Here is a 72,089-nt window from a genome sequence, read left to right on the forward strand (position 1 = left end):
ACACTCCAGCTTTGATGAGGTCGAGCTCCATCTTGCGTGAACCACATTTGGTCGAAATCAGGGTCACTCTGGATAATGGAAATGAAACTATCTTCCAAAATCTTCACATACCGTTCGACAGTCACAATGCCGTCAAGGAATATCGCACCAGTTATTCCGTGACTGGACATTGCACTCCACTCAATCACCCATTGAGGGTGAAGAGACTCCTACATTGCGAAATGCGGATTCTCACTCCCCCAAATGCGCCAGTTTCTCTTACTGACGAACCTATCCAAATGAAAGTGGGCATCGTCGCTAAACCAAACCAAACTCACATCAAAGTCCTGCTCGGCAATTCCGCGGACAATACTTCTGGCTCAACAGAAATGCTATTCCATGGGCCTGGGTCTTAATGGCTAATGGGTTTGAATGTTGTATGGGAAGATATGCAGGTCTTCAACAACAGTTTGTCGCACTGTCTCCTGGTTGATATTCACCAGCTGTGCAGCTCGTCTGATCGATTTCCTGGAGCTGATTTGAAACACTGCACATGTCTTCTCTATGTTTTCAGGCATTTTCACCCTTTTTGGACGATCGACACTGCCAACACAGTCATCAAGAACACTACCAGTTCTGACAAACTTGCGCATGAAGTTCTTGATTGTTAGCACACTTGGACCGGTTGTCTTCAGCTTGAACTGGGTCGCAAACTTTCTTTGAGACGCAGTTGGTCTCACAAGCGCTATACGCTCTGGCACGCTGTTCCGTGACATTGTCACATGCAAATGGCAGACAACAATTCGTGTGTGCATATGCATACTAGTTCCCATCATGCCCCACGGCCAATCGTGCAGCTTGATCGTCCTAACGTAAAATCTTCAGAAGTCATGACGTTTTGATTTCATATACACTCCTGGAAATTGAAATAAGAACACCGTGAATTCATTGTCCCAGGAAGAGGAAACTTTATTGACACATTCCTGGGGTCAGATACATCACATGATCACACTGACAGAACCACAGGCACATAGATACAGGCTACAGAGCATGCACAATGTCGGCACTAGTACAGTGTATATCCACCTTTTGCAGCAATGCAGGCTGCTATTCTCCCATGGAGACGATCGTAGAGATGCTGGATGTAGTCCTGTGGAACGGCTTGCCATGCCATTTCCACCTGGCGCCTCAGTTGGACCAGCGTTCGTGCTGGACGTGCAGACCGCGTGAGACGACGCTTCATCCAGTCCCAAACATGCTCAATGGGGGACAGATCCGGAGATCTTGCTGGCCAGGGTAGTTGACTTACACCTTCTAGAGCACGTTGGGTGGCACGGGATACATGCGGACGTGCATTGTCCTGTTGGAACAGCAAGTTCCCTTGCCGGTCTAGGAATGGTAGAACGATGGGTTCGATGACGGTTTAGATGTACCGTGCACTATTCAGTGTCCCCTCGACGATCACCAGTGGTGTACGGCCAGTGTAGGAGATCGCTCCCCACACCATGATGCCGGGTGTTGGCCCTGTGTGCCTCAGTCGTATGCAGTCCTGATTGTGGCGCTCACCTGCACGGCGCCAAACACGCATACGACCATCATTGGCACCAAGGCAGAAGCGACTCTCATCGCTGAAGACGACACGTCTCCATTCGTCCCTCCATTCACGCCTGTCGCGACACCACTGGAGGCGGGCTGCACGATATTGGGGCGTGAGCGGAAGACGGCCTAACGGTGTGCGGGACCGTAGCCCAGCTTCATGGAGACGGTTGCGAATGGTCCTCGCCGATACGCCAGGAGCAACAGTGTCCCTAATTTGCTGGGAAGTGGCGGTGCGGTCCCCTACGGCACTGCGTAGGATCCTACGGTCTTGGCGTGCATCCGTGCGTCGCTGCGGTCCGGTCCCAGGTCGACGGGCACGTGCACCTTCCGCCGACCACTGGCGACAACATCGATGTACTGTGGAGACCTCACGCCCCACGTGTTGAGCAATTCGGCGGTACGTCCACCCGGCCTCCCGCATGCCCACTATACGCCCTCGCTCAAAGTCCGTCAATTGCACATACGGTTCACGTCCACGCTGTCGCGGCATGCTACCAGTGTTAAAGACTGCGATGGAGCTCCGTATGCCACGGCAAACTGGCTGACACTGACGGCGGCGGTGCACAAATGCTGCGCAGCTAGCGCCATTCGACGGCCAACACCGCGGTTCCTGGTGTGTCCGCTGTGCCGTGCGTGTGATCATTGCTTGTACAGCCCTCTCGCAGTGTCCGGAGCAAGTATGGTGGGTCTGACACACCGGTGTCAATGTGTTCTTTTTTCCATTTCCAGGAGTGTAGTTGAATAACAGTCATTCTTTACCATCCATAATTCTAATAATTAAGATGAGGGAACCAAATTAATTTCGCAGGTTCGAATCCTGCCTCGGGGATGGATGTCTGTGATGTCCTTAGGTTAGTTAGACTTAAGTAGTTCTAAGTTCTAGGGGACTGATGACCACAGATGTGAAGTCCCATAGTGCTCAGAGCCATTTGAACCAAATTAATAAAATTCAACATTACTTGTATACGAAGACAGAGACACTAACAGCATGGAGTATGTGTTGGTATTGGATACTGGTAACTACACACACTATTTATATTGCAAGATATTATTTTACTGGCCATTTATCTTGTTTATGTTACATTGTTATAGTTTTTGCCCATAGCTCGAATTTCAGCAAACGTATGCTAATTCTGATTACAGCAATCAAAATAGTAGACAAAATCTGATGAAAATAATTTACCATTTCTTATAATAATGATGCCAAGAACATAAAACAAATTCGCCGCTCAAACCTTGAATTGTGAATAAATAAACTCTCAATGTACGGGAAGATTGCTGCACATAGAAATTATTATGGAACATGTTTCTGAAGTAGAATTTTTGTGCGTAGTTAATTCTGCAACCGGAATGTCAATTAATCTTATGTATAAAACGTTGTAAATTTTGTATATAAGGGCCCTGTATAACATAACCGGTTGCACTTTTCGCGGGTGGGAAACACTGAGAGTTATGGAACGGGATTGTTTTTGGAGAGGGTGACCGACACTTTAATAGTTTTGTTCGTCTGCCTGTTCGGTCGGCGTTTGGCGGTCAGTCTGTCAGTGTCTGGGCGTGTTTAAGGGAGTCCTGCCTTTTGAGGTGTGTCGTCTGTATTTGTGACACAGTCGTAGGACTGTCTGGCTGAGTTTGGCAGCTGAAAACGTTTCCAGTGTGCCACAGCAGTTAGCGAAAACGTTATTTGAATTTCATATTCAACCTATATACAGGGCAATTAATCGTGGCGTCTGTTAGCTAGCCTTGAGTGAGGATACCTCATTTGTAATTTACAGCTGTGAATACAGGCGTGTTTTTCCAGCTAGTTCATATTTAATAAATTCACGGTACGTTGTTATCCACCACTGGGGGCTCGAGACATCCCAATCTTTTCTGCTTAATAACTTGTGTCGACCACCAGAGAACCATAACGTGTTGATTGGACAATAAATTTGATTTGTGAAAACTTAAAACACTTATAAATGAAATGTCGTGTGTCTAGGACCTCCCGTCGGGTAGACGCCGCCGTAGCTGAGTGGACAGCGCACTGACGTGTCATGCCGGGGAAGCTCGGGTTCGATTCCTCGCTAGGTTGGAGATTTTCTCCGCTCACGGACTGGGTGCTTGTGCCGTCTTCATCATCACGCGCAAGTCACCCGAAGTGGCGTCACCTCAAAAGACTTGCACCAGACGATCGGGTCTACCCGCCGGGAGGCCCTCGCCACACGACATTTCATTTTTTCATCACTTATTGCTGCATTAGTGATTTAAAAACTGGACCTATGTTTCAAACTAGCAGTTAGTGGAATTATTATCAGCTATCATGATCAAAGTACAGCTTTAGTTTTAAATTAAAGTGACGCATTTTAGTTACAAAATAATTGCCCTAGGTGAACAGAAAAAGAGTCCCATTTATTTTGCCTTCATCGCGTCGTAAGGCACAAATGTTAAGCAACTCACCATTCAGCACACATGTTACCTTAATGATCCGTCATCGAGATGATCCGTGGATTAATGGAAACGTGTGATTGGGTTGGATGAATCATGTTTCTCGTTACAACTGGTCGATGGTCGTGTCCGGATATGCCGTCACCCAGGCGAAAGATGACATGTTCGACAAGGATACAGGCCGGTCGGGGCAGTATGTGGACTTGTGATAGTTACCTAACACACGATGACAGCTTTGGACTATGTGCCCATTATTTTGTTTCACCTCAATCCTTACATGATTCATGACTTCCCCAACGGTGATCGCATCTGCCAGCACGATAACTGTGGGTGTCAGATTGAAAGAATTGTGCTGTAATTGATGGCGAACTACTCTGATGCTTTGGACACCAAATTCAACTGATATGAAGGCGATATAACACATGGGTCGCCAATGGGCACCAACTGCGTGCACCTCCAAAGTAACAGTCGATATTTAAGGAAATTGCGTGATCTGTTCATAGATATGATTATAATTAAAATGCAGCTACTCACAGATGTCCAGTGTGGGCCGTAATTATCGTATGGCAGAAAAACTTGGTAGATATGCTAATGTGTTAATGCGGACCCTTTATGCTCGGAAAGAAATTAGTTCAAATTGTGGCCACTAGATGCAAATCTGGCGCTGTACACTGTTTGTACGATGATATGACATACACGCTGTCATATGACAAGCCGTAACGTAAGTGGACAGTATGACTACTGAGAAGAAAGACCGTGCGCTGTTAGTGAAGCTGGTTTATGTGAATGGCAGCAATTACAGTGATGCAGTGATATAGTATCACAGACTGACAGCTGCTTATTAGCCCTGAAACTAGGTAGACGTACGTCCACGAAGCTCTCACTAAGATGAGTGATTAATATTGAAATAGGAGCTAATTTAGTTAATATTACGTTTTAGGCGAGTGCATTTACTTCTTCTCTAGGTCGTCTATTGAAGGTTTCATTTTTCTGAGCATATTTAGATCGAAAAGAAAGTATTTCTTAAGGCCGGTAGTCGTTAGTTTTTAGGATATTTTAAGTAACTTTGAAAGTAACTTGATAAGTTTGTTTAGATTAGTGTGTAGTTACGTATTAGCACAGGTTAAAAGATTTCAATGCTCTTGTGCCAAGTTATTCTGTGCTTTTGTGTAAATTTTTCTGTCAAACTGTGTGTTACAAATGTGGTGGTTGCCGTAGAAATCTGAAGGAGAGGGTGTTCTGTGAAGACTGTAGGTTACGGTATCATTAGTGCGAAAGTAGCGACGAGGAAGCAAGAGTAGATAATGAGACTCTTCCGTGGCAATTTAGGTTATGTAGAAAGGACAGAAAACTCGCTGAACAAGAGGCAAAAATTTGTGCCCTTAAGGCTGAATTAGAAAACGAGAAATTGGAATTATCTAGGCTAAGGGAGGAAAAATAGACTGGGCGCTGGGAAAACGATGCAAGCAAAGGGCGAAAAAGGGAAACTGTTGGAATAATTTTCGAAATTCAGTTAGTAAATCAATTTGGCTTGCTATCTGAAGTTGTGGAAAAAGGGCTTCATCCAGATTTAGTTAAATGTAGGTTGAAGCGGAATATTAGTTAAACATAGAAAGGTCGGTATCAAATCAGAATGGGAAAAGAAGAATTCTGCTTCTAGGTAACAGTCATGGGAGGGTGTAGGCCAGCAGTCTCAGAAGAAATTAGGTGCAGGGGACCAGGTCACAAGTTTTGTGAACTGCTAGCCTTAGTCAGGTAACAGAAAACTTAGGTCAGTTATTCTGGGACTTTGAAAGGAAGATCAGATAATTATTGTTGGGGGAGCAGGAAACAGCCTGACTATGAATACAAGATATAGTATTAGGAGTTACCTCGATCAACTAGGAGCAGAAACTGAGCACACAAATGTAGGGATTTGTGGAGGTCTTTCAGCGCCATGATCGGCTCTGGGTAAACAATGCTGTAAGGCATGCTATCACTAAGCTGAACAGGCTGCTCCAGACACAGGTAAAATCTCACGTAAGTGTTGTTCCAGTTGAAGCCATTGGTAGGTGGGATACACTATATATGGCCTTCCTTTCGTAGTTACTGAAGACGTTGCTGTTGCTGTAACTGATCATGCAATATATGCCCTTGTAAATGTCTAGGACTCGTGTATTGACACGAGAATTGTCTATCCCATAATAAAGAGTACGGAAAATTTTGCGATGTATTTTACTTTAGTACCCGTACAAGATCAAAATGGTGGAGCAACTGAAACCTCAAGATTCATAGCAGCATTCTTAATTTGCTCTTCCGTGTCTGATATGGATCGAAGTTGATGATATGCGGCCGAGCAATGTTCTCTGGAGTGACGTGCCACATTTTAGATTGCAGGGTGCAATGAAAAAAACTGCTGAATTTTGAGTTCTGTTAAACCACATGTTGTGCTCAAAGAGCCATTGCACTCGCCGTATGTGACTGTAGTGTGGATTCAGAAGCACCTTTATTCTCGGTCCGTCCTTCTTTGAAGATAATGCACTCACAGGGCCTGTCAGGTGTACTGTGGCGTCTACGCGTCATCGAGACCTTCTTGTAGTGCATTGATTCCTGCTTTGGAAGAGAGCAACTGTGTGGAAACTACTATTTTCATGACATAAGGAGTTACGTCTCATGTCACTCGCCCAGTGAAAGATATACTTATTGCGTGTTATCTCCAGATGGTTTTTTATGTGCGTGACCTGCAAGATCAACTGGTTTGAATACATGCTAATTTGGCTCTGGACATATACAAAAGAACGCGCTTACAGTGGACACTTTCCTCTCGGTCTCTACCAGATCTGAAGGCCAGTACAGGAACACTTTGCTCAGATTCCACCGGAACTATTGCTAGCAACTGTTGATCATATCGCAGCATCTCGTCGAGGTTTCTGTTGCCCAAACTGAGCAAACTCTGTAAGCGATGGTAATAATCAAATCAACGTTGTGCGTTTTTCAGTTGTTTGACCTGTTCTGCCCATATCCCGTACCTGATCCTTTCCATATGGAAACATTTCTATACGTCTTTTTTGCATTCATAGCGCCAGATTAGCACCTCGTCACCAAAATTGGAATTACTTTTTTTCTTCATTAACGCATTAGAATGTCTATTATTAAGTTTCGCTGCCACACGATAATTACAGCCCACGCCGGACCTCTGTGAATAGCTGCATTTTAATTATAACATCTTAAAATCTCTAGAAACATAACACGGACTTGTACAATGTAAATACACGCATAATCGCCGCTTTATTCCATTCAGACGCTATTAAGCAGATAGTAATGATATATTGGCTCGTGTGTATTAAAAAAATGTTCGAAGCCTACTTTTCACTATATAGGGTGATTTTTTCCACCATCTACTAACTCTAGGGACTGATCGATGAGAAGATACGGAAGAAAAAGGTCTAATGAAATTATGTCCTGAATTGCATGGTTTCCATGCTAGTGACTCTTTATTCAGTCATGCTTTATTACAGAGAAGGCTGTCTAATACGCGCTGTACCATGCAACGTCAGTTACAGTACGCATGTTTTCCTCCTAGAGGGTTGTACTGTTCCTCATACATCATGTCCTAGCGCCCTTCCCTGCCATAATAATTGGTAATGTGTCGGTTCACTTCTCTTGCTGACTCATCTTGTGTGCTTGTGCTTGTGCTTGTGTGCTCCCTGCCGCCGTTGGATAAGCAGCTGCAGCAGCAAGTCGTATACTCCTAGCTCACTCATTTGTTACATAGTTTAATTCTTAATTTCTTTGCGTGTTTTTGGTACTTGCATTGTTTAATTCATAAATTTCGGGCGTATTATAGTATTTGAGAGTTGTAGCATCGCGTTTTAGTACCTGAATACTGTAAATTCGCGTAGTCGTCAGTCTTCTGTTTTTTGTTTTGAACGGCCAGTGTCGGTTGATCACAGTCAGTGTGCTCCCGACCGCCGTTGGATAAGCAGCTGCAGCAGCAAGTCGTATACTCCTAGCTCACTCATTTGTTACATAGTTTAATTCTTAATTTCTTTGCGTGTTTTTGGTACTTGCATTGTTTAATTCATAAATTTCGGGCGTATTATAGTATTTGAGAGTTGTAGCATCGCGTTTTAGTACCTGAATAGTGTAAAATCGAGTAGTCTCCTTCCGCCGCCGAGCAGTGTGTCAGCGGTCCACAAGTGGCAGAATTACTGCATTTACTAGGCAATCTTGTATTTTAATAACCGTTTAAATTTTGTGTCGATTTGTTTGCGCTCTCTGTAGATTAGTTCAGACGTTCTTTGCACAACAGTTTTTAGCATGGATAGGGACTGCAACTGCTGTGTTCGGATGCAGGCTGAGTTGGCATCCCTTCGCTCCCCGCTTCAGGCAGTGTTGGCTTCGGTCACACAGCTTGAGGCTGTTGCCAATGGGCATCACTGTGGGGGTCCGGATGTGGGTTTGTCGGGAACGGCCAGCTCGTCCAACGCATCCCCCGATCGGACTACGACTGTGGTTGCCCGGAATACTGCTCGCATTGAGGCTGATCCCTCACCTGTGGTAGAGTGGGAGGTCATCTCAAGGTGTGGCAGGGGGCGAAAGACATTCCGGAGGGCTGAACGGAAGGCCTCTCCAGTTTGTCTGACGAACCGGTTTCAGGCTCTGTCTCAGGCTAATACTGATCTTCGGCCTGACATGGCTGCTTGTCCTGTTCCAGAGGTTGCCCCTCAGTCGGCAAGATCCGGGCGGTCGCAGAGGGTGGGCTTACTGGTAGTTGGGAGCTCCAACGTCAGGCGCGTAATGGGGCCCCTTAGGGATATGGCAGCAAGAGAGGGGAAGAAAACCAAAGTGCACTCCGTGTGCATACCGGGGGGAGTCATGCCAGATGTGGAAAGGGTCCTTCCGGATGCCATGAAGGGTACTCGGTGCACCCATCTGCAGGTGGTCGCTCATGTCGGCACCAATGATGTGTGTCGCTATGGATCGGAGGAAATCCTCTCTGGCTTCCGGCGGCCATCTGATTTGGTGAAGACTGCCAGTCTCGCTAGCGGGATGAAAGCAGAGCTCAACATCTGCAGCATCGTCGACAGGACTGACTGCGGACCTTTGGTACAGAACCGAGTGGAGGGCCTGAATCAGAGGCTGAGACGGTTCTGCGACCGTGTGGGCTGCAGATTCCTCGACTTGCGCCGTAGGGTGGTGGGGTTTCGGGTTCCGATGGATAGGTCAAGAGTCCACTACACGCAACAAGCTGCTACACGGGTAGCAGGGGTTGTGTGGCGTGGGCTGGGTGGTTTTTTAGGTTAGATGGCCTCGGGCAAGTACAGAAAGGGCAACAGCCTCAACGGGTGTGGGGCAAAGTCAGAACATGCGGGGACCAAGCAGCAATCGGTATTGTAATTGTAAACTGTCGAAGCTGCGTTGGTAAAGTACCGGAACTTCAAGCGCTGATAGAAAGCACCGAAACTGAAATCGTTATAGGTACAGTAAGCTGGCTGAAGCCAGAGATAAATTCTGCCGAAATTTTTACAAAGGTACAGACGGTGTTTAGAAAGGATAGATTGGATGCAACCGCTGGTGGAGTGTTCGTCGCTGTTAGTAGTAGTTTATCCTGTAGTGAAGTAGAAGTGGATAGTTCCTGTGAATTATTATGGGTGGAGGTTACATTCAACAATCGAACTAGGTTAATAATTGGCTCCTTTTATCGACCCCCCGACTCAGCAGCATTAGTGGCAGAACAACTGAGAGAAAATTTGGAATACGTTTCACATAAATTTTCTCAGGTGGAGATTTCAATTTACCAGACACTGGGACACTCAGATGTTTAGGACGGGTGGTAGGGACAGAGCATCGAGTGACATTATACTGAGTGCACTATCCGAAAATTACCTCGAGCAATCAAACAGAGAACCGACTCGTAGAGATAACATCTTGGACCTACTGATAACAAACAGTGCAGAACAGGGAATCAGTGATCATAAAGCCGTTGCAGCATCCCTGAATATGGAAGTTAATAGGAATAAAAAAAAAGGGAATGGGCGTGGGCGTGGCGGAAAATTTCTGTTCCGACGCTGACAATGTTGAGTGTTTATGGAAAAAGTTCAAGGCAATCGTAAAATGCGTTTTAGACAGGTACGTGCCGAGTAAAACTGTGAGGGATGGGAAAAACCCACCGTGGTACAACAACAAAGGAAACTACTGCGAAAGCAAAGAGAGCTTCATTCCAAGTTTAAACGCAGCCAAAACCTCTCAGACAAACAGAAGCTAAACGATATCAAAGTTAGCGTAAGGAGGGCTATGCGTGAAGCGTTCAGTGAATTCGAAAGTAAAATACTAGGTACCGACTTGACAGAAAATCCTAGGAAGTTCTGGTCTTACGTTAAATCAGTAAGTGGCTCGAAACAGCATGTCCAGACACTCCGGGATGATGATGGCATTGAAACAGAGGATGACACGCGTAAAGCTGAAATAGTAAACACCTTTTTCCAAAGCTGTTTCACATAGGAAGACCGCACTGCAGTTCCTTCTCTAAATCCTCGCACAAACGAAAAAATGGCTGACATCGAAATAAGTGTCCAAGGAATAGAAAAGCAACTGGAATCACTCAACAGAGGAAAGTCCACTGGACCTGACGGGATACCAATTCGATTCTACACAGAGTACGCGAAAGAACTTGCCCCCCTTCTAACAGCCGTGTACCGCAAGTCTCTAGAGGAACCGGAAGGTTCCAAATGATTGGAAAAGAGCACAGGTAGTCCCAGTCTTCAAGAACGGTCGTCGAGCAGATGCGCAAAATTATAGACCTATATCTCTGACGTCGATCTGTTGTAGAATTTTAGAACATGTTTTTTGCTCGAGTATCATGTCGTTTTTGGAAACTCAGAATCTACTATGTAGGAATCAACATGGATTCCGGAAACAGCGATCGTGTGAAACTAAACTCGCTTTATTTATTCATGAGACCCAGAAATTATTAGATACAGGCTCCCAGGTAGATGCTATTTTTCTTGACTTCCGGAAGGCGTTCGATACAGTTCCGCACTGTCGCCTGATAAACGAAGTAAGAGCCTACGGAATATCAGACCAGCTGTGTGGCTGGATTGAAGAGTTTTTAGCAAACAGAGAACACAGCATGTTGTTATCAAAGGAGAGACGTCTACAGACGTTAAAGTAACCTCTGGCGTGCCACAGGGGAGTGTTATGGGACCATTGCTTTTCACAATATATATAAATGACCTAGTAGATAGTGTCGGAAGTTCCATGCGGCTTTTCGCGGATGATGCTGTAGTATACAGAGAAGTTGCAGCATTAGAAAATTGTAGCGAAATGCAGGAAGATCTGCAGCGGACAGGCACTTGGTGCAGGGAGTGGCAACTGACCCTTAACATAGACAAATGTAATGTATTGCGAATACATAGAAATAAGGATCCTTTATTGTATGATTATATGATAGCGGAACAAACACTGGTAGCAGTTACATCTGTAAAATATCTGGGAGTATGCGTGCGGAACGATTTGAAGTGGAGTGAACATATAAAATTAATTGTTGGTAAGGCGGGTACCAGGTTGAGATTCATTGGGAGAGTCCTTAGAAAATGTAGGCCATCAACAAAGGAGGTGGCTTACAAAACACTCGTTCGACCTATACTTGAGTATTGCTCATCAGTGTGGGATCCGTACCAGATCGGGTTGACGGAGGAGATAGAGAAGATCCAAAGAAGAGCGGCGCGTTTCGTCACAGGGTTATTTGGTAACCGTGATAGCGTTACGGAGATGTTTAACAAACTCAAGTGGCAGACTCTGCAAGAGAGGCGCTCTGCATCATGGTGTAGCTTGCTCGCCAGGTTTCGAGAGGGTGCGTTTCTGGATGAGGTATCGAATATATTGCTTCCCCCTACTTATACCTCCCGAGGAGATCACGAATGTAAAATTAGAGAGATTAGAGCGCGCACGGAGGCTTTCAGACAGTCGTTCTTCCCGCGAACCATACGCGACTGGAACAGGAAAGGGAGGTAATGACAGTGGCACGTAAAGTGCCCTCCGCCACACACCGTTGGGTGGCTTGCGGAGTATAAATGTAGATGTAGCTGTAGATCTTGTAGTGGATTTGATACAGAGTTGTAGACAATAGTTCCGTATTCGAATCGAGAACTTGCCGACATGGTGTTTACTTACAGAAAGGCAAATAGCAACGGGCGACGGGCAGCAAGGTTGTATCAGAAGACCTATCCTCCCAACAATAAACACAGTATTCAATGTTTGCAACGGTGATTCGCCGTTTTTCTGGAAGCAGAAAATCATGAAGGCCGTACCTGAAATGTTCAGACACCAGCCTAGGAGGAAAATGTGATTAACACTGCGACCGGCGTGTCAGTAACAGGCAGATGGCCCTCCAGTAAAGGGTAAGCCAGATCGTGTGGAACATTCTCCATGACAATTGTTACTACCCTTATCACATACAGCATGTGCAGGGCTTACCAGCGATTGAAGTATCACATCGAGAGCAGTTTTATGACTGGGTTCTTCACCAGGCGACCACGATTGCGGGAGTTTTGTCACCCATCCTATTCACAGATGTGGCCACCATTACGTGGAGTGGCATCTTCAACTTTCATAGCATTCATCTGTGGGATAGTATGCAGATGTCACATGGTATGGTGACAGTGAATCATCATAATAGGTGCAACTGGAATGTGTAGGCCGGGCTAATTGGCGACTGTATTTTGGAACCAGTCTTCGTTCTACATCGCATAACAGACCGGAACTATCGGTGTTTCTCGCAGGTGTCTTTGCCTCCACTGCTGGAAGAATGATGATTGGAAGGATTATGTGGCTGCTACATGATGGTGCTCCAGTCCGCTTCACCGTTAAAGTCCGGACGCATCTCAATCGTGACTTCCCTGGTCGACGGATATCAATCCGTGCGAATTCTTGTTATGGGGCATCTTGAAAGTATTGTGTATGCAGAGCCCATTCCAGATGTGGAGACAATGGAACAGCATAGTCATGCTCCCTTTGACACTGTTCGGATGCAGCCTGGCCAATGTGAACGAGTGTGACAGAACATGCCACGGTGCGTACACGCAAGGTAACCGTTTTCAACGCATACTATAACTGGCTGCATGGTACCGTGCGTATTAGACCACAGTCTCTGTAACTGATTGATCGAATGAATGGTCTCTAGCATGGAAACCATTTCCGGTCAGTAGTTCATTGGGCGTTGCTTTGTTCCGTGTCCTCCCACCGATCAATCCCTAGAGTTTGTACACGGTGGAAAATATTACCCAGTATAATCTCACTGAAACAGTAAGAACATCATATCTAACAGAAATGTATATTTGGCAACAAAATTCTTAAATGAAATAAGGAAACCTGACGATAACGTACTGCGGGAAATACTTGTATCAAGCTGTAAATGGACATAAAAGGTGACTTAATCGTAAAATGTGCGAATTTATTAGAATTTCGTCAGATAGAGGTTCACCTCAAGCGAATCCATTACAGTGTGAATAAATTTATAAAACACCAATGCACTTCTCTGGAAAACTTATCCATGAACTTCCACCTCTTCCTTCTTGTGCAGTTGTAGCAAATAAATACGACGGAGAGGAAGAACCAGAAATGTCAGTTAATAGTGACGGCCTACGAGTTGTCACTCGGGCGGCTGTCCCGGCAGGAACGGAAGTAAATAGTGTGACGTTCTCCCGCTTCGAGATACAAACACATCTATATGTCGCAGGAAAAACAAGCTAGCAGTCATTATCGCTAACGAGATGTTTGTTCCTTGCCAGAGGCGTCCTTCACTTCATCGTTTGCAAAGTGCGCCACGCTGCAAGAGAGCACTTTGCACACGGTATTGTTGAGCAGGGGTGCACATCCTGTTGGCGGCACCATATAAAAGAGCGCCTAGCCTTCACCTGGCGGCTGCATCGATAACGGTGTAGTCAGAGAGCGATGCTGTCCTTTCTGTGTCTAGTGGCGGCTTCGTTGCTGGGCGTCAGAGCCCAGTGGGAACCCAACGTCGTGGACGGTCGCAGCACCATTGTCCACCTCTTCGAGTGGAAGTGGACGGATGTCGCGGCAGAGTGCGAGCGGTTCCTGGCAAAAAAGGGCTATGCTGGCGTACAGGTGAGACGCGAGAAAATGACACACTTTTCTTTGTCAAGATATAACGTCGTGACGCAGAAGGCATGACGTTAATAGAGAAGGAATGCAAGGTAGGACTGAGACAAAAATAGAATTAATAGACCAATTTGAACATCCTCGTCAAAGTCGGTAACAGTGGATGACCTATTGTATATAAGGTCGTGACGCAGAAGGCATGAGACAATACTTTCACTTTTCAGCTATAATCAACCGTAGAGTTTCAAGCAAAAAATCGGGTTTTAATAGATAAGGAATGCAAGGTAGAACTGAGACAAAAATAGAATAAATAGACCAATTTGAGCATCCTGGCGAAAGTCGGTAACAGTGGATGACCTATTCTGGTTGTTGTTGTTGTGGTCTTCAGTCCTGAGACTGGTTTGATGCAGCTCTCCATGCTACCCTATCATGTGCAAGCTTATTAATCTCCCAGTACTTACTGCAACCTACATCCTTCTGAATCTGCTTAGTGTATTCATCTCTTGGTCTCCCTCTACGATTTTTACCCTCCACGCTGCCCTCCAATGCTAAATTTGTGATCCCTTGATGCCTCAGAACATGTTCTACCAACCGGTCCCTTCTTCTTGTCAAGCTGTGCCACATCACCTCTTCTCCCCAGTTCTATTCAATACATCCTCATTAGTTATGTGCTATACCCATCTAATCTTCAGCATTCTTCTGTAGCACCACATTTCGAATGCTTCTATTCTCTTCTTGTCCAAACTATGTATCGTCCATGTTTCACTTCCATACATGGAATCACTCCGTACAAATACTTTTAAGATGTTAACAAATTTCTCTTCATTGCCAGTCTACAATTTTGTATCCTCTCTACTTCGACCCTTATAAGTTACTTTACCGTCAAAATAACAAAACTCATCGACTACTTCAAGTGTCTCATTTCCTCATCTAATTCTCTCAGCATCATTTGACTTGTCGAGCGGTTATAGGCGCTAAAGTCTGGAACCGCGCGACCGTTACGGTCACAGGTTCGAATCCTGCCTCGGGCATGGATGTGTGTGATGTCCTTAGGTTAGTTAGGTTTAAGTAGTTCTAAGTTCTAGGGGACTGATGGCCTCAGAATTTAAGTCCCATAGTGATCAGAGCCATTTTAACCATTTCACCCGACTTAATTCGACTACATTCCATTATTCTCGTTTTGGTTTTGTTGATGTTCGTCTTATATCCTCCTTTCAAGACGTTGTCCATTCCGTTCATCTGCTCTTCCAAGTCCTTTGCTGTCTCTGACTGAATTACAATGTCATCGGCGAACTTCATAGTTTTTATTTATTCTCCATGGATTTTAATACCTACTCCGAATTTTTATTTTGTTTCCTTTACTGTATGCTCAATATACAGATTGAATAACATCGGAGAGAGGCTACATCCCTGTCTCATTCCCTTCCCAAGCACTGCTTCCCTTTAATGCCCCTCGACTATTACAACTGACATCTGTTCTCTGTAGAAATTGTAAATAGCCTTTCGCTCCCTGTATTTTACCCCTGCCACCTTCAGAATGGGAAAGAGTGTATTCCAGTCAACATTAACAAAAGCTTTCTCTAAGTCTACAAATGCTATAAACGCAGGTTTGCCTTTCCTTAATCTGTTTTCTAAGATAAGTCGTAGAGTCAGTATTGCCTCACGTGTTCCAATATTTCTACGGAATCCAAACCGATCTTCCAGGAGGTCGGCTTCTACCAGTTTATCCATTCGTCTGTAGAGAATTCGTGTTAGTATTTTGCAGCTGTGACTTATTAAAGTGATGGTTTGGTAATTTTCACATCTGTTAACACCTGCTCTCTTTGGGATTGGAATTATTATATTCTTCTTGAAGTCTGAGGGACTTTCGCCTGTCTCATGCATTTTGCTCACCAGATGGTAGAGTTTTGTCAGGATTGGCTCTCCCAAGGCCGTCAGTAGTTCTAATGGAATGTTGTCTACTCCCGGGGCCTTGTTTCGACTCAGGTCTTTCAATGCTCTGTCAAACTCTTCAAGTAGTATCGTATCTCCCATTTAGTCTTCATCTCCATTCTCTTCCATTTCCATACTATTGTCCTCAAGTACATCGCCCTTGTATAGACCCTCTATATACTCCTTCCACCTTTCTGCTTTCCCTTCTTTGCTCAGAACTGGGTTTCCATCAGAGCTCTTGATATTCATACAAGTGGTTCTCTTTTCTCCAAAGGTCTCTTTATTTTTCTTGTAGGCAGTATCTATCGTACCCCTAGTGATATAAGCATCTACATCCTTACATTTGTCCTCTAGCCATCCCTGCTTAGCCATTTTGCACATCCTGTCGATCTCATTTTTGAGACGTTTGTATTCCTTTTTGCCTGCTTTATTTACTGCATTTTTATATTTTCTCCTTTCATCAATTACATTCAATATTTCTTCTGTTACCCAAGGATTTCTACTAGCCCTCGTCTTTTTACCCACTTGACCGTCTGCTGCCTTCGCTTCTTCAGCCCTCAGCGCTACCCATTCTTCTTCTACTGTCTTTCTCCCATTCCAGTCAATTGTTCCCTTATGCTCTCCCTGAAACTCTCTATAACCTCTGGTTTAGTCAGTTTATCCAGGTCCCATATCCTTAGATTCCCACCTTTTTGCAGTTTCTTCAGTTTTAATCTACAGTTCATAACCAATAGATAGTGGTCAGAGTCCACATCTGCCCTGGAAATGTCTTACAATTTAAAACCTGGTTCCTAAATCTCTGTCTTACCATTATGTAATCTATCTGATACCTTCTAGTATCTCCAGGATTCTTCCATGTATACAACCTTCTTTTATGATTCTTGAAGTAAGTGTTAGCTGTGATTAAGTTATGCTCTGTGCAAAATTCTACCAGGCGGCTTCCTCTTTTATTTCTCACCCCCAATCCATATTCACCTACTATGTTTCCTTCTCTCCCTTTTCCTACTCTCGAATTCCAGTCACCGATGACTATTAAATTTTCGTCTCCGTTCACTACCTGAATAATTTCTTTTATCTCATCATACATTGCATCAATTTATTCATCGTCTGCAGGGCTAGTTGGTATATAAACTTGTACTACTGTAGTAGGTGTGGGCTTCGTGTTTATCTTGGCCACAATAATGCGTTCACTATGCTGTTTGTAGTAGCTTACCCGCACTCATGTTTTTTTTTATTCATTATTAAACCTACTCCTGCATTACCCCCACTTGATATTGTATTCATAACCCTGTATTCACCTGACCAAAAGTCTTGTTCCTCCTGCCGGCCGTAGTGGACGAGCGGTTCTAGGCGCTACAGTCTGGAACCGCGCGACCACTACAGTCGCAGGTTCGAATCCTGCCTCGGGCATGGATGTGTGTGATGTTCTGAGGTTAGTTATGTTTAAGTAGTTCTAAGTTCTAGGGGACTGATGACCTCAGAAGTTGAGTCCCATAGTGCTCAGAGCCAGCCATTTTCTTGTTCCTCCTGCCAGCGAACTTCACTGATTCCCGCTATATCTAACTTTAACCTATCCATTTCCCTTTTTAAATTTTCTAACCTACCTGCCCGATTAAGGGATCTGACATTCCACGCTGCGATCTGTAGAACGCCAATTTTCTTTCTCCTGATAACGACGTCCTCTTGAGTAGTCCCTGCCCGGAGATCCGATTGGGGGACTATTTTACCTCTGGAATATTTTTCCCAAGAGGACGCCATCATCATTTAACCATAAGTAAAGCTGCATGCCCTCGGGAAAAATTATGGCTGTAGTTTCCCCTTGCTTTCAGCCGTTCGCAGTACCAGCACAGCAAGGCCGTTTTGGTTAGTGTTACAAGCCAGATCAGTCAATCATCCAGACTGTTGCCCCTACTACTACTGAAAAGGCTGCTACCCCTCTTCAGGAACCACACGTTTGTCTGGCCTCACAACAGATACCCCTCCGTTGTGGTTGCACCTACGGTACGGCCATCTGTATCGCTGAGGCACGTGAGCCTCCCCACAAACGACAAGGTCCATGGTTCATGAGCGGGGGAAGGGGGGGGGGGTGCAAAACAATACCTATTATTTCTGCCAGAAAATTTCGTGTGCGAAGTCCAACAGAAAAGGTATACCCTGAGACCACAAACATCCGTGCTCGTTCCCTACTCCGGTGTGGGTGTGTGGAAGCTCCGCTCCTTTTTGCTTTCCGATGAACCAGAAGAACTTGGTTGCAAATTCATCGTGCTGTTCCACTAAGTTAGTGGAGTAGTCAGCGTAAGCATACAATTCAAGATCATAAACCAAAAAGCACTTTAATATGCTATTGTAAACACTTCCTCGGTAGTGGAAATGGTCTCTTTTCCTTTTTGATAAGTTTTGTCTGTGGTGATAAACGGAAGACGCTATGACATTGTGACGAAGGCTACTGTCTATTTCAAATGAATTAAAAAAATTAAAAAAATAAAAACTAAAAGGTGGTTTTTGAAATATTACACATAACACCCAGGTATATGTCAATATTGGTGCTTATAAACACAAAATCTATGTTACGTTTTACGTATAAAGTATTTCATGTGAAATACACCACATATTACATATATATGATTTTGAAAATCAGCCTATTGATTAGTTAGCTAGTTACTTCTTCCACATGTCATTTGAACGATTCTTTTATAGAAATGATGTAGAATGAGTCAGTTTACAAGATACATGGTTAGTGATGAAACAAATAAACACATATTTTTAAAGTCCTGCTTATGCAACGTGGTCACTGAAACATCATAGAAAAATATGTCCGTCAATGTTGTATAAAATCAGAGTACGGATGTACATCTACATGCCCGGAAAAGCAATGGTTATAATTGTACGGTAAATACTTCCAGTAAAGCAATTACTCCTTTATAATGGAACTTAGGATCGGTAAATTCTCAGTTATTACCAAATGTATCTGAAACCTTGCTTATCAAGTGACGTCGTAGCATCTCGTTTGCAACATGTTGCACTTCATTTCTGGCTGCGCCACGTTTTACCTGGATGAAATCGTGTTATGATGGTAACACCAACAGCAAAAGGAAATGATATAACGGGATTCATTATGATCAGGAACGTAGGGCAGAGAGTGAGCGACTGCCAATAGTTAATTGACCGGCTTGTTCTCATCAAAATAATAGGTAACCGAAACTACCAACAATAGTTCACGTGTACATGCCGACGTCACAAGCAGAAGACGAAGAGATACAGAAAATATGTAAGGATATTGAACGGGTAATTCACTATGTAAAAAGAATCACATTTTAATATCCATGGAGACTGGGGAAGGAATAGAAAGATTAACTGGAGAATAGGTAGTAGGAATGAAAGAGGAGATAGACTAATTGAGTTCTGCAATAAACTTCAGCTAGTAAGAGAGAATAAGTGTTCAAAATTAAAAGACGAGGCGTTATACTTGGAATAGGCCTGGAGATACGGGAAGAATGCAGCTGATTACATCATGGCGTGATAGAGATTCCGAAATCGAAAATTGGTTTGCAAGCCTAGTATCAAACATCAGCCTTAATCTGAGAAATAAATTTTCCAGGATGTACGTTTGGGGCACTGCGTTGCGTGGTAGTGAATAATGGAGTGTGGGAAATAGAAGAGAATCGATGTTGTGCTGTATAAGGATGTTGAATGTTGATAATTAGGTCGGCTAGTAAGGTAAGGAATGAGGAGGATCTCTGCAGACATAGAGTTTGGTCATAATGTAATACTGATGATGAGTAGACTTATGTTCCAGAGACTCGTCCGAAAGAATCAATATGGGAAGTAGTAGGGTGCTGAAGTACTGAGGAACAATGAGTTTGAAATCCTCTGAAGCTGTAGATGCAGCAATAATGAATAAAACACTAGGCAGATCAATTTAATTGGAATGGCCACCTCTAAACAGAGCAGTCACAGAAGTTGGACAGACAGAGATTTGTACAAGGATGGTAAATGCGAAGAAATGTGGAGTAACAGAAGAAATATTTAAATTGATTGACGAAAGTAGGAAGTACAAACATGCTTAGAGAAATTCAGGAATATAGAAATATAAGTCGCTTAGGAATAAAGTAACTGGGAAGTTCAGGAAAGCCAAGGAGAAATGAATATAGGAAAAATGTGAGGAAATCGAGAAAGAAATGGTCGTCGGCAGAATTGAAGCAACATATGTATGTCAAAATAACCTAGGTTGCAACTAAAAGCTAGGGCGTCTACATTAATAGTACAACATTAATTCCTTTGTTAAGCGCAGGTGAAAGAGCAGTTAGGTGGAAAGAATACACTGAAGGCCTCTACGAGGGGAGGACGTGATTGCGGAAGAAATGGGAGACGTTGTGAAAGACATAGGGGAAACAGCATTACCGTCAGAGCTTAATAGACTTGCGACCAAGTGGGGTACAAGGGATAGATAAACTTCCTTCGTAATTTCTGAAATCACTGGAGAATTGCAATGAAGTGACTATTATGTAAGTGTGTAGAACCTATGGGGCTGGAAACATGCTGTCATACTTTCGGAGAAAATGGCATCAACACAAACCCGAAAAGATAAGTGCCAGAATTATCACCCAATCAGCTTAACAGCTGCTGGCAAGAACAACACACAGAAGAGTGGAAACGAAACTTGAGGATTTGGTAAACGACAGAAAGTTCAGTTATCGGGAAACTAAGGACATCATAGAGACGGTTCTGACATTGCCTTTGATAATGGAAGCAAGACATAAGGAAAACTAAGACTCATTCATGGGACCAGACGACCTGAAAAAAAGCATTCGACAATGAAAAATGGTCCAAGGTGATCCAAATTCTGGGAAAAGTACCCTATAGGGAAAGACGGGCAGCATTCAATACATAGCAGAAACAAGAAGGAACGATACAACAGGAAGACCGAGAAGCATATGCTTGGATTACGAAGGGTGTAACATAGGGATATGGGGTTTCGTCAATACTGTTCAATCTGTGTATCAACGAAACAGTGAAGTAAACAAAAGGAAGGTTTCAGCGTGAGTTTAAAACTCACTGTGAAAGTATATAGTGTTAAGGTTCCTTTATAACATTGCTATCCTCAGTGAAAGTGAAGAAACATTACAGGATCTCTTGAATTCGATCAAGAGTCTAATGAGTGCAGAATGTGGATTGATAGTCAATCTGAAAAACAGAGAAATAATGAGAATTAGCAGAAAGCAGAAACGGGAATAACGACAAACCTAACATCAACAAAATTCGTGCCACGAAGTAGATGCAGTGAAAGGGATCTGCTATGCCGGAAGCAAAGTAACACTTGACGAACAAAGTGAATAAAAAGCATTTTAACACAGGCAAGGAGGGCATTCCTGGCAACGACAAGTCTCCTAGTATCAAACATCAGCCTTAATCTGAGAAAGAAATTTTCGAGGACGTACGTTTGGGGCACTGCGTTGCGTGGTAGTGAATAATGGAGTGTGGTAAATAGAAGAGAATCGATGTTGTGCTGTAGAAGGATGTTGAATGTTGATAATTAGGTCGGCTAGTAAGGTAAGGAATGAGGAGGACCTGCTGAATCAACTAAGAAAGTAACATACGGAAAACACTGAGAAGGAAAAGGGGAAGAACGAAATGATATGTTTTAAGATATCAGGGAAAAACTCCCATGGTACTAGAGGGAACCGTGGAGGGTAAACACTGTACGGGAAGACAGAGACTGAAATACATGTAACAGATAATAGAGCAAATTGGATGCAAGTGCTAATCTGAGATGAAGAGAATGGCACAAGGGAGGAATTCGTCGAGGGCCGTATCGAAGCAGTGAGGGACAGACGTCACAGCTCGAGAATAGTCACGTTCATTATTTGGACAGAGTGAAAAATAAATTTAGATTTTATTATCTGTGGTTTTTCATTTCCATATTAATAAGGTGATCCGACGGGAATCAAAATGACGTCTTTTTACAGTGTACAACGGATATTCTTGATGTGTTAATCAGTTATTCAGGAAAGACTGCTTGTGGATCCAATCGAAAGGATACGTTACCTGAAACGATGAACCGCCGTTACTACAGGCTTCATACTGCATTAAATTATGAATACCAATAAAACTATAGATATCGCCACTGTTACATCCTTAAACGAGTTTCTCATATCGGGGCAAATCAGTTTAATATTACCTATAAAATTTCACTAGCATAACATATACATAGCGTACATGACAGATCCTAAACAGTGGTTGCTTTATTTTAAACCATAAATGTTATTTATGTACAAGAATTTAACAACAGGTACAACTTGGTAAGTTAAGGCAGTGTTTCCATTTCCAGCTCTTTGTTGATGTTCACTGACGTAGGTTACGTTTTAAGCTTTAATTGCAGATTAAAACAGACTTCTACCCTCTTCAACAAGCTGTTACTGGTACTGATATTCTCCATATTCATCGTTGGACAGTATATGCAACTTCGGTTTTGTAATTACTGGGGTTATCCGCATTTTCAACTTATGACACCTGGTACTCTAATTGTAAAAGTGAGTGTAATTTGAAGTCTTATACCAAGTCATGTTCCAGATAAAACAATTACCATCGTTACATTTACTGGGAATTCTACGTCCATGAATTCCCTCGCTAGTGAAAAAAATCAAATTTATTACAAGGAACAGAGGGCCTAAACACACCTGAGAACCTTTATATTTCTGTATTTGTCGATGTAAATAGTATGCTATTAAGAGATTATCTTCATTTAACGTCTGATCTCCTTCTTCTTTTTCGTATCAAAAGTTCATGTACCGGGAGAATCAGTCCATTGAATAACTATCGTTGCTTGTCTGTTCCTTAACTTAAACATTTGGTATTACTAATCTACGTTTTGAAAAGCCAATATGTTTCAAATGTGCACGAGTGGCAAAATTGCTTGCTTGTATCTACATCCGCTTTTCGCTACAGGTTTCTCCTCCTAATGAGTGCATGGCTATTACCACCAAAAACCGGCCGTGGTGGGAGCGCTATCAACCCGTGTCTTACAGGCTCGTCAGCCGTTCTGGATCCGAAGCAGAGTTCGGTGATATGGTGAAACGTTGCAACAATGTTGGAGTCAGGTAAGTAATCAGCAAAGTCTTCGGTACTAGTTGCTATAGAGCATGAAAAACTGTAAAATGGAATAAATTTAACAATCCCCTATTCACTTTCTGTAGGTGAAACTGAAATTAGAAATCGAATTATGTGGTGTAATTAGCAAAATGATACAGGAAACTGTGTGAAGAGGTATCGTAAATACTGAATTGATCTCAGACTTGATATGACTACGCCAGAAGTATTCTGTACCTTCAATGGAATTTCTTGTGAAAGTACTGAGCCGAGAAATACCTGTGTGATGTACAGTCACAAGTGGTACACAGAATGGATACTTCATGATTAGGGACATGCAATTTGCGAATTTGTAGCGAAGTGTAATATTACTCGAATTAGTAGGCCTCCTCCGGAATGCTACACAGTTCACTATGAGCAAACGCAAGATAAGACGAAAGTGATCACCAATAATGAGCACAAATTGCTTCATACAAATAACTGGAAATTTGATACCATAACGAGTTTAAGAGTATCACCACATAAAATTAGATGTTGATTACTTCCCAAGCCATGAGGGCGAAGAACAGCTGATAGTGCGCTTCTGTTCGAGCCATAACAAAGTTCAATTATCCGTTACCGGTCTCTGTAAGGTATTATTTGTACCGTAGACGAACAGGTTCGTAAAATACGTTAACGTATGATTCCAGCAAATGAACGGCTTTCAGAGCACAGTGGCAGGTGGTATATCAGCGTTATTAATACTTTATGGGAAGATTGTGCTTTCCTGTACGAGTGGAACAGTTTTTCACGCAATCAATTATTTGTACTGTCTGCGTACAAAGGTGAGAGATTAGTATGTGCAGCGAAAACCGCTCTCTCATGTAGTTCATCCCACCAAAAGAGTTGGGTATGCATTAAAGCTATTGTACTAATCTAGGTCTGCCAAAAATTTCAAGCAGCACAACTAAACAGAACGTACTTTTCCAGAGATTTTTCGTTAATGGTTAAAGTCAACGCCAGTTCGAGTTCTTGAACTTCGAGAAGGGTAGAGGAAAACAGTTTCGACTAGAAGGACTACTTTCCCCAAGACATTTGTCATCTCATTACTACTTGTATTTGTAGATCACTTTTCCATAGACTTGATCTCGAATCGTAAGAAGAACAGGATAAGATATTGTGCTTATTCTGGGTGCGCAAACATAGTTAATAATGATACGTAAAACACTAGAGAATCCATAGTAATTTTAACACTGTATGCTGTATTTGCAGTTAGACTCAGCTGCTTTCGATTTCATGGAGCCTAACGTTTTAACACAGCACTAAAGCCATCAGTGTAAGATATTTTCACAACAGACACCAAATGATGATTCTGTGTAGGTAACGTTTTGCACCTTGCAGAATCTACGCTGACGCAGTTATCAACCACATGAGTGCGCCCTGGAACGGTCTGAGCGGTGTTGCAGGCAGCAAACCGAGTGGTTTCTACTACCCTGACGTCCCATACGGCCCGAATGACTTCCACTATCCTTCCTGTGAAATCACCAACTACCAGAATGCTAGCAATGTAAGTACTAAGCAGCTTCATACATAACAAACCAATAGTTCTCAGGATATTATTGTTGTTTTCAATGTACCAAATGAATCCATCACTTTATCTGGACAGCTCACGATGGAAATTAGAGATCACTGAGATGCAGCGATCGTCAGAATCTCTGAAGAGCATGAAAATTAAGCTTTTAGTACGATTTAAGAAACCTAAAACATTTCTTTGTCTCAAATCAGCCTATCGTACAGGGTGGTGGCAATTAGAGTGCAGCTATTCACAGAGGTTCACTGTGGCCTGAAATTATCGTATTGTAGCGAAACTTGGTAGATATTCTTAAAGGTGGAATCCATTTACCTGGGACAAAAATTAGTCCCAATTTTGGCCACCAGCGGCAAATCTGGCGCTGTGAATGCAAGCAAGACGTATAGAAATTATTCCATAAGAAATGGTTAAGGTACGGGACGTGGGCAGAAAAGGTCAAACAAGTGAGAAACGCATAATGTTTATTTCGTTATCAATCGTCGCTTTCGCAACATGTTCAACATGAGCGCTGGAGACGTCGACGAGATGCTGCATCTGTAAAACATCATTAACAGTTGGTCGCAGTAGTTCCGGTGGTTTCCAAGCAACGTGTTCTTATATACAGGCATCCAGACCCGGTAGAGAACGAAACTGTCCCTAGTGAATGTGTTGCTTTAGATATCCCCAGAGCCAAAACTCACATGGATGCAGATCAGATGAACTTGCGAGCCATGCATCTGGGAAACCTCTGCAGATAACACGTTAGTGGAAGGTTGGATTAACCAGATCTTTCACTGGGCGAGCGACATGGGGTGTTGCTGCATCTTGCTTTAAAACAGTAGTTTCCACAGTTGCGCTGTTCCAAAGCAGGAATCACATAGTGTTCAAAGACGTCCCGTGTGTATTCTTTTCAAAGAAGAACGGACTGAGAATAAAGGTGCTTCTGACCCCTCACCACAAAGTCACGTACAGCGAGTGCAATGGCTCTTCGTGCACAATACGCGGTTCAACAGTACCCAAAATTCGGCAGTATTGTGTATTCACTGCACCCTGTATTGTAAAATATGTCTCGTCACTGCATAGCATATTGCCTGGCCGCATGTCATTAGTACCAGAAACCGAAGAGCAAAATCAGAAAGTTCTGAGGATCACGCGGTTTCAGTTGCTGCACCGTCTTGATCTTGTACGGGTACCAATGTCGTCGCATTTGGGAGGACGACGGTTCAATCCCGCGTCCGGCCATCCTGATTTAGGTTTTTCGTGATTTCCCTAAATCATTCCAGGCAAATGCCGGGATGGTTCCTCTGAAAGGGCACGGCCGACTTCCTTCCCTAATCCGATGAGACCGATGACCACGCTGTCTGGTCTCCTTCCCCAACCAACCAACCAACCAACCAATGTGGAACAGACCGTACTGCTGACCATGGGATGGACAAGCCTCGTGGCACTGCACGAGCATTAGCGCTAACCAGGGCACGTCCTCCACGGTCAGTTACAGCAACAGCGACCTCATCACTAACTCCCAATGGTATAGTACGCCTTCCTCTTCCAGGTGCCAGACCAGGGTCACCCATGTCACCAAATTTCAGTATCGTCTTCCTTAAGCCATTTAGTGACATCGGACCTTTGAGTCGGTGATACTCTCTTACCATTCACGTGAAACTGTCAATAATAGTGCACAGTCCTCTTCCCGATAGCCAAACTGTTCACTCACGTCATTCATTTTAAAATGACAGCATGGACGTCATGCCATCATACAAACAATGTAGAGCGCCAGATTTGCACCTGGTAGGCAAAATTGTAACCAGCTTTTACCCAGCGTAAATTGATTCCACATGAAAGCAATAGCTTATCTACCGTCTTTTGTTGTCGTACGATAATTATAGCCCACATTGGGGTCCCATGGGAGGCTGCACTTTCATTATAACCAGCTGGTACTTGTTAATGTTCTATAATGCAAGAGAATAAGCCAGATATTCATTGGGAAACATTTGTATCTCATCAGTCGTTCGAACAGTATTTCGCTGCACATTTTGAAATACTGATCTGGGCTGTTTGTTGCTGCTACAGCATAGTGGCCTAAGTTTGTATCTGTTTCATAAAGATGACGATATGGACAGTTCATTGTTAGTTTATAATGTACTGTATGTCTGATTACGGAAATATCGCATAACCTACGTCTTTCTCAAAATGACGCTGCAGAGATTACTGCAACTGAGCTCGTGGATTATTACTCGACAGGCCAGGCTAACTCGGTGAAACATGCCAGCGGAGTGGTAATGCACAGCACAGGCAAGGAATTTATCCACCAGTGGGTTTGCGCTGTCTTGCCAATACCGTGAGTAAAGCGGTGCATTGTCATAACAGCTCTGCTGCTCTCTTGGCTATATAGCTGTTATTTTTGTAGAAGTTTCGTTCGCAACCCAGTAGTCTATGTGAATGTGGTGGCTATGCCACAAAGGGGACCACATGGTGTTACCAGCGGCAGCCATGAGTTCGGGTCTCCAACTTTGTACCGGCTTGTAGAGCTAAGTTTGCTTTCCGGAGTTAGAGACACAGCACTTTGTGTCTTCTGGGCCCACCCCAGCAGCAGCCACACTCCTGCCCAGGAAGCAGCATGTCAAATCCCATGCACGGCAGCGATTACTGTCACTGAAGTGTGCACACATCTGTGGTAGGCATCTACAGCCCCCAGGTTGCTGCCGTCCACTGCTGACCTAACTACCACCTCAAGATTGCTTACTGTCTTCATGCACTGCTGACGCCAGGTGTTTGTGGTGTGAGTCACAAAATGGAGTTACGTACCATGTACTGAGCACAAACATCAGCAAACCTGGGTGCATGTACGTTGCAGTCAGCTGGCTAGATGGTAGATGACATCTTGCCAGCAGTCCGGCTCTTTTCCTGTAGACACAATAGATGGTCTCTACACCAAACCAATGCAGCACTAATGTACAAGTTTATCAAACATCAGTAGGCTAACGGGGTAATAGACGAGAGCTGTAGTCCATGGATGGTTATGCCTAAGAACTCTACAGATGGCTCCAAGAAGTGTTGGTTCTTCTGTCTACAGCCACAGTAATAGAAAGAGGTGACAGATGCACACCCCATATCCAAAATCACAGATATAATCGATATCTTGTAGCAGTGCCAGTATTTCTATCCTATGGATTTAAGTAGTGGCTACAATCATACGGAAGTGGACCAACCAAAGACAGCATTCACATTACCCTGGTCCTTTAACAGTACTGTACGAGGCCATTCAGATTGAAGAATGTTCATAAAATGTTTCAGCAATTGTTGGATGGAGTACTAAGGCGACTGAGGCCTCAACAATGTCTATGTGCTTGATATAACTCTTTTCTTGAAAGAAGCAGAGACTCAAGAGCAACGGCTGAGAGAGTTATCTAATAAATTATAGTCTACACGTCCTACATTGACTATGGAAATGTGTCATTTTGTTTTGGAGGAAGTAGCTTACTTAGGGCATGCCATTAGCAGGCATAGGATGAGATGGATCTGGATGATCAGTACAGGATTTCCTGGTTCCCAAGTCGAGTATGAAGAAGTGTTAGGGTACAGTCAAAGAAGTGAAAGATGTTCTAATGTCAATCCCAGACATGGCTTTTTTAGTTTTTGGCAAGAACTTTACACTGTCTTGTGACACATGAAACCGCACTTTGGGGTGTGGAAACCGCACTTTGGGGTGTGTACTGAGTCAAAATATCAACAGTGAGGACATCCTTTGGCTTTTGCATCGGGACAACCTAAAAGAGCACAAGAAAACTATTCAATCACACAAAAGAAATGATAGCTTCATATATGTAGTCATGTAGTACTGTTACCTTTAGGGGAACAAATTAAAACTAGCGACCGACCAAGTTACTTTGAAATGATTATTAGCGTTGAAAGATCTGTTCAAAAGACTAATACAGAATGTGTTAAGACTCAGTGAGTTCGAATATGAGTTAGTGCAGAAGCCAGGGAAGAAACATGGAAATGCTGATGTTTTGAGCATAAAAATGGCAATAGTACTAGTACTGAGTCAAGGCCTTGCTGGTTGGCAAGCAACACAGAAAACTGACAATGACTGCAAGCTATTTAAAACTCAACCACAGTTCAGCACATGTGATGCTCAATTGTAAAAGGTAGCTAAGTTAGGGCTGTGGGTAGTATTGCTAGCGAAGTTGTAGGAGGAAGTCCTGATAAAGCTGCATGATCATGTGTTGTCTGCTCATGAGGGCAGATAAACATTTTTACCTGGGCAGGTAAGTCCTGTCCTGTTATTACTAGAGAAACCTTTGTTGGGGTTGTGGAAAGTGCAGGGAGAACTACTGATGAACCTAAGATTTATCGAAAACCCAGTAGGTACAGTTTGCCTTTTTAAAACCACATGGCGCCAGTAGAGTTGAGGACTTAACAGGCACTGTTGTATGTACTGGTTAGACTTTCAGTAATGTGGAAGCAGACACAATGCCAATGTTACACCATTCATCTCTATCCAGTTAAATTGGGAGCCACGGAGTAGTTTGTACGAGTGAGGACGACAGTGTGTTGTTGATAACTGAAGAGGGGGACAGACATGTAGTGATGACAGAACAGAATCAGCAGCATTGTCTTCGGGAGAGGATTGCTGTATGTCCAACCTGAGTGATTCAAACGGGCACAAACACATTTGTGGTGTCGCTGTTCATGGGCAGAATAGTAGGACTGGATTGTCTGAGAGACATAATGGGGGAAACGTTCGATCTACCAGCCATGGTTATGGGAATTCCCAGTTGGACATGACAAAGTCGCAGTTGTGCTGGTCTGACGAACGCTAGAGGTACTACCGAAGCAGAAGCTAATATGAACAATACATTTAAAAATACCATATCCGTTCCCCGAATGATTAGTAGCCGTGCAAGAATGGAGGCTGTCAGCAAAACACGTAATGCAGCATGTGAAGTAATTTCGCGAAGGACAACGACGAAATGACCGTGACCCTGAGAGTCACGATACGCAGCGCCGCAGTGGCTCTAACCCTGCTGCGCATAGCCTCCATGTACCTGTGCTGGAGAGCCGCCTAACGACACAATCCACTAACAGTGCAGATTCACGCAGACTGGATTCCTAGAGCATGAGAGTGAGTGAATGCGGAATGTTTATGAGAAATGTGTTGCCTAGAGTTTAAGATGATATGAGGCGATAGAATGACCCACGAACGTTGCTAAAGATAAATGCCAAGTGCACATGACTGGCAGGATGCAGAGATATAAAAGCATGAGATGTGATGTGCATTCGAAAGAAACTAGTGGCTAGTTAAGTGTAGCACTGATATGCAATTGAGTAGCAGGAGGAAATGTAGCAAATAAAGTTAGTGAGTTTAATGCAGTCTCTGAATATTGAGTGTTATGCTACCAGACTCTTTTTATAATGAAAACTTGTGCTATAAATGTGACATACTATTGATTGGTCTTAAGTGACACCTGACGAGCAGTATCTTTCTGTGGAGGGTGTTACCACTACCATTTACCTGCCAGAATATATGGAGCAATCGCTGGTAGCTAATGAGTGCAGGGTGTTTTAATTTCAGTTACAGCAACTGAGCCGTTGAATTATTGCGAGATGGGTGAAGCTAGTTCGGCGTAATCTGCCAGCACAGAGGAAACGCGCTGCACAGGCAAGAGATTTCTTCAGAAGAATGTTTCATTGGTGTTGCCATGAACATGACTACAAGTGACGCATTGGGAAGGCAGGTGCGTCGCTCTCTTGTGTAAATAGATGTCATTTTCTTAATAGCTTCATATGCAGCCCGGCAGTCTACAAGGATGTGGGGGCTACACCAGATGAGGGGATCACATGGAGCCACCAGCCTGCTGCGTTAAGTCTGCTCTCCAGAGTCACAGAGTCCTAGTGCAAGGGGCCTTCCGCACCCACACTGTGGTGGGCGCGCCTCCGTACTAGACACGAACAGCCACAAGCACGCGGTCACCCACCAGCTGACACCACAGCAAGACTGCCGACAGCCTTCGTGGGCCGCTGACGTGCTGTGACTCAAGCAATTAGTTCGCGTGCCACACACTGAGCACAGGCATCAGCATAGCTGGGCAACAGCGTGTTGCAGCCAGCTGGCCAGATGCTAGTGGGCATCTCGCCGGTCATTTCGCCCTTTTTCTGTGGAGTGGTGGCGTGTTTGTTACCTCGCACTAAAGTAGCACTAATGCCTGAGAAGAAAATAAAATATTAATTTTGACAGCCGCACATTTCTGGGCCTCCACCGGCCTTCTACCCCAACTCAACCCTCTGCCAACTACCAACTTGGTATTGTAGCCACCCATCAGCCCCCAAGATTGGCTATAGTTAATACTGTTTTAAAAGTGTTAACACAAGGATTCATGATAAGTCATCATAGCTACATAATAGGGTGATTGCGTGTACTGTTATTGCTGCTTCCATTGAGAATCAGTTAAACGAGTTGACATTTGAGTTTCACCAAATTTTGTTCCCAATCAGTGAAAGTTAAACAGAACAATTCTTTTAAAGTGAAGTTTGCTTCCTTAATATATCGAATAAAGCGCCATAGACAATATTATTGAAGTACAACAGTCCTTCTTCGAAGCAATGAAACACAAATAACGTTTCTTTTTCGAATTTTTATTATTATAATACATGCGTAATTAGCGAAATTTGAATAACACTAAGAGCATATAGCAAGTATATAGCTGTATGCTATTTAAACTTTTTATAATGCATATAGCCATTTAGTGACTCTGAAAAATCCCGCAAATTCTCATTACAAAGTGTTTATTTCTGTGAACTACTAAGAGTAGAACTAATAGCTTTCCTGTGTGCTGCTGAGTATAGGAATGGAATATTTCAACTACTATTGCCAGCCAAGGGGGTAAATTACCATGTTTTTAGCTACTATGCCTGACTGATAACATGCAAGTATCCACATTTTTTGCCTCTTCTTGTTCGGTGACATGTTGGCAAATGAACCGAATATGGAGACAATGAGCGAAGAGAAACTACTATTTCTCCTCGAGTGTCGCGTCAGTGATGTACTGTAGTCGGTCAGTAAATGCAGCTTGCCTAGTGTAGCGGATACTGTGTAGAGTATCAGGAAATTGTAACAACAGGGAGTGCCGATGCAATCCAATGACATACGCACCATCAAGTCTAATTCCCATCTAATAATAGACGCTAACGATTCCAGTATCACTTAACATGTATGCGAACATCAACATAGTTTAAGTTGAAGACCGAACAGCCGACAAATAATGCCTACAGACAGATCACACGACAGTTATCGAGTTTATGCTTCCATTCTATCTTTAAGTACAGGTGATATACAGAGTGTCGGTTTCATTTGGGTGCTCAGAAGACACAACTAGATAATGAAAACACTACGATAGACATAAAACCCTACCACCCAATATCACTGCCACCCGAATGACACGTCGCAGTTCTTAATATAAAATCGTCATATTTATAGCACATCATTTGAATCTTCCTATCATTCAGTTATTTTTTATTGGTTCACTACCCATACCCATTAAGCAAACGGGTAGTCAGTAAGAGCGTCTAAGGAAAAAAATTCTCCTTCACATAAACCGACACTTTCTCATTCAATAGTGTTTAATTTCTTAATTAATTTAGACACTGGTTCAGTTTCCAACCAAAGTTACGCAACAAAGTACTTCAGATCCGGGTAGTCTATCTGCATTCCGTAGAATGAGGTAATTTGCTATAATGACAGAGCTATCACCCGCGTACGTTTTAACCAGCTTATTGTACATATGCAGCCAATAGTCAAGTAATTTTTATTGTAGATTCTGTACCTTCGGAACAGATGCATACTTCGAGCACAGTTAGTAATTATTTTAGAAAGTAATTTGACTAATTTCATCTTACATTTTCAGTGTTTAATGTCACTAGAATAATATCAGAAGCACTCTCGACGACTAAACTTGCTGTGTTTTGTGTGTAATTTCAGATCCGAAACTGTGAGTTGTCTGGTCTGCATGACCTCAATGACGGGTCAGAATATGTGCGTGGCAAAATTGCGGAGTATATGAACAAACTTATCAGCTTTGGAGTTGCAGGTTTCAGGTAATTACATAACTAATACCACCCGTAACTTCTTTCTAGGTGCTACTTTGGCTTATCCGCCACTAAGTAGTCGTAAATTATATCCAACCAAAAATATCCGATGTGGATCATACTTGGGTCAAAGTATCAGATGCCGTATCTAAGACGTATTGCTTAAGATGCGGATTAAGACATGTAAAAGCACAGTACAATATTAATAAAATCTTTTGTGAGTGGTTGCGGATCAGATGTAGACGTCTGCTGGAAATTGCTGCTTCTGAGCTTCATGTGGAACTAAGGTATGCAGTAAAAGAAGACAGCACAGATACAACAAAACTTTGGTTATGAAGGTACTATTGCCAAAACTCTTGTGTCCTTCGATCGTAGACGGCAGTTCAGCTTTCTGCATACCTTTTGTTTCTCCGTCATATTGTCGCGTACATGAGGAACAACTAAATACTTGATTCCTTTCTGGATTCCCCTCCGAAAATTCCTGTGTTTCTGACATCTTCGGAAATATGCGTTTGTTCATTGTAACATCTTATTCCCACTTGATTTACCATGGTCACACACATCGAGAAATGTTTCATTGATCCATGGCACTTTGCGCATCGTTGTTTCACATTACTACTCTTTGTCAACGACAAAGGCCCTTGCTGGACAATTGAAATCCATTTTCCGTTCAAAATAAACCTTAATACGCTGTGAATGCCACCCGTGGAAGATAACAACAAATGATTACTGAGTTGTCAGTCTGACCCTTGACAATACTCGATGGCTTTTGTACGTTAAAATGTTAGGAGGCCATCTTGTTAAATGTTCTGAAATTTCGAGCACTCTTCCTGTAGAATTTCATCACTGGTTTCCATCCGAATGTTCCATGGTAAACCTTAGTCACTGTATGTGTTAGGTAAGTAACTAGTAACTTCAATAATCGATTTTCTATTGAGCTAGAGTAATAGCAATTGTGTTTGCATTTTGCTTTCCTGGAATCGTCAGGATGGATCCGTTTTGAGTAGTCAAGGTTTCTGGAGCACAGCGTTGCACCCAAAATGTAGCCGCGTTCCTGTGACTGCACTTCTAACACTGGAAAGCTATTTCCACGAAGTACAGGAAAATGCCCACCGGTTATGCAGTAGCTGGCGTTATAATCGTCTTTCGGATGTTGATGTCATTCTTTCTTTCCGTACTTGGGGAGAAAAATTAGAGAGATATTCTGCCTTATGCAAGACAACTAAAAAAAGATGTCTTGTATAAGGCGGAATATCACTCCAAAACAGCATTATGCTCAGGATGGTCTGGATACATTTTGCTGGAACAATGTGAATATTCTTATGGCGGCATAAAAACATTTCCATTCAATTTTTGTGATGGTGTTCCTAGTTTCTTTAGCTACAAAGCACTAGTTTCCGACAACTGTTTTTTGTTACTAGTTTCTTTAGCTACAAAGCACTAGTTTTCGACAACTGTTTTTTTTTTTCAGTTATCTAGGAACAGAAGTCTTTTCCCGCCTCTCGTCTTATTTGTCAATACTGATGAAAGAGGGAAGGTCTATGTAAAATGTTGAAAGATAATATACGCTCTAACTCAATGTCTATTTCTACCAGCCGACATGACACAGTCGTTAAACGCAATAGAATCGCCGCAAGAGACAATGGAGTTCTTACGCCCCAAGCGGTTATGTTCATTTCGAATTTTCATTTATGTGAATGTCTGGTGATTTCGCGATTTTCTGCAACATCCTCGTCCAATCTCTGTCTCTAATTACATCGTTTCGATTTCACATTAATTACTAACAGAAAATTTCGTAGTCTTCTTCGTATAGGGTGCTACACAGCCTTGAATGAATAAAACTGCCTCAGAATTCCTTTACGGACCCCAGATAAGTACGTCGGTAACTAGTGGCGCCGAAATCTCAAATTATACAGGGTGTCCCAAGACGAAGGGCCAATATTCAGGGAAATCACAGAAATGATCATTCTAAGCTAAAAAGCCACGTACACATGGGCTCGAAAATGTGGAACTCAAGAGCAATGGACACTTTATCTTCCGTACTGTGAAACCAAATCTCTTATACTGCACTCCATATTGTGAGACGTGGTGTTGTGGGCCAAAACAAGGACAAAATGTCGAGTAAGCATGCGCTCTGAAGTGCATACCCTAGGAGCTATGAGCACGCGTTCATCTTCGCTACCGTCAAAGAAATTTCGGAAGGCATAGAAGAGATCTGCTCAGCAGCATCGAAAATGAAGTGCTCATCGCGCTTACACTTTTTTGCTTCGAGTGATCGTCCTTGTCTTACCCCTGAACAATGGTAATGTCTCCTAGGGACACGCTGTATTGTCACAACGTAAGGTCCGTTGAGGACTATAGCTCTCTGTCTGTAGAAGAACGAACTGTATTCTAACTGGTTTCTCTGAGATATCATAGCTCACAAATACAATCAATAGTCCGACAAGAGCATCACATTGCATAGAGACCATAAAAGTATTCGTTAGTACAAGGAGACTTTAGACGCTTTGTGCAGTTGGTAATGGCATGGTCACGAAGAATATACATATTTGTATCAAGAAAAGGACAGCAGGATTTACCCGTCGTAGCAGTCAAGATATTTTTACGGGTCGTAGGATTACAAAACAATGTCTACGGAACAGATTGAAAACATTCGGTTCCATGTAATTGGCGAATTTAGTTCTACAGGCTTTTGGCCGTTGTCCAAGGTCTATTTCTGTAGCAAACTTTTCGTCTGCTAATACGGGAAACATCTTCAGAGGCTATAAATATGAGATGGCAGTTTCAAACTTAAATAATCTCAGTAAGCCAAACTGTTTGCACGTTTCAACGCAACTGTTGGTACGTGACGTCATCAGTATGCTGCCTGGGATCATGGCGTCGCACCGACTAGTGTTATAAAGAATACTTGGTGCTGTTGGCTTTATTTAGCTCTGAGGCCGCAGTTCGCTCAGTTTCAATCCTCCTTCTTTTCTGGTAATGCTATTTTTGTGCTTTTGAATTTCTATGGCCTCCCTGTACATCATAGCTTAATAATAAACGGATCTAGATCTGCTGTTCATATGTAATATTCAGTTTTACCATATTCTCTAAACTTATTAACTTCCTGCGTCTTTGTAGAGTCTGATGAGGTCTCTATCATTAGGAGATGAAACGTTACACATACATATACGCCTTGGCCCACGCCTAATGCCTACAAAACAGAATCTAATAAGGATGGGAATCCCGGTCACGAAAGCCTGCATTGTAAGATCCAAATCTTTGCTTTGTAACAGATATCACAATCTGAGTGTCTGCAAATGTTGCCAATAACTTATTGACATGAAGCACTGAAACAAAATAAAACATTCATGTGACACAAGTAGAGAAGTGAATGCCATACATATTCGGGGAGAAAAATGGTTCAAATGGCTCTAAGCACTATGGGACTTAACATCTGAGGTCATCAGTCCCCTAGACTTAGAACTACTTAAACCTAACTAACCTAAGGACATCACACACGTCCATGCCCGAGGATTCGAATCTGCGACAGTAGCAGCAGCGCGGTTCCGGACTGAAGCACCGAGAACCGCTCGCCCACAGCATTCGGGGAGAAATAGTCTGGACTTCCATTATTGCCAACTACCACTGACGAAGTATTGAGTACAGGTGTCAAGCCACTCGTACAGACTGTAAAAAAGAAACATTTTTGTGAAGCTGCTTCACCACCAATGAGACGCTACCAGAAGGAAATGTACATAATCGTGGCTAGACAAAATTTAAGTCTGGTTATACTACTATTCATGCACACAGCAGTCATTTGTGGCTTGGATAGGTCGATAAAGCAAATGTTGCTTCCCCATAACATCCCCACTGCATGCCCCACCTGGGTATTGCTTACTGTTATTTGTAATCGGACTATAATTTTTATGCATTGTGCTTTGAGAAAGCGATGGAATATACGACGTGACGAGAAAGGATTTTCGATTTAAGGTTCCAATAATGTCGAACTGTTATTGAGATGTTGAAACAATTATGTGAATATACGTAGAACAGTTTCTTTGATTAAACAAATTATATTAGTACCATATACACACATGAAAGTTCCGCAACCTGTACAGAAAATTGGAATAGAGATTAACACAAACATTATTTCCACCCCTTTTTATTGCTCATGGAAACCACACATTTCATGTTGTACCACCATGCAGCAAGACCTTCAGAGGTGGTCGTCCAGATTGCTGTACGCACCGGTACTTCTAATAGCCAGTAGCACGTCCTGTTGCATTGATGCATGCCTGTCGTGACACACTATCCACAAGTTCATCAAGGCACTGTTGGTCCCAATGGTCCCACTCCTCAACAGCCATTCGGCATAGATCTCTCAGAATGGTTGGTGGGTCACGTTGTCCATTAACAGCCTTTTCAAATCTATCCCAGGCATGTTCGATAGTGTTCATGTCTCAGAACATGCTGGCCACTCTATTCGAGCAATGTCGTTATCCTAAAAGAAGTCATTCACAATATGTGCACAATGGGGGCGCAAATTGTCGTCCATGAAGACGAATGCTTTGTCAATATGCTGCCAATATGGTTGCACTATCGGTTGGAGGATGGCATTCACGTATATCGTACAGCCGTTACGGCGCCTTCCATGATCACCAGCAGCGTACGTCGGCCCCACATAATGCCACCCCAAAACTGCGGGGAACCTCCACCTTGCCACACTCCCTGGACAGTGTGTCTGAGACGTTCAGCCTGACCGGGTTGCCTCCAAACACGTCTCCAACGATTGTCTGGTTGAAGGCATATGCGACACACATTGGTGAATACATGCCAATCCTGAGCAGTCCATTCGGCATGTTGTTGGGCCAATCGACACCGCGCTGCATGGAGTCGTGGTTGCAAAGATGGTTATCGCCATGGACGTCGGGAATGAAGTTGCGCATCATGCAGCCTATTGCACACAGTTTGAGTCGTAACACGACGTCTTGTGGCCATAATCCGTAGGTAGCGGTCATCCACTGCAGTAGTAGCCCTTCGGTGACCTGAGCGAGGCATGTCATCCAAAGTTCCTGTCTCTCTGTACCTCCTCCATCTCCGAACAACATCACTTTGGTTCCCTCTGAGACGCCTGGACACTTTTCCCTTATTGAGAGTCATTCCTGGCACAAAGTTACAATGCGGACGCGATCGAAACGCGGTATTGACCGTCTAGGCGTGGTTGGACTGTAGGTAACACCAGCCGTATGCCTCCTTTCTGGTGGAATGACTGGAACTGATCGGCTGTCGGACCTCCTCCATCTAATAGGCGCTGCTCATGCATTTTGTTTACGCCTTTGGGCGGGTTTAGTGACATCTGTAAACAGTCAAAGGGACTGTGTCTGTGATACAATATCCAAAGTCAACGTCTGTCTTCAGGAGTTCGGGCAACCAGGCTGATGCAAAACACACTTTGATTTGTGTATTTGTTGTTCTCAACCGTTTCTGTGGACATCTTTATACTACCTCACAAATCTACGGTATGTTACTTACACTTCGTTGCATTTGCACCTTAGTATACATATTAATCTTGGAAATTGTTAGCTTATAACCAACAATACTGATAGCGGAGCTTCCTAAACTTGCATGACATCACGAAGTTCAGCCTAATCGACGCTCAAATTAAAATATTATTTATTACGCACCCATATATAATTACGTTTGCTTTCATTGCCTCTTTCCGCTACTTCATTTAGAATCGATGCAGCAAAGCACATGTGGCCTAGCAATCTCGCTTTGATTTATGGCGCACTTAATGATCTCAACAGTTATTATTTTGGGAGTGGAAAGAGGCCATTCATCTATCAGGAAGTAATTGATCCAGGTAAGGCATCAGTGGACGGTGCGTATAATCCTGTTTATATCTTAATTTGTAAATGATACCTGTTTCAGTGATACTCATTTTACGCAACCTTTACAGGTAACGAAGGAGTAAAGAAAGCTGAGTACGTCGGCTTGGGAAGAGTCTGCGAATTCAAGTATGGAACGGAACTTGCAACTTGCTTTAACAGAAGTAATCCGATGAAATACTTGTACAACTTCGGTAAGAATACGAGCTTATGGTACAGTTTGTATGAATGATTTAACAAACAAATATCCTCTTCCTCGCTCTTAACGAAATATGCTAGGCATGTTCATTTAATAATTAATTGATTCTAATTGCGAGATGTGTTGGTAGTATGATTGTTAAACTTAATTTGAACAGTGACAATAATTGCTACGTTCTAGATACCGTGGACGACAAAATTGTTTGCTACGCGACGTTTGTACATTGAACACATCCGAAAATTTTGTGTTGAAACTACTTCTTTCATTAAATCTCTGCAGAAAATGTCTGCAGCCATTTTGAAATGTTCCGCAGGTGAGACGTGGGGTCTCGTGAATGGCAACAACGCTCTAGTGTTCATCGACAACCATGATAATCAGAGGGGACATGGTGGTGCTGGCGAAGTTCTCACATTCCAGACACCGAAGCTTTACAAAGTAAGTGCTCATGGTTCATTCTTCTTTAAAGGTGATTTATAGAGTCGTACTCTGTAAATCATGTTACTTGCTACGTTATTAGTGTGGATGCACTGAAGGATTACTTACAACATAATGCTACGTTACCAAGAACGGAATATTGGCTGACAGGCTGCAAATTCAGAACAATATCATAGCACACAAGGTGTCGAATTGTGTAAAGAATCAAAGCGTTATGAGTTTCTGAAGGGATTAGGAGCTATAGAACTAATTTTAATTTATTTTAATAGAATATACAGTAAATAGCATGACTAATGGCGAAAACTAAGAGAAACAAAATCATTCTGGTAAACATGGGTTCATATACGAGTTGCTTACTAAATAACTGTAATCGTGCGGTTACGAAAAACCGCTAACTTCAGTGCGAATTATTATTCCACTTACTACAAATGAATCTAAAATGTGACCTTTCTTTAAAGTCCCTATCTTTTTGGGCTCTAACTTGACGAAAATCCAAATTTTGTTCTTGAGTTACCGCACCAACGTTTCTACATCTACATCTACATAGATACTCCAAAAGCTGCTCGGTGGAGGTTCCATTCGGAAAGAGAGCGAGGGAAAAACGACTATCTATATGCCTCCGTGCGAGCCCAAATTTATTGTATCTTATTTTCGTTGTCCTTACGCGCAATTGATTTTGGCGGCAGTAGAATCGTTCTGTAGTCAGCTTCAAATGCCGGTTCTCTAAATTTTCTCAATAGTGTTTCTCGAAAGGGACGTGCCTTCCCTCCAGGGATTATCAATTGAGTCTCCGAATCATTACCGTAACACTTACATGTTTATCGAACCTACCGGTAACAAATCTAGCAGCCCGCCTGTGAATTGCTTCGCGTCCTCCTTCAAACTGACCTGATACGGATCCAAACACTCGAGCAGTACTCAAGAATAGGTCGTACCAGCGGTCTATACGGGATTTCCTTTACAGGTGAACCACATTTTCCTAAAATTCTCCCAATAAACCGAAAATGAACATTCGCCTAGCCTGCCACACTTATCATATTCTCGTTCCATTTCATATCGCTTTGCAGCATTGCACCCGCATACTTAAACGACTTGTCTGTGTCCAGTAGGACAAACATTACAGGTTTGTTCTTGCTACTCATTTGCATTTAACCTACATTTTCTCCATATTTAAAGCTGGCTGACATTTATCGCACCAACTGGAAATATTGTTTAAGTCGTCTTGTGTCTTCCTATAGTTACTCAACACCTTACCGTACGCCACAGCATCATCAGCAGAAGCAACCGAAGACTACTACACCCCCTGCCCGCCAAGTCATTGATGTATGTAGAGAACAACAGCGTTCCTATCATACTACCCTGAAGAACACTCGCGGTCGGGAACAAGATACTGGTTTCCATTACTTTAAAAATCTCCAGGCTAGTCACATATCAGTTAACTTGTTCCATATGCTTGTACCTTGGTTAACAGCCTGCAATGAGGCACCGTGTCAAATGTTTTCCGGAAATCTAAAAATATGGAATCTGCCTGTCACCCCTCTCCCATAGTTCGCAACATACCAGGTAAGATAAAGGCAAGCGGAGTTTCGCACGAGCGACGCTTTCTAAAACCAAGATGATACGTGGACATAAGCTTCTCAGCTTCAAAAAGTTTATTGTATTCGAACTGAAAATATGTTCAAGGATTCTGCAGCAAACCGAAGTTAGACACATTATTCTCTGATTTTGCTTGACCGCTCTTTGACCCTTCTTGTATATTGGAGTCGCCTGCGCTGTTTTCCACTCGCTAAGGACTTTGTACTGGGCGAGAGATTCACGATAAATGCAGGCTAGATGAGGTGCCAATGCCGTAGAGTACTGTTTGTAAAAGAGAATTGGGATTCCATCCGGCACTGTATTTTACCATTAGGCTACCAGACGCGATTTAGGAAAACTACGAGAAATGCAAATTTGGATGTCGGGGGAGGGAGGGGTCATTCGAACCCTTAACTTCAGAAAGCAAGTACATGTCTTAAACATACTGGTATGTAGCAAGTTTCAGTTGTAGCATATGTGTCATAATCAGTAACGAGAAGAAATTTTACTCTACGATGATGACGAAGAATTATTAGTGTGCGCGCACGACAGTAAGATCTTTAGCACTTGTCTTAAAATTAAATGAGACGAGTGTATTTAAAGGTCACAAAATTATTAAAATTGTAACTACAAGGAAAAACATGTAACTACGATAATCACGTGCATTGCAGATCGATAACTTAGAGGAAATAGTAGGGAAAACAATTAATATATTACAGCAGATAGCTGTGCCCGAACATCCCTGGAATAAAAAGGATCAGCCAGCCACCAACTCCAGCATAAATCCTTAGACTGGAGACCAGACACTAAATACTTTAAATTCTTCACCACTTACGTCTCTTTGACATATACAACAGAGACAGTTCCCTGCCAAAATTCGCTTCCATGCTATCACACTGTGAAACGCACTCTGTTAAAGTGTGGCATTCAGTGATTTGCACGCGACAAGTGTAACAGACTGGCAGCTCCTCTCGCCAAAGTAGGAAACCATGTGTCAGAGGACAGTGTCCAACTCGGAGGCAGGTCAGGGTCACTTCATCCATTCTCAGTGATCCGCAGAAGAAACAGATTGGCCGGGTAGTTGGCGTCGCTAAGCGCAGATTATTGTCCCTCATGGTCAGCTACTCTTCCCCCACCGCCACCGCCACCGCCACCTCCCTCACAGACAGACACACACACATACACAGACACACACACACACATACACACACACACACACACACACACACACACACACACACACACACACACACACACACACACACACACACACAACTGCATGGATGTTCGACACAACAGTGAAATTACAGCCTGAAGGGGAATAGCACAGTGTGTCACGTCGTGTTCCTTGTAGCACTCCTTGACAGCTTAGTCTGCTCGTTCGTTTCCCCACATTTCCACATGCCCCGATGTCCAGCAGATTGATACCTGCTTCCCCGCTTGGATGATTTACAGCTGGTCCCGTATTGGCTAGGCCACTTTTTCAGCTGCATACACTTGGTGCATCGATTCTAGAGAATTAAGGGAGTCGGAGAAAATGATAACTGTTTACCCTGGAGACACCTGATCTGCTAGAGTGCCTTCAGGATAACATGGACCTCTCCAGTAAATGTAGTATATGCAGGGTACTGCGAATCTTGAAGATATGGTCGGGGAATGCCGCTGAACAGCCAAGGTAATACTCTTCTTTGGAACTACTAGTGTATACAACTTTAAAGCTGTGATGCCTATCTAAAATATTAAAAATCACAGACTGAAATGTAAAATCTGGAGTGTAATATTTTTTCCAGTTCGTCAAGTCTAAACTAATTTTGGGCCTCCGTAGGAGCCAACCATTAAAATCACTTACACCCATCTCTAAAAATTCAAATGGTTTAAATGGGTCTGAGCACTATGGGACTAGAACTTAGAACTACTTAAACCTAACTAACCTAAGGACATCGCACACATACATGCCTGAGGCAGGATTCGACCCTGCGACCGTAGCGGTCGCGCTGTTCCAGACTGAAGCGCCTAGAATCGCTCGGCCGCACCCGCCGGCCATCATGATGTTCGAAACACAGTATATTTACCAAAATCCTACAACAAATCAACGTTACCGAATGGGTCTGTACTCTGAAATAAACCTGACAGGTACACAACAAGGACGAGAGTCCTTCTGTTTATTAAGTGATTTAAGATACTTCACTACATCGAGAATATCTACTTTTAAGTTACTGATGTTTGCAGTTGGTCTCGATGCAAGTTCTGGGATATTTACTCCGTCTTCTTTGGTGGCACTGTCATCAGTAACATTACCATTATTATCGCACTGTGAAGGTATTGATTGCGTCTAGCCACTGGTGTATTTTACATGCGACCAGAATCTCTATGGGCATTCTGCTTGAGCTTGAGGCAGAATTTCGCTGTGGAATCTATTAAAAGCATCTCGTATAGACGTCCGCGCTGAATTTCGAACTTATGTAAAATTTCGCCAATCTAGGAGGTATTGCGTTCTTTCACATTTCTCACGCTTCCGCGGTGCTTCTGCAATAGTGTTCTGACATGTTTTGAAAACCAAGAGGGATCACTGTCATCTCTTATTAATTTATTTGGTATATGTTCGCCAGCCGCGGTGGTCTAACGGTTCTGGCGCTGCAGTCCGGAACCGCGGGACTGCTACGGTCGCAGGTTCGAATCCTGCCTCGGGCATGGGTGTGTGTGATGTCCTTAGGTTAGTTAGGTTTAAGGCCTCGGGCATGGGTGTGTGTGATGTCCTTAGGTTAGTTAGGTTTAAGTAGTTCTAAGTTCTAGGGGACTTATGACCTAAGATGTTGAGTCCCATAGTGCTCAGAGCCATTTATTTGGTATATGTTCCTTAGTTGCTGTCGATACCATTTCTTTGAATATAAACCACATTTACATCATAGTTTACTGGTAAAAGCACTGCGTCAATTCTACCAACATTTCACGAGATGGAATCTTTGATGCTCTAAATGGCGAGTCTTCAGAATACGTGCTTTAGCCTTTGTAAGGCGTAATTTAATATTTCTGCACTGCACAAGATGGTCTTTAATGTTTTATTTTCTATAAAGTACTGGGAAAACGACCCATAGTTTACACCGGTTTATTTCAGTCCAACTGTAGCGAAAACCAAACGATTAACTTTTTTTACAGTTCAGGCGTCCCTTAAGTGTTTGTCGTTAAACACTGAATTTGTTTGCAGATGGCAAGTGCATTCATGTTGGCTTGGCCTTACGGATTTCCACGAGTGATGTCTAGCTACGTATTCAGCACCTCTGACGATGGTCCACCACAGGACAGCAACCAGGCCATCATATCACCTACTATCAATGCGGATGACTCCTGCGCTAGACCATGGGTTTGCGAGCATCGATGGAGACAGATCTACAACATGGTCGGATTCAGGAATGCTGTCGGATGTGAGTGTGTTGGGCATCAGTATCCATTAGTTTCAGTCGCTACTAACACTTGTATAATAACTCCCAAACTGCGACCTATATGAAACAATGAAGCAGAGTCACAGTGCACAGCAGTGATTGCCAAATTCTCATTTGAATAATTCAGAAAAGTATCTTCTGCTTTTTGTCCATTATTACCAACGTGAGGTGCATTGTAATATGTAGTTATTCTTGCACTATGGTATACAGGGAATGCTCACTACATTCTTCATGCCCACAGCTGGCGCTGTGGCCAACTGGTGGGACAATGGCAATTATCAGATTGCCTTCTCCAGGGGAAACGTTGGCTTTGTGGCTTTCAACAACGAGGCGAGTTCTGACCTCAAACGGACACTTCAGGTGAGATTTTGATTACTATCATTCTGCATTCACAAACAGATGTTCCGAATACGTTTACAGCCATAGTGTATCCACAGACGGGTCTTCCTGCTGGCACTTACTGTGACGTCATCTCCGGTAACGTGAGCGGGAGCAGCTGCACCGGTAAAACCATCACTGTTAACTCTGATGGTACGGCCTACATCAGCATCGCCTACAGTGAGGATGACGGCGTGGTTGCTATCCACACTGGCGTAAGTAGTGCCCCCTGACTTAATAATATAAATATGCGAAATTTATTTACAAAAATGTTTCCTTCAGAGTTCGTACCAGGATATCAAGAGGACTTGCTCTCATATTCTCTAGCCCTCTCACAACGTCAGAGAAAGAGCTGTGTCAATTATTGTTATGTAACTTCATTTACTCATAAACTCATTTGGCCCTTCCAGTTATTAACGGATGTCAGGATACTTTCCGCAGAGGTTTTCACAAACTGACACTGCAGTTGCTGGTCGTATTCTGATTTTGAGGATACTTTTCAAGGCTATGTCACTGGTCAGATTATAAGATGTAAGATGTGGAGAAGAGTGTTATGTGATGGAAACTGGATAACCCTGTTCGCTTACTACTGAGAGTAAAGCTACAACACAATGTCATCACTCCTACAAGTTCATTTTTGCATCAAGATTGACTAGATTAATTCATGGTCCCTTAGCTCTCAAATTCCCTGTCAGCCAAGTAACAGTCGTGTTCCTAAACGTCTTCATTGTACTCGAATAGCTGATAAAAGCCAATAGATCTATGGGAATCAGATTCTTTCGCCACTTTCAAACGTCGGGACCACATCAAAGGATAGGTCAATCTCAAATATTCGTAGTTCTTCGATAGGCAGGTATGCAAGACACGCCAACGAAATTATCGACTGTTGACGTTAATACACTTTGCCTTTCATGTAATATTTCAGATTGATGTGTGAATTTTGAATATCATGTATCTAAATGCCTCATTTTAATGTATGTATTTTTCCTTTGTTTTTTCAGGCCAAGGTCTCATAAATTTTCCACTTATGGCCTTCAAGGTGGTTTGCTGCAGCTTTTGTGGGTATTATTGCTTGTCATTAACTGGAGATGTTAAGTACTTTGCAGTCGCAACTGTAACCCAGTATCATGCTATTCCTAGCGTTGTTGTTTAGATTGAATCAGTATCTATTTAACAGGTCGCTACCTGACGAGGGTTTACTTTCACTGATCGAATTAATAATCTGTTATTTTCAATTTACATTTGTAATCTGGTTGCCGATATTGTGTGAAAATGTGTAGGAATGATGTAGTGAACGCATTGTAACGCTGCACTCGCTGATAAATAAATTGTAAATCGTCAAAAGGGGAAAATAATTCCGTCGCCATAGTGTCCAAGAGAAAAGATAGTAATTACTGAAAAAAAAATAAATATATGGAAACCAAAAGTGAGACCAGCTCTAGAAAAGAACATCCATGGCCACATCGAGGGAGCAATGAAACGAGAATAATTCACTCACATATGTTCACTTACCACGCTAGTCAATGGTAAATCTGTCCCTCCCAGATGCGAAATATTCTCCGATATCATTTAGCTGGTGGTAAGGTGTAAATCAAATCGCACTTTTCTATCTTTGTTCTCCTTTCTTTTATCAGTCCCTCCCACAGTGATTTCATTATGTGACAAACATAATACACGATTGTTTGCTTTGTAAGGAGCTTTTACTACTTGCGAAGGAACGTTTTCAGGTGGGATGAGAGCATCAATTTCTGTATAAGAAAACTGAAAGGTATTAGCTGAAGTTAGTTATACCACTAAATCTGTGCAGAACAACTGGAAGAAAAGGAAAAAAAAAGAGCGGTGAAGAAATAAAACACTTCTAGGATTTTATTTTAGCGTGAAATGTGAATTACAACAGCAGATGTTTGTTGTATTTAAGCAAGGTATGTGTAATACAAGGGAGAGAAACAGCACTACTTACTGTGTTACGCATTAGTTAAAGAAACACATAACGCAAATTGATGATCTAAATTTAACACATTATTGATTTTTTATGGGTACATAAAAAACAATATTTTCTTGTTCTATGTCATGAAGAAAATTCACAATATTACTTTTTCTTTACATTCTGTTTTTGTTTCTAACGTCTATAATTAGATTGATTATAGCAAATGACGAAATAGTCGTTCCAGAAATTATCGTAATTGGGATAATTTTTTTATGAAGCTGTTTGCTACACTTTAATGTAAACCCTTTCGACGAGGTGTTATATTAACAGAGAATGAAACCACTGAAATTTGTTTCAATCAAGCTCACTACATGTAATTAATCAACCACTAGGTAACTCATATTAGCTAAACATGAACTAATTGAGAGCCATTTTATCTATTTAACGTCAGACATTTTACATGATGATAACAGTTAACATAAATTGTTACAGAAACAATCTAGTTCACGAAGATGTAGATCAAGCGTGTCTCTTTCTTACTTCTAAGTGTCTGATTTTGTGTGTTTGAGTGGAAAAATGTGATTCACTTTAAGCCGTTATATTCAGGCATATTGTTTCAAAATGGTAATTCATGAATATTTTCTTGACATCAGGATGGCAGTGCCTGAGACGTAATTCGCTTTGATGCAACAGTTGCGTGGCAGGCATACTGACAGAATAATCAAAGGCTGGTTCCCAATATCTGTCTTGTCATTACGTATGTGGAAGCATTCCTGATGACTGACACTCTTGGTCCTTGTTTAACCGTAGATAGACAGCCTCTTTTTTTTAATTTTACTGTATATTTTCATATTTTCACAGACGCGAAGATGGGAACAAAATTTACACTGTGTAGTATCCCAGCTTCATCTTCTTGCATATTCTGTCAGAGAAATTCTATGTATTTTATGCCAGAATTATCAAAAGTGAGTTTATGAATACCTGTGGTTTGGATACGATACCCTCATGTATTCGATATGAGGTGTTATTCCAGTAGAGTTGGAAAACCTCTGCGGTTCTGTTCGAGTTTAAGGGAATACCAAGTGGCGTGAATGGGAATGTGTATTGAGGAGGGAGGCGTGGTAGGGTCATCCGTGCAGTTGTGCGAGGCTACTTGTGGTGCAGTGGTCAGTGCAAGTGCCTAATGAGCAGGAGACCCGTGCTCGAATACTGGCCTTGGGAGAAATTTCGATTTGTCGCTTCAGTCTGCATGTATACATCACAGATATTCGAGACTTGAAGAGGTCTATGTAACCATATGGTTAGATTTTTCACCCTTATGTATTATTTGCATGTAGTCTATAGAGAAACTTTGTTTTCTGAAGTAGTTCAGAACTTTCTAAATCGGTTTGTATTTATCTTTTTTCTGGGTGCCTTTTTGTGGTTTGTTTGTGTCTCTCTCCTCCATTTCTTTGTTTTTGTATCATTAATGTCTTTTGCAGTAATAATATGTTTAGAATAAAAGAAGAGCTAACAGATAAATTTATTAGAAGGCTTATGCCTGAACACAAACGCTTTATCAGACAATTACCACATGCCAAATTAAGAAACGTTGCAATGCATTTCTCGTAGGTGAAATGAAGTGTTTCTTCTTGTGCTTATTATTTTTACGCTTATATATCTGATTTTGTGCAATTCTGTAGAAAATGAGGTGAATAAGCATTGTCCTAAATTTCGATGAAATCATACGCTGTGTTGATGTACGCTCCCTTTTTGAAATATACTGTAAAGTTTCCACTTTGGCTGTTGTTTAAACTGGAGACATTATGAGTTGTTGACACCTACAGCATTTGGGAATGGCTTGTAAGATCAAAACTGCACAAATGTTTAAATAACGTAAATAAGTGTAAAAAACAGCCGGAGAGGAAACTGTACGATGTCTTTCAACAAGGTATCACACATCAACATACCGACAGAATTCTCCGAAATTTAGAGAAATGAATGCAATGCTATTCAACTCATTTTAAAAATTACACGAAAACAGATATACATAAAAACAAATGAGCACAGAGAAAAGATACTTAATTTCACTCACAGCGAATGCAGTACAAAGTTACGTAGTCTGGCAATACAGCGGATTGTCGTACAACCGCAGATAGGTGTGGAAAGAGAGTTATTCATCACAAATATGTCGACTAACCATAAACTGACCCTTGCATTAAGTATTAGATTAACAACGTATACACTAAGTAATTACTTTAAGTCTACTGAGACGCACCTATGACTCTGGTTGCTTGCGAGATTCAGGAGTGCAATAACACTGGAGATGCTTTGCAAAAAAGAAAACGCTTCTGGTAAAGAGAAAATAATAGTTAATTCAGTTTCACGAATAAGGTTTTGTTGGGCTCTTCAGTACTCCTCCAAAAGCACAAAAGTGTCCTATTTAACGAGTTTTGCGATAAAGTGGTAATAGAACAAAACAGTAGTGAAGGAGTGTGTTTGATGTTCACGATCGGCGCCAGCCTCCATTTCGGAATGAGAACAGTTAGTACATTGCCTGCCGAAGATTTATTGCAATTTTTTGCGTAGGGGTAGCTGTTACGAAAGTCATTCATTTTGTTCATTATGGATTTATAGAGGTCACCGTGTCGATAGGATACCGTTTTGAATTAATTTTCAATTTAAAACCTGTATATTGTTTCCAGAGGATAAGTATTCCTTCAAATAACTGAAATACTCGGTGATGTAAAGATTTGTCCGTCAATTCATGATAACAGTTATCTGTGTTTCGTTGTTAGGCGAACATGTACAGAAAGAAATATTAAAGGAAGTCCTATCCCCTTGACGCTCCCTGAAACAAGTCACAAAGCTTTCTCCATTATCTGCATCTATATCTATATTCTGCAAGCCATCTTATGTTGTTGCGGAGGGTATTTTGTATGCCACTGTCATTTCCTCATCTTCCTATTCCAGCCGAGTATGCCGCACGGGAAGAACGACTGTCTGAAGTTTCGGTGTGAGCTCGAATCTCTATAAGGTTTCCTCCATGGTTTTTAAACGAGATATAATAGGAGGAAGCAATAGACTGACAGGTTCTTCTACGAGAGAACATTCTCGGAATTTCAACAGTAAAGCACGTTACTGATGCACAACGCCTCTTCTGTAGTGCCTGCAACTGGAGGCGGTTGAACATGTCCAAGACACTTTCGTTTGCTAAAGGAACATGTGACGAAACACGATGCTCTTATTTGGGTCGTATCTATTTCGTCTATCAGTTCTGTCCGGTATGGATCCTAAGGTGACGAGCAGTATTCAAGTATTGGTTGATCGAAGGTTTTTTAAGCTACCTTCTTTGTTATTGAGCTCCTTCCATGACGATGTTTCGAATAAATTTCCGTCTGTCATACGTCTTTTCTTGCGTCAAGAAACAAGGCGTCATGTTGAACACTGATAAGCATTTTTGGTCTCCGGAATAACTTGTAAAGTCAATTAATTGTTTATTCACCAGAAGTCAGCAGTAAGAATATTCCGTAAAGGCGATTACTGCAGTCCTTACAGAAACCTGTTTAAGGAATTTTGAATTCGTACATCCTTTTCAAACTACACTTGTTCCATAAGGCTTTTATGACTGAAACTGTAATCCAACCACGTCCTAAACAAGACACAAAAATTATTTTCGTGAACACTTTTCCTCCTTTCTAGAGTCAGGACTGGAGTTTAATATACAGCTGCAAGGGATTCAACAAGTTCTCTTCTAACATAAAGCAATTCAAAATAAAATTAAAAACTTGTTTATTATCCATTATTTCCACAGACTATTTGAATATCTAGATTTAAGAACTCTTAAATTTCTCTTAGCTACGTAGCAGTTATCGGTATTCACTATAAGGCTGCACGACAGACAATAATATACTGTAAAGGCACTCAGTATTTGCAGATAAAGACAATTATTTTCTTTGGAAAATACTAATGAAATCAAGGTAATACTAACCTGAAGTTGTGTATAGGGGCATATTATAATGATGAACACTATCGAATATCATAGAGTTTCCCATGGCTAAGGATTCTCACAAAGTAAAACAGAGTTATTCAGAGGGAGCCAGGTAGAGGTTTTTCAAGATCAGTTACAGAAAATAAACAATTGTCCTCTCGTAAGTAGCGGTGTATGTAATTGCTGCCATACAGAACAGCTTTACTACTGAAAATAACAGAATACGCAAATTAAATCCCGTAGCATGTCTGTGTAAATGAAGAGGTAGCCTTGACTCGTAGTGCTACCTTTTTATACTGGAGTTTCAGAAAAGACATGAAAATAAAAGAATAATAATTCTTTTTTGTAGAGTTCGGTTTGTTTAAAACTTCCACATCGCAGTAAGAAACGCAAAGGAGTTTACTGGAGCTGGTAACGAAACAAAAGCGTGGTAGCGAAACAAAAGCCCTTGAGAATTTATTGCAGTGCAAGAGACAAAATAGAACTTCTGAATTTACATGGATTTTAGTGAATCATCGAAACAACGCCTGTAAATATTATTAACATCGAGGATGTAAAGATGCGTTGTCATGCTGTAATCCAAGACCATTACTGGGAAAATAGTGTAGTGTCCATCCTAACCAACATTTAAAATGCTTGGATGACCGAAGCCAGCTGTGCAGCTGACAGCACGATCCAGCTGAGATACGTACGTTGATAAGTCAAAACATTATGACCACTGTACACCGTGGCGTTGGATGCTGCCTGATGGTATTGCGGGCACTTGATGCGGTAACAAAAGTATGTAAGCGGAACAGACACGAACGGGGCCGCACATGGAGAAATCCAATCAGATAAGCGACTTTGACCAAGTGCAGATTATTATTACGTAGATTCGGCGAATGAGTATTTCGAAAACGACGAGGCTGGTCGAATGTTCATGTGCTACTGTCGTGAGCATCTACGGAAAGAAGTAGAAGGACAATGAAACTACCACTAGGCGCTAAATGGTTCTACATCCACGACCCTTCACAGAACGTGGGGTTCGGAGGTTCGTCTGCTCTGTAAAGTAGGAGCCAAAGGAACACAATGCTGGTGCACACACAAGTTTTTCGGAGCACACTGTGCATAGTACAATCTTGAACATGCAGCTCCGCAGCAGACCACCCCTACGTGTTCACATGTTGACACAACTACCTCGTCAGTTACGATTTCAGTGGCCAAGGGACGATCCAGATTCGACCGTCGATCACTGGCTCTTCGGGTGAATCACAGTTTTGCTACAGTAGGTCGCTGGAACAAATGCCGTCATCGAGGTTGAACAGGGCCTCGAAACGTGCAGCATGTCAAGGAGAGAGACTGGTGGGAGCAGTATTATGCTATAGGAGACATTCTTCTGCGCTGGGTTGGGACCTTTGGTAGTAATCGAAGACACGCTGACACCTGCGATTCACCTGCTTCCCTTCACGCTTGATGTCTTCCCGACAGCGATGTCTTCTTCTAGCTGCAAATTTGTCTGACTTAAATCCTGTGGAACCCATATGGGTCGCCATCACTGCATATACAAATCAGCGGCCCGTTATTTACGCGAATTACATGACTTGTGCGTAGACCTCCACAAACCTAGCAACGAACTGTCGGATCCCTGATACGCAGAAGCAGTGATGCATTTCTTTCCAAGGATGGGCAAACAAGCTAACAGGTGGTCATCATATTTTGGCTCAGCGGTGTATATGGTATTGTAACTGCACGGTTACCAGATAGAGGGAAGCGGTAAAAAGACGATTCCGTCTCTTGAAAGAAGACCATATCTCAAACAACCGTTGAACGGGTCACCATACTAGGCAACACTGGAGTAAATGAATAATAAAAATAGAGGAATTCAACAGAAATAATGTGGAATGAGGAGAAAGTGGATTCTTCACAACAAAACAAGGTGAAAGTCCATTTATGTTAAGTCCGATGTTAATTTTCCTTTTTTAATTATCAGTGAAATCTCAGCTTACAAATTTATTCCGACACCAGGAAGAGAACGTTTTATCACCAGCTTTAGAATTTTCTGCACTTGCGTCCACTATTTTTTTTTTGTGGTTATGGACGAGGATGCACGAAGGAGAAACTAATAGACTATACAGAGCCTTAGATCTGAATCGAATGAACCCGCTCGATATGCGGATCGCTCCTCCACAACGCAGATTTATTTGCTAAACCGCGCGCAAGGTAATGGAAATGCGTTGGCTCCGACAAGTGAGCGGTAGGTGTGGTTCTTCCTGAAATTAATAGTGACCAAGGAATCCGTGCGAAACCTTCGCACTTTTATAGTTTTAAATAATGGCGTTATTTGGAATAGGTGAAGTCACGGGGATAAGGGTATCTGTGGGAATGAAGATAAAAACATCTTGGATAACGAACGAACTACATGAAATAGAAATCATGCATTTATGATACATCATTTATACATGCATTTCCATGCACATAATTTTTTACAAAATTCTGTACAAATCATTACAGTAGCTCGGTGTAAACGACATTTGACGTATGAATAGAATCTTCATGTACTTTTCGTTTTGCTTCTGCTTTCAGGGATACAAAAATGTTGGCTGATTTAGTTACCCTTGAAAAGGCGAGTAAGGACTGGATTTGGTAAATACAATCTCTCCCTTTGAAGAGTTTGTCCTGCGATTTGTTTATATTGATTGCAAACGCAATTTGAATGGGTAACTGACTTCTTGACACGCTTGGATCAGATGGTGTTAAGTTTATCCCTGATATTACAGTAGTTTTCTCGGTGTCAATCAGCTGAGCACTAATCGTAAATTAATTGAGTGTTACATAAATGCGTGCACCACTGACTAAGCCCTGTTTAGTGTTCAGGTTCCTCATCAAGATGACGATGGTGTTTTTCTTTGGTATAAGTTTTTGACTCGGTAATCATGGCGGATATAGTGAATGTAAGAACTTTATAGGATGTTTGTCGTTTCGGAAGGTGTATTCGTTTGAAAAAGTCAGCTCGCACGACGGGTGAAAATAATGGACTACTGCAGTGGTCTCCGTTATCTGCCACAATGTTGTATACGAATTATCCAGTCAGTAGGTACTTTCAAAAAACAAAATGGTGAAACTAATAATATACTATGAAAAGTAAGTCTCCTAATCGTCATTAAAAACTTAGCTCCGTAAAACGTAGGTACGAAGCTGGCGATCCATGAAGGCGTTTTGACTGTGATTGTTAAAAGTCTCTTTTATGTTTATATTTAACAAAAATAGTGAGTTTTACCGCATAATCGATATGCAGTGTCAGAAGCCGGTTAAGAAAACTTTCTAAAGTGGGTGATTTATCCCTGTACAATTACTACGTGTTGAGAATAAGGGGTGTTGATTTGAGAAATAATATGTATAATAAGGTTGCAAAGGGGTTCATCTTTATATACTGAATGGAAAATCGGCGACTCCGACCACCATTTATTACAAAATAATCCACAGAAGCACAGCCCAAGATGAACATACGTAATAGTTAGCTCCCTCACACACTGGAGATAAGTAAAAGTCGGAGCGTAAAATCCATATAACTAAATACTTTTGAAACTGAGGAGTAGAGACCATGGGGAAGGGAAAAAATAATCAGGTAACTAACTCATCATCATAACTGCATCGTTCTGGTGGGATAAGGAAAGCACACGCAGGAACCCAAATGTTTAACCATTGACTTCCAGAGTGAAACGTAGAACGAGATGCCTCGTTCTGAGATCGCACCTGCTCCTGCTTAATCTCTTACATGTCTCTTAGCTTTGTAGTCAGAACTGATCCAGATTAAGAGGCGGAAAGATGGGCCGAAACTTCTGCAACTGCAGAAGGCATCTGTGGTGCAGGTGTTGGCCACGCCCCCCATAGAAGTTAAGTTACTTGCCCTGGTCATTGTCCGAAGAGTACTGTTTTACTTCGCGTCCTCACCAGAAGGAACGCTTTTTTTCGTGTCCAGCACAAGAGTCAAAAGGACGTTCCTGCACCACATAGCAAACACATTGTTCTATCTTCCAGAACGGATATTATTATTTCAGTCAGTTGCTTAATTCGTCAGTTTAAATAAATTTACAACAAGCTGGTGCAACACCCTCAACCTTGAAGCTCTGACCAAAGGGAAAAAACTTGCATTGCAGCCCGTATGGAAGGTGATGCCAATTTTCCCACAATGAGTAATTATTAATTCACCGCCCAATCAATGAGTTTTCTATATCCTGCCTCAAAAACTGGGACCGATAGCCTCCAAGTATTTGTGAAACTCAGCACCAGGCCTGAATATGCGAAATTGCGCTCCACGTCCTCTGTAAGCTCTTCGCTATTGTCCAAACTACTGCCCAAAATTTTACAGAAGGGTCCCTCTCTCGTCGCCGGACCGACGCCATCCCCGATACCACGACATTCTGAAGCAAGCCTCATGTGTGCGCAGTTGTCCTACAACAGCTGCAAAATGTTATCTGCACGCCGCACAACTACCCACAATTTCTGGAGGCATTCCATGCACTCGGCAATGCGGCTCCATTCGCGGTAGCGAGGGCAGGCTGTCAGATGACGCCGGGACTGTTGAGTGAAATATCACAATTCTGTAACACTGTTATATAACCTGTGTATCAAGTGAATGAATCGTTAATTGACTATAATTACACGTCAGTGAAGTGAATACTTATTAGCCAGAGACAGTACTTATGAGCAGTGACATTGTATGTGCTGTGAAACGTATTATAGTTTGCTACATTCATCTGTTTTTGGTTAAATTGGAGATATTCTTATGTATTATCTGGGAGAAAGAATATGTATTGGTATAGAACTCATATTGCTTTAGTACTAAGATTGGGTCATAGAATTCCTATAAACGTCCATCGTCAACCGTTATGGTGAGGGTTTTCACCATAACGACGAGTAATTATTATTTTTAAAATTATAGTAAGCCTTAAGAGATATAGTACATGGTACTGGTGCGAGGCGGACTTTGACGGCAAGGAACCTGTAGTCACACAGCAGTTAACACGACACGAAATTGGCGCTTTCGACATCGCAGTGAGCATAGCTCGTGCTTAACCCCACAAGTAGATACTACGAAATTGAAACATAACAAGATGTTTCAGAGACATGAAAATACTTCTACCGTTCACCACGACAGAAAAATTACGCACTTACACCCATTTTTACGACACGCTTAAGAATATGGAGGGGAGGATAATAAATCCGCATTGGGATGGGGGAGGTAGGACCACCCATGAACCGGCGACACTGTCCCCGCCCACTCTGCACTGCAGGACTGTTTAGACGCTGCCAGCCTGCTCACAGCCTCATCACGACTTAGAAAAACACTAGCTAGATCTACATACAAATCAGTGCGCAATTACCGGAAAATATTTTGTTAGACCTAAGCTGTAAACTTTGCAGTCATGTAAGATTAAGTGAACATCTAAACCTCCATTATGCTAACACAAAAAAGGGAAAAAGTCTGTCTCTCGACTGAGCAAATGTAACTGTTAATTAAAATGAGACACGTAGGCGGGTTCCAGCCCGATGTATTTCAACTTACTGTTTGACAACCGGTCATTATCTGCAACCAGTCATGGTTCATCATGTAATAAGATGACGAATGCTCATACATTGTAATATTTTTATTTCAGGAAGGTATTTCCAAACCAAGTGAGTTGATGGGAAAGATGATTTTGTGGTTCGCTGTCTGAATAATCAAGGGAAAACTGTACAATGCCGGCTTGTGCTTTCTCTTGTCGCAGCCGCAAAATGAGGTACACTATGGGCGCAGTCCGTTGTTCATAAAACTTTGATACAGTTGATCATACGATGATTGGAAAATTTAAAATAACAGAAATTAATGTGAAGGATATAATACAAACGATGAATATGTGATAATTACATATAAGCCACTTTTGATGGCTACACAGGAGAGTATGCCATCGTTTTTACAAAGTAGTTGCACTATCCTCCCGAATTTCCACTACAACGAGACAACGCCTGGTCACACTTTCATATTATTCTTGAAATAGCAGGTAGTGAACTCTATTTAGCTCACAGCTGAACAAAAGGCAGTTTGAACTAATAAAATATATACTGCATCAGTCAAACTGAAACAATGACATTCATCGCAAACTCCAGTGCAGGATGAAAATTTAATTCTGGAAACGTCTTCCAGGCTGTAGCTAAGCCCTGTCTCTACAATATCCTTTCTTGCAGAAGTGCTAGTCTTGGAAGTTTCGCACGAGAACTTCTGTGAAGTTTGGAAGGTAGGAGACGAGGTACAGGCGGAATTAAACCGTGAGGAGGGGTCGTGAGACGTACTTGGGTAGCTCAATCTCTTTCCCGCGAAAGGCAAAGATCTCGAGTATGAGTCTCGGTCCGGCAAGAACTTTGAATCTACCCGGAAGTTTCGTTAAAAACATGTTTGTTGCACCACATAAATGACGAGTGTTCAGTTTACATTTCTCAGACAATGTCACAATGTCATTAAATTTAGCATTGTAATCATTTAACCTGTAATATTGTGTCGTTTAATTATTTATTATGCTTAACACTGTCCATTGTGTAAAGTGTCATTTCAACGCTAAGAAGCAAGTTTGATGCGCAGTACTCTATGCAAGTGGATTATATCTTTGTTTATAATGTTTGGACGTGTGTCCCTTTCCGATGCTGTTTAGTTGTTTCCTGTATATGGCCCAATACGGCGAAAATTGGTTTGAAATAAATAAAAACCAGTAGAGCAAAAAGAGTGTATGTTCTTATTACTTAACCTTTAAGTATCACTATACTTCCAGCTCAAAATTACTCAGATGCCACAACAGATACATGTGCCTTATTATGTCTCACTGTAGCTTCACAAAAAAGAATCTGAAAAACAAAGCTTAAAACTGTGAAATCTTAATTGTTTATTATTTAATTGGTTCTTGGTGATTTCTTCATGTTATGTCAGTTTCCAGACAAAAATATACGCGGGTAAATCATAAAGTTTTAATTACCATATCAAAAAATAACGTTCGTAATCAACGTTTTTGCATGCCTGCTGTCCTGGTAATCCACGACTGTGGAACCCAAAACAAGATGGTGCAGTTTATTACCACTTTATCGAAGGTTCACGCTACTTTGTTTTGGCTCCTCTTACAATTGGCTGTGGTATGGTGGCATGGACATAACATTGTGTACCAGTACTCTAGCTGGAAGCAACCAAAAACTTAATTACTTAACTTTATATTTTGTAAATTGTAATTAAAACTAATACTGTAAATTTTTTTGCACTTCTTTCAAGAGCCGTACTGCAATAGACTCTGAACCTCATTCGAGTCTGCTTTTCAGCATAAAACTCGAAGGATTCTAGAAATATTCCGACACATTCCGAACAAAAGATCTTCTTATTATGTCTAGTACAGTGTGGAACTCCTCAGTTCGTACTCCTGCAGCAGCTGAAGACGTTTTCGCACGTTGTTTATACCAAATCTCAATTACATATGATGACTTCTGTTACCAGTTATTCAAGGCTTTCCTCTGGTCTATATGGTTAGAAGTGCGAAGAATGAAATTATGCAGTGAAAATGAAAAGACAGCACCTCCTATTGAATAAAATTCGATGTCCTTCGTGGAATATGTCCTCCTTCTGCATGTTCAGTCTTTTAAGTAAGACCGTGGCCGCCATTACACACAGATGGTACAAGAAGTCGCCTTACTTCTTTTACAACCGAACAAAGCGAACCTTTGTCTTCCATCCAGCGTCCATAAAGTATCAATTTATTTCGAATTCTTGCCTGGGATACAAAAGAAGATACTTGAGTACACCTTACACGTCGCGTTTAGCAGTGAAGTTTAGTTAGGATCCTGTAGGAAGACAGAATACCTACGTATTTACAGCCAATTTTGGAGGAATTTATCGACCAACAGCTGGAAGATGAAATAACTGGAGAAAGTAATAGTGCATTGTGGGCAGGAATAGTCGTCGAGCCAAAAAACTCAACGGATGGAACATGAAAATATAGGTTTAGTTGTGATTATAGACATCTAAATGCGAAAACCGTAGCGGATATCCAACCTATGTCAAACATCAGAGAAATCTGGAACCATTTAAGACTATGCGAACATTTCCCAACAATGGATTGAAGAATGGTTACCATCAGATATAGGTTGCACCGCAGGGTCGACAGAAATCAGCGTTTTCGTCACCCTGGGGAAACTACCAATACAGAAGAATGAAATTCGGATTAAAAATTCACGTGCAACGCCTCCGAGATTGTTGGACGGAGTACTCAGAAGCTTAGTGCTTTTCGACAACATAAAATTGTTCAAATGGTTCTGAGCACTATAGGACTTAACATCTGAGGTCATCAGTCCCCTAGAACTTAGAACCACTTAATTAACTAACCCAAGGACATCACACACATCCATGCCCGAGGCAGGATTCGAACCTGCGACCGTAGCTGTCACGCGGTTCCAGACTGAAGCGCCTAGAACCGCTGGGCCACAACGGCCGGCTTTTCGACAACATAATCGTCTATGGAAGTGACATGGAACAGCATATGCAGCGATTAAGGGAAGTATTCCTAAGGTTAAAAAGCAGCGCTGTTAACACTGAATACAGAAAAGCGTAATATTGTGATGGGTTGGGTAGCATGCCTAGGTCATTTCACAAGTAATCTTGGGGTTACGACAAACCAGAGATTAATCAGAGCTTTACGTTGAAACGTCCCCTTAGAACAATTTATACACGACTGTGCTTAAACTGACACACAATATTTTTAGCGCAACGCAATCTGACTATCAAAAATCCCTACAAAAGAATGGCCCTGACTAACATTAAACTATACCTTTCACAAATCACTTACCGCACAAAAATCTTCATTACTCGAACTACTGCAATACAGCGAGCGCCACTACTGCCAGCTAAATAAAAGATTCAAACTACTGAAGGCACTAGCTACTGATAGGCATAGTTAGCAATTGAAAGATGTTAATAGAGGCCAAACAATGTATTTACCTTAACAGTCATAATATATATACAGCAGTTCATGACATCCATTTTTACAAACTTTCAAAACTCCGCCATCTCTCTCCCCACATCCACCACTGCTGGCGGCTCACCTCCAACTGCGCAACGCTACGCGCTGTTCACGTCCAGCTGCCCAACACTACAATGGCAGACAACAATGCAAACTAGCACACAGACTGCACACAGCACAGCCAGTGATTTTCATACAGAGCGCTACGTAACGTTGTCAATAAGAAAACATAAACAGCCTACTTACATAGCCCCCATGCTCCCCACAAAAATTTTACAAATTGTTTTGGGCACTGGCCAATACAGATTTGAAAAAATTTTTCATAATTACAGTAAGAAAAATATAAAATGCACACCCTTATTAATACAATGTTGGTCAAAAGCTAAAATTTTCTCACAGTCCATAAAGACAGTCCAGATTGTTCATTACAGTAAAATTGCAGTGTTTTTCTCAAAGTCTGAGCAGTAAAAGAAAATGCACACGCAACTAGTGGATTTCCATGCAGTCTTGAAGAAGTAGTGTTGTCCTTCCAACGAAAAGACAGTGCTGACTCTTAACATGCTGACAGGTAATGGGCCACAACAGAGCAAACCCACAGCAGAGTCAGTCGAAGTTTTGAAGAATATTGGTAGGTAGGTCATCATAGAGCAGACCCACTGTAGTCGTGGTAGAGAGTATGGTATTGGTGGGACATCAGAGATGCAGACCCACTGCAGTCCTTGTAGAAATTGTGGACAGGCCCACTGTAGTCCTGGTAGAGATTGTGGTATTGGTGGGTCATCAGAGATGCAGACCCACTGTAGTCCTTGTAGAGATGGCCAGAAGCCATCTGCTGCGACTGTGCAGGTGCACAATCACCATCGAAGAGTCTTGCAGTTAATATAGCAAGTCCATAACCACCACTTGTGCACTCACAAAGTTTTTGGAATTGTCCTTAGAACCAACAATGCTGTTATCCAGTCCCTTGCTGAATTATTAACACACGTGCAAACACTAACAGTCCCTACTTCTCACATATTGTCCATATACTATGACCAACAGAAACGTGTGCAGTGAAATGTAACTTAATAATTAATAATATGATGAACTGGTGTCAATCACAATTTTATAACATAAGAATACAATAACAAAGGTACAAAATACATCATTGAAAACATAACAATACAGATAACATTTGTAGTAATACAGGCTTTACAAAAGAATAGAAATAACATATACATCAGTGTTACAGGAATTATGATATGAGTACATACATAAAAGATCAGAATAACTTTTGAAACATCAACTTTACACATGAGCATTAAAACATAACAGAATAAATAATGTCTAAACATATTTACAAGGTAAATAACATATTATTAATGCCAATTATATTTGAGGATAACAGTATTCCTCATCATAGCGAATATAGCTTAGTATTAGAAGAAGAAAAACTTCTATGAAACTACACAGAGACAGGAAGAAAACAAATACACGAGGGTACACAAACACATAGTGGGACAACACAAAAGGAAAGGACAGGGTTCGTTTTCAGTGTAACATTTGGTACTTCAGTCCAACCTAAAACTTCATTCCATAGATCTTTCGTCTTATTTCGATATTTGCTCCAGCCAAAAAAATCCTATCCAAGCATGCTTTCTGTATTTTTCTCGTATAACCTCTCAGTGCATTTCTTCAAATTCATCGCAACTCATTCTCTTATATGCTACCCCCTGTTAAGCTAACTTAAATCTACTGAGCTCAGATACTAAACTAAGGGACGAGGCAATGCAGCAGCACAAAACAATTAACACGAACAGCAATGACAAAAAATTCAAATTGGCAAAGTAAGCAACAATATTACAACTAATATGCAATGAGCAGCGAACAAGAAAAAAAATCAGTAATAAACTGGCTTAGCAGAGTAACACAAAGTCAAATTCAGTAACACTATGCCTGGCAAACAGCAGTAACTTATACCTAAACATGACACAGCTCAAGCAAAAAAAAAAAAAAAAAAAAAAAAAACATTACACTAAAGACAATAATGCTGACAAGGGAAATGTATATTCACATCTTAATGTCTATGTAATTAAAGTGGTGCACCACAAATTATTCTACAAAAGAAATTACCAAGTACTTGAAAAGAAAATTATGTATGCAAGTCCTGTAAAGGGAAATGTCTTTATGTGCTCCTTCGTTTTTTTTTTTTTAAGTTATTGTTTACTGGATCAGTAGGCATAAAATATCTATATTAGTACATTCATAAAATCTTATTTTAAACAATGCTGCAGTGCAGCTAGAAACTAGATATTAAAGAAAATGAACAAATAAATACATAAAGCAAGCCATATGGCATTTCTTTCAACTAGAAAGACAGTAGTTATAATCAGGTGTATAGACATAAAAATATTTCTCGTCATTTCATTCGGCATTGCAGTAAATATCATAAATTAAGAGCTCCACAGTGTTATCACCTTTTCAAGTTTGAGGGTGTCGTATTTATGATGCTTTCTACAAAGGAATGTCAACAGCGAGGATAATCGCCTCCCTTTTTTTTTCTACCTGTGCCTCTGGAAAGGCACACCCTAATGGCTTTTTCTCCAGGCGTCTGACACAGCCGGGTGCCCACGACGCATTACATGCAGGTGGTCACTTAACTTTCTTGCGGAAATATTTATGACAGCAGTTCCCGCTACAGTGACAGTCTCATAAAAATATTTCACAGGTCAAGAATTTGCGTTACAAATCTGTAGAAACAAAATCCTATAAATATAACAGTGTCCAAAAAATTTTCGCCAGCATTGTGATACATTCACGCATTTACACACATTTCATAACTCTTAAAGTACGATTCTTGGTTTCCAACAACCTTTTTCACAAACCAGAGTCCCTAACCACTACTCATTATTCCTTACCTTATTCGTCGACACTTATTCAATATTTCATCATAACAGATACGTAGCATAATCAAATAACTCATATAGCATCAGCTTATTAATCATAAACATACCGCAACAACATAATACACATAGTCATCGTAATAATAACATCATAACACCTCACTCAACTCTCACAATCGTCGTAGCTTCCTCCAATAATTAAAAAAAATTCTCTGCTCGTGTCAAAAGTGTCATCTGCCTCAAACGTACTTAAAAAATCGTGATCCCATACCAAATATAACATTCAAAGTTCTCATAATATCACAATGGGTCCGAAAAAATATGAACAGTTCACAAAGTACAGATAAAATACAATTTCGTAAGTGTGAAGTTACCCAACTGTGTAATTGTGTAAACATGTGTCACTGATGTAGTAAAAAATATGTTTGTTTCTCTGTTAAATAATCAGGTGGCTGTGTAATTCTGTGTTGGAGAAATATGGTACCGATGTGTAAAGTTGTATAAGGAAATACCATATTAGCTAGGGCTCCTTGTGCTTGCCAGACTCATGGTACACAAAATAAGCGTGTACCCCCCCCCCTGAGGATTAATGTAATTATACCCCCAGGTGTTACAGATTACAGCAATGGAATGAAATGTATTACGGAAAACTTTCTTTGTAATTCAAAAATCTTTAAAAATAAATGTTTTAAGTACAAAATTAATCACTCAAATACGTGTCCTGTAGCGCTAAATGTGCGTCTTGCTGTAAGATAATCTCTGTGGAAGTGTCGTAGTTATTGTCCTCCGAAAGCTAAGTTCTGCAGAAGTCCATGTAGTTACCTCATGATAAACAAAAGTGAAATGCTTTGCGTATAGATATCTTAGTTATTACGCTTATTGTTGTGATGAAGAAATTACTGTACTGTAACGTATTATTGTGCTACGGAAAAGGCTGTCTCATTGTAGCTATACCACAAAAGTAACTACTAAAACATGTTTTACTTTCCAGAATAATACAGAAAAACTGTGCAGATATGAAACAGAAACACCACAAAAGCAACTTTGTAAATTGTCACTCATTAGTAGCGTCGTGATAAAATCGTGTAGCTGTGTCATCTGGCATTTCACAGAAAGCACCTGAAATCCAGAATCCACTCTCAAGCAAACCAAAATGTTGCATGAAAATGTCATTAGCAGTGCCGGTATATGTTCCAAGTATGTGAGCCTCACAGTCGTTACGTAATCGTGCAACCAACAAGGAAGAATGTATATATAACAACACTGTGTTGTCTGTTCGCAATAACAATGCATTCGCAATTACTTGTCTAAGTTACCTATGTTCTTGACTGGATAGTTAGTTAGCTTTAAAACATAGTTGCATGTTAACAGTTTGTAAGTGTGACAAAGAGTACTAGTAATGTAAAGTGAAAAATTTTATAGCAAAGACTAAATTAAAAAACAGTTTATCTCTCAATAAACGGTTTTACATGTGAGATGTGGTGTAACCCTTTGCTCTTCTTAGTACGCAGAGTTTCTACTTGAATGCAATTATCATGCAGTATTCGTCCGTAAAGAATACTGGAATTTTGCTCAAGATTAGCGTCAATGTTATTTTTCCCTGAGCCAGCGGGCGCAAGTGGCTGCCTGCGGTGCGAGTCATTGTCTGTTTCTTTGTTGGCGCGCATCGTTATTGGGATTAGGAGACCTATCTTCTACAAATTTGCCTTGCCGAGAGGGCCCAGGCCTGTTTAAATCCCGCCAGTTCTGATGAAATTCACGTCTGTTTTTACGATCACATCGTCTGTCGTCATGTCGGTAGTTCCGGTAGTTTCTTTCTTGTCGGTTAAGTGGTGGAGAATTTCTCCCTGAATTATCACTGCACGGTGGACCGTTTCATCTAAAGTTATTCTGTCTCCTGTAATAATAATTATTTTGGTTCCCATATTGTCTGTTTCTCTGATTGTCTCTGTGATAGTCATTACCGCGGAGAGGTGATCTTTCCCTTTAATTATTACTACTCTGCCAACGGTTGTCATACGGGTGGTGTCTGTTTTGGTCACGATTTACGTTATAAGAATAGCCTTGTCGTGTATTATTTCTGTCATCGTGGAATTGTGATAAGCAAATGCGGATGAGTTCTGAGTGGCTGTATGGGTTTGAAAGATACTGATTCTTGTGCAACATGTCTTCAAAATATTTGACAAGACTGGAAAATTCAGATTTGTTCAAAGTGTTTCATTATCATGATGCTATGTTTTACTCGGTCTTGTGTGGCTTGAGACCAATATGCGGAGAGGAAGGTATGGTAAAATTCTCCTTTACTCTGACAATCGTGAATGATCGATCGCATTCTTACTGCTGGTTCATTCTCTAAGTAGCCACACATAAATTCTAATCTTTGTTTTAATGACCAGTTGGGAGGAAAACAATGAGAGAATTGATGAAGCTATGCTTGTGGATGAATGTCGTTGCCAGAATTCTTAAATGTTTTGAATTTACGTGTAGTAATGAACAGCTTATAGTCGAAATCATCATGTCACAATATTTCACACGACAACACAGAAAAGCACAATTTGAAGAGCAAAAATAAGAGAACACATTAACATAGCACTGAAAATGATATCTAATTAATTGCAAGCGCAGCTGCGAAATACTTGGTGCAAATTTACATACATGGCACACCTGTTTTACTGCACAACAATGAAAGACCGCAACTACAAAGGATATTCTCTCTACAATTACGCGCTACCAATAAACAAAATCTACACTAATTATACAAACTACAAGAAAAAATCAGAAGATTCCAGTGAGGTATCCTCGGCTAAGGGTCGACATATGAAACGTCCCCTTAGAACAATTTATACACGACTGTGCTTAAACTGACACACAATATTTTTAGCGCAACGCAATCTGACTATCAAAAATCCCTACAAAAGAATGGCCCTGACTAACATTAAACTATACCTTTCACAAATCACTTACCGCACAAAAATCTTCATTACTCGAACTACTGCAATACAGCGAGCGCCACTACTGCCAGCTAAATAAAAGATTCAAACTACTGAAGGCACTAGCTACTGATAGGCATAGTTAGCAATTGAAAGATGTTAATAGAGACCAAACAATGTATTTACCTTAACAGTCATAATATATATACAGCAGTTCATGACATCCATTTTTACAAACTTTCAAAACTCCGCCATCTCTCTCCCCACATCCACCACTGCTGGCGGCTCACCTCCAACTGCGCAACGCTACGCGCTGTTCATGTCCAGCTGCCCTACACTGCAATGGCAGACAACAATGCAAACTAGCACACAGACTGCACACAGCACAGCCAGCGATTTTCATACAGAGCGCTACGTAACGTTGTCAATAAAAAAACATAAACAGCCTACTTACAACGTGAATTTCCTGTACCAGAACCTGTAAAGTAGTTGCAGTCGTTCTTACGAGTTGCATACTGTGACCGCCGGTTCGTTAAAGGATTTGCGGATGTTGTCAGGTTGTTGACACAGTTTTTAAAAAAGTTTACTAAATTTGTGTGGTCAGAGGAGTGCCAGCATGATTTTAACGAGCTAAGGGAAGCTTTAACATCGAGTAATTGGTATTTTCGGATTTCAACAGAAAATCTATTTTATCGTGCGATGCATCAAGCCAAGTAGAACATCCGGTAGCTTATGTATCAAGACAAGTAAATTTTGCAGAAAGAAATTATTCCATAACGAAGAAAGAGATGGTAAGTCTTATTTATGGAATCACATATTTCAAATGTTATGTGTTCAGTAAGAAGTTTAGAGTAATAACAGATCATTCGGCATTAAAGTGGTTGTTGGGGTTAAAGGATTCTTCTAGGAGGTTGACGCGATGGTCAGGCTAGTGGATATCGAAGTCAAGCATAAACCTGGGAAGAAACACGGAAATGCGGATAGCTGAAGTAGAAAAGTAACAGTATCATGTATTCGGGGTAATGAGTATAAGGAATGGCAAACCGCACAGAGAGCGGATGACGGAAGTGAGCAGTATTTTATGGAGTCATAGTTTGTATGCAGGATTGATGGCTATGAAGAGAAACGCATTTGGGACCACGGGTAGTGGTACAAGCGAAGCTAAGGAGCAGAGTGCTTCAAGAAGGCCAATATCACATAGGCGGCTAAGGAAGTTGCAGATCTACCAACAGAAGAGTAGGTATTGGTGGAGGGATAGGCACACGGGCGTAAATCAGTATGTGCGGAGTTGCAGACAGTATGCAAAGAGAACAGATTTTTGTCGAACAAGTGTACCATTGCGGAGGTTACCCGAAGCATTAGCACAATTCGAATTTCTGGAAACAGATGGTTTAGGTCATTTCGATAAAACATCTGCTGGAAATAAGTGGTTACCCATAAACATAGATCATTTTCCAAGATACGTACGAAATGGTCACGATGCCGAACAGTAGGCAGCAACAGTGGCACAAGCACATGTGCATAATTGGATACTGAAGTTTTGAGTTCCTGTAACAATAGTAACAGACCAGGAAATGAATTTCATGTCAGATCTATTCAAGGAACTGTATAAGTTACTGAACATTAAGAAGTTAAGGCGGGTCCACTCCTCCCACATGCCTATGGAAGATCTGAGAGAGTGCATAGACAGTCGGGAAGACGCATGGATATTACGTTCATTTACATCACACCAAATGGCATGTCTATTTGAATGTCTCAGCCTACAACTCAAAATAGCATATGCATACAGGATTATCGTCACATGAAGTAGCATATGCCCCTAAAACTTCACCACCGTTCGACATATTAAAAACGAAGAAAGGGAAGGTTGGAGACTCTATTAAGGAATTTGTCAGAGTGTTAGGGAAATTTGGAATAGAGCACGAAGTGCAAATACACGAACACTGGAGAAAAAAGAAAGAGTATTGGGCCATACGGTAAGAATGCAGCAGTATAAAGTTAATCAGTGGGTGATGCTATCAACTACGTACACGCCGAAGGCAAAGACAAACGAATTTTTTGCAAAGTTTCAGGGTCCATATCAAATGGTAGAGACCACTTCGCTATTAAATGTCGAGATCCAGTTGCCGACGAGAACGACAATTGGGCACTTAGCGGCTGAAACCTTTCCAAAGGAGTCCGGAAGTTATTCGAGGGGTAGGGGATACTGACCTGAAAGGGTGTGAAGAGAAAGGTATCAGAAGACAAACAAGAGGTCGGGAATAAAACGATAACGAGGAACCCGTATGGATTAAGGCCTAGGAGATAGTCATTTCATTTTTTCTTTTAGGTTAGGTCTAGATTTAGAGTACTTAGTACAAGCGGCTGCGGAGCAGCAATGAATTTAAGAGGGAGAAAAGCGATAAGCATTCACGCTCTGGCGAGATGATGCGATTCATAGGGGGACAACTGATCTTCATCGGGCTGGAAGCGTTACGTAATGATCACCAGTCGTTACTGGGTGATACAGGTGGTATTCAGCGCATGGGAGATGCGTAACGTGAGAATATTGGAAGAAGCATTCGACAAATTCGAAAGGCGTGGGATACTCAAACGAAGTGCCGGGGTAGCTGAGAGAGTACGTAGAGCGTGCGACAAATTAAGCATTGAGATGAACCAGGCACGGGAGTTATTCCACATACGCGAAGGGACAGGGGTTGGATAGACGTTGTAGGTCAGCAGTATTAATTATAATTTTGATATAATATGGTGATGTATGGGGCAGTTTGTTACAATTTTGATGTAACATAATGATGAACTGGAGAAATTATTACAAGTAACGTAACTTGTAAGTTTTATCACTATTGCCAAAGTGGATGCCATATGCATTTTTTTAATTGTACAGAACAACTAAGCTAAATCAATCATGTCAAGTGTGTTTGCAACTCGGAGTATTACCTTTCCGTGAAATAACTATATTTGTGGTGCCAAGATTGTATATCAGGAATATCGAACTTTCACCTCTGAGTGTGGAAGCATGTCGGCAGGTGATGGTTGAAGTGGTCATTGCTGCATATATCTACTAATACTAGTTTTGATAGCCCCTGTTTTGATCACAAGTGAGGTAGATTATTCCTGCACGTTGGTCAGGGGCCTGAAGGCGGAGTAGTAAAACACCGAAAATTGTTGTCAAATAAAATAAGATTGAAAATAGATGGCTGAAATCTGTTGAATGTGGCATCCTCAGTGGAGATGAGTGAAAATATGTTCGTACTAGAACTCTAACAATGAATATCCTACTTTCTAAGCAGCAACTTAACCACTGGGCCATCCTGACACAGTGTTAATGCACGGACGATCACGTCATGCTACTTGACCGACTCACTTTCTGCCCTAGTGCCACCACTTGTCTGCAGTTCCTAACTCCATGCAAGCTAAATTTACATTCCCGCTGAGGATGACAAGTAAATAAGCATTGTCCACTGTGCTAGAGGGTATTTCGATGATTTCTTGCCCATGCACTTTTGGCGTCACGCAGGCGCTCGCAGCTTGAATTCAGTTTCGGCGAGTCCGTGCAACAGCTTACTCATCTGAGGATGGTGACCGGGTGGACCGCGGAAATATTGTGTCACGATTCGACAACAGACCCGAGAAGATTATTATCTGTATGCTATGCACTTAGAGGTGAGGCAGCACTTTTGCATGTCCGTAGTACGTTGCCCGCAACACACTTGGCATAAGGTGCAACTGACGCCCAAATTACATATTTTCTCATATGAATTATTCTATGAAACAAATGATACTTACCACGTGTCTACTATACCTGCAAAAAGATGTCGACAACACAAATAATTTAGTGTATATATGATGCCTAACGAGGTTATCTACACACACACAGACACACAAACATACACACATCAATTACAATTAATGAATAACACTTTCAAATTAAGTGCTCCCATGTTATTTCCACTTCCAGTGGTGAAAGTTGGCGAAATCGATAAATCTCGATCAAAAACTATTCTGATGGCTGACAGCTGATTTTTAATATCTCATAAAACAGGACTCCAAATCTTACTTAAAGGGTAACACTACCCTCTAGTTAAAGAATTGTCAGATAGCCGAACTTCAGTGGACTCTTTTAAAACACAGTTCTAGTAGATCGACGGTTGGGCAATCATTTGTATCTCTTCATACAACATTTTACGTCCTCGGTAAGACTGCTCTGCCACATCAAATTTCTCAGGCTCAAACAAACTTGTGTGGCGCTGGTGCTCAACACGTCGGTCCTAAATCCTACCAATTGTTTGACTAACATAATTTTTCCCACAATGGCAGGTTGTTTTGTTCACACGGGGCTTCCTCAATCCCAGGTCACCCTCTAATGAGACGAGGAGTGCTCTTATCGGGGCTCTCGAACGAGAAACACTTTGCATTATACATCTTTTTAAAATTCTTTCTACTTTCGAAGATATGCTCTCAGAAAAAAGTAGAAAAGCCAATGATTTACATATATGTTCCAATGGCAGTCGCAAAGGCCAACTTGGAAAGCACGACAGATGTGTTTGTCTATATAACCATTCTGCTTGAATACAACTTTAAGATGATCCAGCACTTGTGTCAATGTTTGTTAGTCAGAAATTGTGTAACCTTTTCTTGCCTACGTCCACAGTACCCCTGTGCATTGTAACGATGGATGACACCTCAATGCAAGCAGGTAACAGTCCGTGTGCTTGGGCTTTCGATGAACATTATACCCCAGCGTACATTCATCCTTTCTGTAAAACAAAACATCTAGAGGTGGAAGCTTTCCATCCCTGTAAACAACCACCGCAAACATGATGGTGGGATGTAGGCAATTAAAATTACCTAGGAAATGATTAAGAGTGTCTCTCCCATGTGGCCATACCATATACGTATCGTCGATCTGTCTCCAAAAATAGGTAGGTTTTACAACCGCCGTCATCACCGCCACGGCTTCAAAATGTTCCATAAATAAACTGGCGTCTATCAGGGATAGCGGGCCCCACACACGAACTCCGTCAGTTTATTCATTGAGTAAAAAGTAGGTCGACTTCAGCACATGGCGACGTAGCTAAATCGTTTCCTCATCCAGTTTTTTACCAATTAATTGCAAGGATTCTTCGGTAGGACACCAGATACAGTCGGCACTACATCGAAGCTGACAAGCACATCCGAGGGATCAAGACACAAAGACTCAACCACTGCTTAAAAACATAAGATCGGAAATATGATGTTGACAACTTCCGACAATAGGGCCACAAATAGACCGTAAATACTTGGCCAAGCTGTAAGTGGGTACACCCACATTACTCACAATCGGCCGAAGCTGGATACCGTGCTTATGTACCTTGGTACAGTATGATCTGGCGGAACTGCAGCACCAGGACAAAGTTTTTTGGACACATTAACAGGTAATAAACTTCTTCGGAGTTGAAAGCTTCTTCCGTTTTATTCGTAGTGTTTGGTCGTTTCGCAATATTCGATATGTTGAGTCCTGATGTAAATGAAGCGTTTTTCACAGATAATCGTCCCTTGTAAGAAGAACCATGGCGTTTCCTTTGTCCGCTGTTAGAATTATTAAATTCTGGTCTTCTCTAGTGGACCGGACTACTGCTCTTTTGAGAGAGGATAAATTATTCCTACGGGGTGACTACCGATGCAATGTATTGTGAAACCTCTTGCCTAATTACTTCAGCCCGATTCTCAGGAAAGCTGGACACCACTTGCTCAACCGTGCAAATGAATTTAGTCATAGCAACATTCCTCGGTGTAACAGTAAAATTGAAGTCTTTCTGCAAAGCAGATAGCGTGTCGTCATCGAATTCTTTGCTCATGATGTTAATCAGGCCGTCGACGGGTATCGTCGTTCGATATCGCGTGTCGAGAACAAATCCGTTGAAACTTTGAGGACTATTCGCTGATGTCACTCTTGTGCACCCAATCTTCTACCCCGATGAAGAACTAAACACTCATTCCTAGGATACAGCTGACAGTGTGGATAATAAGGCCAAGTGCAACTAAAATAAATCATTGCATGTTTGATGCAGCTATCATCGAGTAAAACGAATGAGCTCCCTTACCTAAGCAAAACTAGCACACCTCGCAAAGCTTTTGGCCATTTTCGTATCAATATCAGGAATACAACTTGCAAAATTAGGTTTAATACCTTCACTGCGGCATCTTAGCATGGAAGCGAGGGCACTCAGCAAACTTCCCCTTATTCTTGGGAAGTTTGTCAAACTTCCTTACTCGTTCAATCATCCCCTACTCGTAGTGGGTTCCTGTGACATCACGTAGACCTTCTCTGCCTAATAACTGATAACATTCTTCTCGGGTCTACAAGCTGATCATAAAATCATCTTGATAAAATGTTTCCTCAGTCCTCATGGCCTCCATCTTCAGGTGAGTAAGCCTATAACATTATTTGTTTATGATTCATTTAAATTTTTATAACGTTTTTCTTCAAATTTTTCGCATATTGGTACTATACTTTCTGTAGATGTAAAGTAAAATGTGCTATACTGGAGTTTGCAGTTCTTTGCGTTGTATGTGAGTAATGTATGTAAAGTACTATGTAAAATGTTTATTATGTTAAATAATTTTCTGATGATGTTTTGTATTTAAAATACAGGGTGAGCATAAAGTCTTGCCCTGATTATAAAATTTTTTTAACGGAATAACCGTTTGCATAATAAGTTACATTTGAGCGTTACATAG

The 72,089-nt window shown here is 41.7% G+C and overlaps 1 protein-coding gene across 1 annotated transcript; it reads left to right on the plus strand.

Annotated features, from left to right (window-relative positions):
* Positions 1–13,892: 13,892 nt before the first annotated feature.
* LOC126162291 (alpha-amylase 2-like) lies at positions 13,893–45,996 on the plus strand. Its single transcript, XM_049918709.1, has 11 exons — positions 13,893–14,109; positions 22,981–23,132; positions 24,502–24,667; positions 32,649–32,764; positions 38,473–38,600; positions 38,697–38,819; positions 39,138–39,259; positions 44,040–44,256; positions 44,516–44,634; positions 44,712–44,867; positions 45,654–45,996. The coding sequence occupies exons 1-11, from the start codon at positions 13,936–13,938 to the stop codon at positions 45,666–45,668; spliced, it is 1,488 nt and encodes a 495-aa protein (XP_049774666.1). The 5' UTR covers positions 13,893–13,935; the 3' UTR covers positions 45,669–45,996.
* The last annotated feature ends 26,093 nt before the right edge of the window (positions 45,997–72,089 follow it).

Source organism: Schistocerca cancellata, chromosome 2, assembly GCF_023864275.1.
Source record: "Schistocerca cancellata isolate TAMUIC-IGC-003103 chromosome 2, iqSchCanc2.1, whole genome shotgun sequence".
In the NCBI taxonomy this organism is placed as follows: domain Eukaryota; kingdom Metazoa; phylum Arthropoda; class Insecta; order Orthoptera; family Acrididae; genus Schistocerca; species Schistocerca cancellata.

Excerpts from the sequence above, each read along its gene's own strand:
- LOC126162291 (XM_049918709.1), top strand. The coding sequence starts at position 13,936 with ATGCTGTCCTTTCTGTGTCTAGTGGCGGCTTCGTTGCTGGGCGTCAGA. Across the intron at positions 24,668-32,648 it reads ACTACCAGAATGCTAGCAAT|ATCCGAAACTGTGAGTTGTC; the intron begins GTAAGTACTAAG and ends GTGTAATTTCAG. Across the intron at positions 38,820-39,137 it reads GAAATACTTGTACAACTTCG|GTGAGACGTGGGGTCTCGTG; the intron begins GTAAGAATACGA and ends AATGTTCCGCAG.